This window comes from Silurus meridionalis, chromosome 15 (assembly GCF_014805685.1).
Source record: "Silurus meridionalis isolate SWU-2019-XX chromosome 15, ASM1480568v1, whole genome shotgun sequence".
Taxonomy (NCBI): domain Eukaryota; kingdom Metazoa; phylum Chordata; class Actinopteri; order Siluriformes; family Siluridae; genus Silurus; species Silurus meridionalis.
Genome location: NC_060898.1, coordinates 22,088,997 through 22,161,085, shown reverse-complemented (window position 1 = coordinate 22,161,085; position 72,089 = coordinate 22,088,997). Strand labels below are relative to the sequence as shown.

General features: G+C 41.5%; 2 protein-coding genes across 7 annotated transcripts; one reads left to right on the top strand and one right to left on the bottom strand.

Annotated features, from left to right (window-relative positions):
* Nucleotides 1-13,609: 13,609 nt before the first annotated feature.
* On the top strand, nt 13,610-23,150 carry klf5l (Kruppel-like factor 5 like). The gene is made up of 4 exons (XM_046868236.1): nt 13,610-13,896; nt 16,807-17,590; nt 17,755-17,814; nt 21,885-23,150. The coding sequence occupies exons 1-4, from the start codon at nt 13,759-13,761 to the stop codon at nt 22,061-22,063; spliced, it is 1,161 nt and encodes a 386-aa protein (XP_046724192.1). The 5' UTR covers nt 13,610-13,758; the 3' UTR covers nt 22,064-23,150.
* A 6,623-nt stretch (nt 23,151-29,773) lies between these two features.
* On the bottom strand, nt 29,774-69,429 carry klf8 (Kruppel-like factor 8). 6 transcript variants are annotated; one of them, XM_046868745.1, is made up of 6 exons: nt 68,971-69,429; nt 50,513-50,617; nt 40,803-41,277; nt 37,538-37,649; nt 35,720-35,862; nt 29,774-33,498 (listed from the first exon to the last, which is right to left on the bottom strand). In XM_046868745.1, the coding sequence occupies exons 1-6, from the start codon at nt 68,995-68,997 to the stop codon at nt 33,317-33,319; spliced, it is 1,044 nt and encodes a 347-aa protein (XP_046724701.1). In that variant the 5' UTR covers nt 68,998-69,429; the 3' UTR covers nt 29,774-33,316. The 6 variants fall into 6 exon arrangements, with proteins under 6 accessions (XP_046724701.1, XP_046724700.1, XP_046724702.1 ...); XM_046868744.1 differs by having other exon boundaries at nt 68,864-68,972; XM_046868746.1 differs by lacking the exon at nt 68,971-69,429 and adding an exon at nt 66,394-66,936.
* Nucleotides 69,430-72,089: the final 2,660 nt, after the last annotated feature.

Below are 72,089 nucleotides of genomic sequence, written 5' to 3'. Positions count from 1 at the left end.
AAGAATGGAGGTTATGATGGTAATTGTAGCCATAAGCAATTGTAGCAAACTATATTAGTTCTTATCTTGAACCATCTTCGTGGTTCATGGTTTGATGATTTTGATTGGCCAAGTACATAAAAGTAGTATACAGGTGTGTACATACACACACACACACACACACACACACACACACACACACACACACACACACACACACACACACAAACACACGCCTACCGCCTCACAGCTACCACCTTACAGATCTCTGAACCTGCATGTACCTGAGGTTTCTCTGGGTTCACTGGTTTTCTAAAATAACATAGGTTCACTGAATAAGATTAATTACCCCTAGGTGTGTGTGTGTGTGTGTGTGTGTGTGTGTGTGTGTGTGTGTGTGTGTGGTCGTCTGGAATGGTAATTTGGATTCAGAGTGTATTTTAAGAAGAAAAGAGGTAAAAATTTCACTGCTGATCTTGGAGACACCAATCTTCATCCTCCTTGTTCTCTTCATCCACTTAATCTGCTCATCCTCCTCGTCTTCTTTCTCCTCCTCGTCCTCCGAATCTCCTCATCCTCCTCACCCTCCTTGTCCTCAATGACCTCCTAATTTCCTCATTCTCCTGATCTTCACATCCTCCTCATCATCCTCACCCTCCTTGTCCTCAATAACCTCCTAATTTTTTTATTTTTCTCATTCTCCTAATCTTCACATCCTCCTCATTATTCAATCCTCCTCATCCTGCTGATCCTCTTCATCCTGTTCACCTACCTCGTCATTCTTATGCTTCTCATCATTCTCATCCACCTCATCACCCTCATCCTCATCATCCTGCTGATCTTCCTCATCATCTTCATCCTCCCCATTCTCCTCACCCTGCTCATCCTCCTTGTTTTTTCTTATTATCCTCATCCTCCTCATCCTGCAGATACTACTCATCATTCTCATCCTGCTTGTCTTCCTCATCCTCCTCACACTGGCCATCCTCCTCGTTTTCCTTTTTATCTACATCCTTCTTATCCAGCATGTCCAACTCATTTTTCTCATTCTGTTCATCCTCCTCATCTCCAGCCCTCACTGGAACCTCAACACACTTGTTTTCTGTTTCTTATACACAGTTAATAAGATGCAGGGTTTTTTTTTTCCTGTTTTCTGTCAGGGTTTTAGTACTGGAAACTTTTCCGCAATTTTATTTTATTTTATTTTATTTTTTTACCTAAATCTCTATGTTCCTGTTTTTTTTCTGTAGCTAATCATTTTATCTAAAACCGACTGTGGCCACATTTTTACCAATAAACAATAATGTGATTGAAACCTTTCTTTACACTGAGATCTTTTTTAGTTATTTATGCAAAAAAATCAAACACACACATGCACACACGCACACATAGCCATGTCAGTGTCATGGCCATGCTGAAAACAGACTTTGTTTGGGGTCGGAGGTCATCCTGTGATGGTCCCTTTGCATTGGAGCTGATAAATTGTGTATAGCAGCATTTTTTAATTTTTTTACAGCTGACTAAAAGTGAAAAAAAGTAGAAAGAAATTTTTACTCGATTGTTGAAATAGACCACCAGGGACCCTCATCAATAAATCATTTAATGAATAAAATATTTTATTACTTTATTGTTTTATTAATTATTTATTTATTATCAATGTATTACTTTACCACTTTCTTTATTACTTGAACACATTTATTAATTGCACTTAAATGAAACTGAAATTAAAAAAAATTAAACTACTTTTAAATCTACTCAAAAAAAAAAAAAAAGTCAAAAGTAATTGTTTCCCCAAGAAAAAAAAAAGGCAATTTCTTTCATCGCTGTAAGTTTGCCAATCGTGTGAATGACCAACGTTACATAGTTAGTTTTTTGTTATACTGCAAAAATAAACCTGCTGTCTATTCAGTTTACATTCACGACTGGAATCGGTGCTAGTCGGACCTGGTATTAGCAAAAAGAAATTCATAATCTTGTTAAATATTTCATGTTAATGTCAGCAAAGTTACAAATCTAACAGAGCAAGTAAAAGCCACGTCTGCGTTTATACTTATTTTGCTAATTCTGGCATTCGGTAACATTTTACCGCAATCTTCTACTTATACAGATTTCTACAGTGCTAACTCTAATTGTAGATTGAAAAGCTCATGCTAAAATGATGAAGATGAAGATGATGATTGTGATGATGATGATGATGATGGTGACAGTGAATTGATTCATAATTTTTGGTACTTGAATAAATTTATTTGCATGGCAATTTTTTCTTCTTCAAAATATCCATTTCCATGTAGACAAAGGTGAGATGAAGAGGCCTGGGGTGCATCAGCATGACAAAATTCATGCGTGTTTAATAGGTTTGTAGAGCTCTAGATCTTCTTACGGAACACGTTTCTAGTTCAAGTATAGGGAAAAGTTCATGCTGACGTATCCAAAGCCGATTTTGAAGAAGCACATATGGGTGGAAAAGTCGCACAATGTAGGATGTGAAAGCACACATTGTTAGAAGTGTCTTGAAATGTCTTCGGATGTGCAAAATCTTTGGGAAGAGATGAATGTTCTGCCAGCAAGTTTGCATAAACGAGTATGCAATGCTTTGCACGGTTTTATCGTCTAGTGATTTTAAACCTTACAATCAACTTGAATACCCAAATTGTCTGCTCTCTGATTTCTGACCTAGCCGTGTTATCAGTGATCCGATCCACTGTCACTCTGATTAGTATGGAGTGTGACTTTCAGGTCCATTCTATATTTAGAACGCTACATCACTCAAATTCCTGTGCAGAAAACTAACACCTCGAGAGTAAATCAAAAGTTTGTATGGGAGACTTCTATTTTACACCATTAAGGTCTTTTGTATCGGGTCTTGTTTTGTGCTCGAGACTTTAGGAAAGCTGACCCTTAAGGTGCATGGTTTAAAATAATTTATCACCTCTGGCACCTCACAGTATCACAACAATGGCCTTGGACTTGAAGTGAGGAAACACCATCCTGGTGCTCGTGCTGATAGACAAAAGCCGAGCTGAAATTCCACACGGAGGGCCATCGAGCGGCAGCGTCACTCCACAAGGATCAGCTGCTAAAGTAATCGTTGCCTGGCTGTCACACGCTCCATGGAGCTTCAATTTACCTCTCGCTTTGTGCATGCCGTGTTTACTCAGCGCTCGCCTGGTCGTGTGTTGTTACCGTATCAAAATACATCAAGAAACAAACACACCTGAGTCGTGTAACGCTGACAGTTCAAGGTGCTGTAAATAGTTTGGAGTTCTCATGTGTCAAATGCCAACTGGATGGCCAGTGAAGAGAAGCTAGAGGTGGTGCTTCTGGAACAAGACAAAGTCTGAAAACATCCCACCACATTGAAGGTCTTGGGTTTTGTTTTTCTGAAACTTCATCACTAGCATCATAGCATCACCGTTAATCACCTTGCTAAAGATGCTGAAGAAAACAAATGATTGCAGAGCACTGAAAAAATGATCATGTAATAATATATTAAGGAATAAATGCATGATTTAGGAAGATGCAGCGTTTTATGTTTTGCTCATGCACAGTACGGGGACGTGAGCGTTTCCAAACGTTTCAGGTTGGATAAGCAACTTTTGGGAAACGATTGAAAATGAAACTGTGGACATGCACCCTGGAGCACAGAGGGTTAAGGGCTTTGCTCAAGGGCCCAAGAGTGGCAGCTTGGCAATACTGAGGCTTGAAGCCCTGACTTTCCAAGCAGTAACCAAGAGCTTAAACCCCTGAGCTACCACATTTCCCCCAAGAGTGTCCAGTGATTGGGGAAATTTTGTGGCACCTCTTTTTTGAGACAAAATGGATCAACATACAACTCAAGAGTATTTGTGGAGGCCTAAAATGCACCAGCCACACTTTTTTTTTGCTTTGAATCAAAATCGTGCCAAATTTTAAATCATTAACACCTTCAGCAAGCGGCACCACCAAAAAGTTTGCAGATAGCGAGCATGAAGTGACAGATGTAGCAATAAAATGTTGGTCCCTTTAGAATCTTGCAGGAATCAATGATGTTAATTACAAGCTACCATACCATAACGTTGCTCCAGCATTCCAGGTCACACGCCTCAAGCTTGTCAGACCAGGTCTTCTCACAAAGGGCCTACAACAGGCTTAAACTTCATGAGAAAACGCCTAGACATAGGTTTAAATCTCATATTATGACAGCAAAAACAACACAGGTTGACTGAAACTACTAAAATATTCACTCTCTGAGACGTCCTACTAAGCGACACACGCCACTGTTCTTTCTCAAAAGTTCTCCACAACATAACATCATGGCATGTCCTCCTGTACCCTGCGTTTGTTCTAGACACCTGTCCATCCAGTCAAATGAGTCTTTAAGCAGAGACTCGAGGACATAATGGCAACATGCAAAAAAAACAAAGACGGGCTAAATTATGTTTAGCGACTTTAGCCATTTCAGCTCAAACAAATCCCGTCTCAAAAAAGTCAGACTGCAATTCATCTGTCCCTGCTTTCCATTTCTTACGTAATTCACCCTCGCATACAAATCTGCTGCCCGTCTGCGAGAACACGAGTGGTTAAAGAAAAAACGTACGGCTTTTCTCACTGATTTTTCTTCCAGCACTTTAAGTTCTGGCGGCTTGAGAGACGCGACTCTTTCGAACACCCCTCGAGGCTATTCGCTCGCCTCTCCTCCAACCCCCCTCCTCAGTGCAAAGTAAATTTTCCATTCGCTCAGTAAAGTGGTGTATTGACACCATTATTGTGCCTGTTTGACTCTGGTTGCCTGGGAGACAACAGAAAGGACATCCCAACATTTAAATCACACGCAAAGTTTCTAACCACAGGTATGAGCCAGTGCTCCCACCCCCTCCTAACAGAGCCGACTTCTTGACGCAATTCGCTTCTAGAAACCCTCAGGGCAGAAGGAGGAGGACTCACTGTTGAGTTTTTCAACATTGCCACTCAGCAAAGGATCACCATGTACCTGAAAGAAAAAAATAAACCCATTAAATACCAGAGTACATGTGCAACACAATAAAACAAATATGTAGGAGGGAAGGAGGGTTGTTAGATCTTAGCATGACATCTTAGCGTTTACATTCCGCTTACATAATTATTATTCTTTACTATATCACTGGCATAGGAACTTTATTTAATTCATAAAGAATTATAAACTCCACACAAAACTTTGAATGTGCCATGTTTTTACTAGAGGGTTAAAAAGGATTCTTTTCTAGCCCAGATTATTTTGAAAGGTATAAGAGAAAAGCAGGTGATGCAAATGTATTACAATACATAGCCGAAAATGTGCACACGGGTCATGGAACCATGAAAAGGAGTAAATATTGTGTGATATTTCTCTGGTAATATTGTTTAGTTTTTAAAGTAACAGCTTTTCAGTTCTTTAGGATTTTCGTATATTTTTTAAAATATTTCTTGATCAGGGTTTCATTGCATTTGTGGCTCATCCGTAGGGACAAGTGGAACAAACCCCAACCGTATACATCATTTATTCAACAAATGTAACAAACAACTTAAATGCCTGCTTTGAGCGAACAATGAGCTTTAAAATGTTGTTGATTGACAGCTGGTGATGGTTTTACCAGGGTTTTTTTTAGCTGTTGATCAAAATGCAGAGTTGTTGAACCTAGTGGACAAAATTGGAACTGTAACAAGTGTCCATAGAGGCCCAATGGGACGGGATTCACACTGCCCCAATGTTCACATTACGAATACTTTTTGTTAAAGAGTGTGGACAAGGTAGCAAATAGCATAATTAATGAGTTATATTAATGAGTTAATATTTAATTATATAATGTGTAAAGAAGCCAGGACAATACACAGCTTTTTAAGTTTGAGCTAAAAATTTCCATTTGAACGTTTCTTTTTAAAATAAATACTGACATTCTTTTTGTTGATCCTTTGTAGCTGATTAGAAAATGATGTAATTAGTGACTTTTATCTAGCTAGCTATGTGACTAGCAGTGTTAGTTTGTGCACCTCATTCAAGTCAAGTTCTGGTTAACTAAAAATTTTGCTGATAGAAGCCAGTAGCTTTACTCCAGTCTACTAGAGATGAATTATTTAGGTTATATCATTATTGTTTTTTTAAACATATTTCCCTAGTGCAAAAAACAGATTTCACAATTTGATTCCTTCTAAAAAAGAAACTGAAAAAGAATTGATAATATTAAAACTCACTCCACAAAACTCCATTTCCCAGGTAAACTAATACAGTCAGAACCACCATTGTTTACAACAAGAGACTTCCTGCTTTCATTTTTTCTTTACACATGATTACACCAGATTACTCTGATAACTCCCTTTAATGATCACGCAGGTACGTTAGAAATTGGTCACTTCTTCCTCAAGCATGTTTTCTTTAGTTTACACAACTAGTGTTCATTATACAGTTCTTTCTAAGAATTGAATTATTCCGAAAATATGCTCTGATTCTGATTCATCACCAGAAAATGTAAGTGAAGCTTCTAGTGTATCCGGGCTCAGCTTTTTCACAGACCAAAGCATCTGAAATATTTTTGCCATGAGGGATTCGCACATTCACTGTCCATTTTAATTATAACAGCTCTACGTTCATGCATTTATTTAGTCAGTTAGTGGTTAAGGCATTGGACTTTGGATCTGAAGGTCTTGGGTTACAAATCCCAGTCACACCAAACTGCCACTCCTGGGCCCCTGAACAAGTCCCTTTACCCCATAGAAGCTCAGTTGTATGAATGAGATAAATGTAAGTTGCTCTGGATAGGGGCATCTGTCAAATGCTGTAAACGTAAATGTCATAAAGGTCAAGGTCAAGTTGAACTCGGCTGTAACAGTTTCCCTCTGACCAACCAATCAAAAGGATGGAAAAATGCTGATGCTATTCTGGGCCAGCTAGCTGCCCTGTGAGGCGAATATAAAATCTGATTGGTTAAAGAAACAGGCCTGTTAGTAATATTTCTAATGGTCAAAGAGCCTGCAAAATAGGCTTTGAAGGGCCTGGGCAGATTAGATTGACATGGCAACACATAGAGGCTGAAATCTGATTGGACAAAAAAAATCTAACATCCACATACACTTACTGGAGAAACGCTACGAAATGAAGAGAATAAACTGTTGGGAATAAATTAATACAATTTTATTAAACAAATATTAGAATTTAGGCCAGCAGAGAAGGTTTTGCTGGACCTGACCGCCCACCACTGATAAAACCATATAGAGTGGCGTTCAAGTCAAATTGAGACTTGTAATGTTACAGGTATAAAAATCGATGCTAGCGTTGTGGAAATACATGCAGTAGTAAGTGGTTAGCAGGTCCTATTACTTATACACACATGTTGAGAGTTGGTCCAGAGATTGTTAATCAAGATAATAAACAACAGTGTGCATGCATGGAACAGCCTGTGGTGATGAAATTTCTTGTGAACGAAGGCGTAAAACCCAAGGATATCTACAGGTGATAAGACGCTCAGCCGCCGTGAGACATTTGAACGGTGTAAAGATTTCAAAGAAGGGCGTATGTCCGTCAGTGACAAGGTGGTTCCCTGGTGACGAAGTGAAGCAGACTGTAGGATGGTTCAGGTGTTGCCAAATCTCCTTAAGTTTTTACTCCTTAAAATTTGTTCTTTTATTTTATCAACTCAAAAGTCCCGGTTTGACTTGAACGCCACTCGTACAATTACTCAAATATTGATGTGTAGAGTGATATCGTGACTCACTGAGCTATCAATCTTTGTATTCCGGAAATTTCCACCTATAACATAGATTAGGGTTCAATTGACATTATATGTAAACCAGGATTGCCTTAAGAGTTTTCACAGAGCCCCAGTAGTCCATAAACCCCACTTTTAAGAACATTTAATATAATCCTGATCCGGTCTCGATGTAGAAAATCAAGATTTTTTGAGTTAAACACACCAGTCAGCAGGTGGTAGAGAAAACAAATGCTTCCTTATTGTTGAGAGTGTGGGAATTTCGTCCTCATATTTGTTCTGCGTTTATTGGATAACAAGGAAGCACTGATCCCTCGCCTTGTCTCAAACCAAACTTAGTGTAATTGGACACTATAATACCTAAAGGCGAAAAAGAAGATACAGGAAATTGAACAAAAAAAAACCAGCATGAGAATAAACATACTAGGAGACAAAGCGATAATCCTGTTCAGTAAATATTTGAATGCGTAGTAACGAGAAAGTGATCTTTCAGATTTTTCTAAACGTTCCCTGTCAACTTTTACATGGACAAATAGCAGCATATAATCAGGCATCCGATAGACTCGGTGCTATAAAGCGTCCCTGGTGTACGCGAGACAGGTGGTCACCACATCAACAGCACTGCTGGGGATTATCTACACTCACTTCTGCAAACATGAGAGATGTAATATATGACGTTCAAGTTATTGCACGCCAGATGACATGTCCCACAGGGCCTCTTTAAACATTGCTCCTGCTATATACTGTACCTCTGAGTTGCAAACCAGCTAATGTGTCGAATAGATCTCCAGGAAGTAATCAGAATACCCATGCAGGAACAGCTGAACGTCGTGGATATTAGGTCAAAAGAACATCATATTCATTTCTATTATATTTCATTTGTCTGTGTAATAAAGAATCCAGGAAGTAACCATGGTGTACTTCAGAAAATAGAGAAAGATGTGATATAAAGTTCAACGAAAAGTTGCTAATGAAACTGGATGTTTTATGGACGAATGTCTCACATTTGCACCAAAACTCTTCCCAGGTGAAAGAATGAATGTCACCAAGCCACTGATGCTCCTCAAACCTTTTTAGGAATTAGCACTTAATTATTCTGTTTTTTTTGTTTTTTTTTTTCATGCTGTAGTAAACTCACTAACAGAATTTGACTTTGTTGTTATTCATGGTCCCAGGCCTTGTGAACCAACGTGAGGTTTTGGTCTATCTGAAACAAACAAAATCATATTCTAATGGTTGCACCAATTTTGTTTGGAACAAAAACATGCAAAAATAGTTTGTAAGTGAATATTATTTTATGTAAATTTGTCTCATATATGTCATGACATACCCTGGTAGATATGCTGTAAAATTAAATGCTCTTCTTGTCTGTCTGTTTTATTATTGTTATTATTATTATTATTATTATTATTATTATTATTATTAATATTAATTATTAATATTATCTGTCTGTCTGCCTGTCTGCCTGTCTGTTTGTCTCTCTGTCTGTCTCTCTGTCTGTCTGCCTGTCTGCCTGTCTGTCTGTCTGTCTGTCTGTCTCTCTGCCTGTCTGTCTGTCTGTCTGTCTGTCTGTCTGCCTGTCTGTCTGTCTGTCTGTCTGTCTGTCTCTCTAGTTATCTAATAGTTATATCTGATAAATGTCTACTAATACACTACCTTTAAATCATCTGACCTCTGTACACATGTGTAAACTTCTACACACATTACACTCTACACAATGCATCAACAATATGGAATGTCATCTTGTCAAGTGACTTTTGTGTATAATGCACCTGAGCTCTAAAAAAAAAAAAAAAAACGTAAAATAGGCAAAAGTGTATAATAAATCTGTCCTAAATGCCCCTGGTGAACTCGGAGCTTTTCAGGTTTCCAGAAACCTTTCTTTGGTCGTATGTAAAATATGTAAATGCAGCAGACTGACGCACTGCGTCTGGGTGTGTGCCGGTACTGACTGGGTTAATGTTGCGTGTTGGACTGATAGAATACAGTAAATCACTAAACCTGATGGCCCCTGACCCCGTTCTCTTTCATACCTGAAGGAATTCCAGCACTTCCTGCACCCAAATATGGTCATTTCCCCCTGGAGTCCAGTACCTGGAGTTCTATAAACTCACTGTCTTAAAGGTACAGGTTACATCCTGTTGGATATCTTAGACACACACACACACACACACACACACACACACACACACACACACACACACACACACACACACACACACATACACAGTTTCACTAGTGCAATAAGCAAATACTAGGCTTCCTTTTAACCCTTTGTTGGATATAACACATTTATAACGTATTTCTGACTTCAAGGATTTGGTTTTCCGTGCAAAAGTATTGGGACACCCAACTTTTCCAGCTTTTCCATATTCTTCCTCAAACTGTTACCACAATGTTGAAAGGCACACAAATGTCTTTGGATGTGGCAATAAATTTTCCTTGACTTGAACTAAAAACCTGTTCCAGCATGATGATGTTCCTGTGCACAAAGCCAGCTCCTTGAAGACATGCTTCACATGGGTTGAAGTGGACGATCTCCTTCTACAGAACTCCAAACTTATTGGATACCTTTTGGAATAAATGTGAACGCTGACTGTGCCCCAGGTCTCCTCACCTACATCAGTACCTGACTTTACTTACACCATCTCCACAAAATCTAGTGGATCTTCTCAGAAGAGTGATGGTTATTATAACAAATCTGATCAATTAAAATGGGCAAATGATCCCTAATGATTTGTATTCCTTTCTATTATGTTCTCTTAGCTGTGTTTATTCAGGTGCATGTTTTTTTTTTGTTCCCTTCAGCAAGACAAAACAATGTATAGAACCTTAAGTCAAAAGTAAATATCTGTCTGTCTACACAAAGTTCCCAAAGTTCAAGGGAATCCTAAACGCCATGATGGTTTGTCTGAACGCCGGCGATCTCGAACGTTCGATCGCATAGTTCATAAATCACGTTTCGCGTGGGCTGAGTCATGTCCTGAGACCTTTAGCAGCAATCTTCTGTAGCCACCCACGGTGCTAATGAGGCACCAGGGAACTTGATAATACACGTTCTTAGTCAACCAACTTCCCTTCACCGTAAATGCCAAATACAGTTTTAGGTGTCATGACTTGACAAATTCTTTGGGATAAGTAAGAGCACATGCATAAGCAACACGCACTCGCAGTCACACACATTAAAAAGCAATACTGAGAGATTTTTTTAAGGCCCACTCATACCCTATGTGTTGTGTCTGTCTGTCTGTGTTGTGTCTGTCTGTCTGTCTGTGATGTGTCTGTCTGTGTGTGTGTGTGTGTGTGTGTGTGTGTGTGTGTGTGTGTGTGTGTGTGTGAATGTCTAATATTGGCCACAGCATTATTTTTTTGTCATTCTGTCCATTTTGTCATTGCACAATGAGAGGCAGGGCGTGTGCACGGATGCTTAGCCTGCTAAGTTATGCGCTGCTCGGTTTGCTCAGATCAATGCTGATTCTTGGCTTATTGAAAAGTACACATGTGGTGTAGTCGGACGAGAACAATCAGGCCCTATTCAGCAGTGAAGGACACCCTCCCTCAGTCAACATTCGGCGCTCCGATCCATAGCCGGCGAGAGCTCTCTGCTCCCCGGAATGCATATTTTAATGCTCCAGATACTTGCTTTGCAGCTTCTTTTTGCGGTTGCTATCCGACAAAGCAATAGGGAATGTTGTTGGCAAGTTTTTTATTTCTCTCTCTCTCTCTGTCTCTCTCTCTCTCTGTGGTAATGCTGTGTATTCAGATGAGCCATGGTTACCCATGATATAGGAATTCATGGATGATGAATGCATCAGACTTTAAAAAACAAATAGTACAAAATTCTCTCTCTCTTTCTTTTTTTCATTCTCTTTCTGCCACAGCTGATTCCTCTTGCATGTCGTGGCTTGTCTGCTTTCAAATCAATGTCTAATCGCAGCTGGAGAGCCGGCCCAGTGATTCAGATCAGAGATTTTTATCAAGAAAATTCTATTGAAGTGTCCATAAGAGACCAAATCTATAAACTGTGACCGTTAATGAGTATAATCGCCTGTACGCAGCCTACGATAATCTGATGTGAGCTGTAGGACTGCGGGATTACATTAAATGACTGTCCACCACTGCATATATTCATAAAAAAATTGTGGCTTTATAATAGTACTCAAATAGTTAAAAAGAAATGGACACAGCGAGGCTTGCTCATATTCTGACGAGAGCATGAGCTAACTCTGAAACCTGAGCTCTGCTGGTTGAGCAATCTCAGGTAAAGCACAGGCAACCACATACTCAAAAGCCGCCGCAATCCATCAACCAATTCCCCATGCAAATACAAAGGCAGCCAAGCAAAAACCAGCTTGTTTATTACACGCACATACACGTGCACACACGCATACACATAAGACTTCATGGAGCTCTGGCTTAGCAAACCAAGTTTGAAGAAACACCTCACTTTTCAGAATTTTTCAACCTCAGATCTTATTTGATGGACGTCTGGACATTATCTGAAAATCTAGTTTAACTGTACGTGAGAAAAAAATGTGTGTATCTGTTCAGGGTCATGTGACTATGTTGTGGTTCATTGCATGCATGTGGTGTGAAGTTTACAGAATGAAAGCAGGTTGAAGAAAGGAAGCACAGTATCTGATCTGAATCTACACATAAGCGCCGGAGACGATGTGATACCGCGTCTTTTTGCGATATTGATATTGAAACCCTGAGCTGAAAACGCATTAGCGGATATATCGATACCTAGTAACTTTTTTTGCTCGTTATCGGTATTACGACTTGGGTCTGTCGGGGTCAAATGGACATCAGACGACTTCTTTCTTGTTTTCTTTGTCAAGGATGGTGAATTCATAAGGAATTCACCTGATGATAAAAATTGTTTAACGGCGCTCACAAAATGCTTTAGATCAGGTTTGGCGATAAAACGCTTAAAGTATACGTGAGGACCAAAAAGGAACTGGAAATCCGTGCTATAATGTTTACCTAAATGAAAGGCGCGTGAAACCTGAGCACGCCGCCCGCCTCGCTTTGAACTGGAAGCCTCCAGGCCGTAGTCAATCTGCCGCCATTTTGCATCTACTTAACATTAGTTAAGTAGGTTCTTCTGTCATCGGGCCCCGCCCCTTCACACGGAGCATACTCGGTTCCTTTGTTCTATTTAACCTTAACACAAATGATGTTTTTAGTCTTCTAAAAAAAAAATACCTAGATGTCTTCTGACCTCCACGTAGGTGCCCTTTTCGGACTGTAGGTCAGGATTGAATTTAACATAATGCATCGTGACAGGTCAGTATTTCACCTGCAGTGCCCACATCTGTAATCCTGCCCTCTGGTATCTACGCAGTGTCACAAAGACTAATGGAATGCAGAAGATCCAGTTTCCTTTTGTTCTACACAGATTTCCATATTACCTTATCATTGGGTTACTTCATCTACAGTTGGCTATTATTTATGTATCAGAACTTGTGCAGGCCACCAAGACTAGGAGGCCTCCTCCATGTATGTCCAGAAGGAAGGTTTTCTATAGTCTGTGTTGTTCAGAAGTGAAATGACGTTCTGATGACAAAGCAGACGGGGCTTACGTTAATGTTGGGGTTTGTAAAATCTGTCATGACCACAGACTTGTTCATCGAGCCTGCGTGGTTTTACATGTCATGCTGAGAAGAAAAAGAAATCGAGTGTGAACCTCTATAGAGCAATTTATATGTGTGTGTGTGTGTGTGTGTGTGTGTATGATTAAATTTACAGTGAATTTATAGTGAGCATTTACACGCATGCGCAGTTCACGAGCTTTAAAATGGCGCAAACCTCAGTATACAGGTGAGTGAGTTCCACCCCCAAGCCCGTGATTGGATAAGAACTCCTCCTGTTCTCGGTTCTGATTGGTTGACGCGTCACTTTCTATTCGGCTACTTTACAACAGGTAAAGTCTGCCTGATTGACAGAAAGGTGGGTTCGGGATATAACGCACACCTGGACACGGGACAAAAAAAGCGCTGAGTGTGAGTGTGTGTATGTGTGTGTATGTGTGTACGCGTGTTTGTAGCGATTTAGGTGGGAACAGTTTGTTCAGGTCAGGATGGCGAGCATAGGACTGGCCGTGAGCGGCCCGATCACGGAGGAGAGAGCGGTGTTTACGCAGCTGAAGCCCGTGCGGATGTCGGGCGCCTGCGCCGGGGAGGACGCGTGTTCCGTGTTCGAGGACGTCAAACCCACGGTGAGGATCTCGGGGACCAGGGCCTTGCAACCCTGCCTACATCGGGATGGGTTAGTTTACCTGGGTGGTGGTAAAAAAAAATCCCTAATTCTGAATAAACATCTGTAATGCAGACCGGACTGCACATCTGTACAGAAGACACGACGTAATGCTTTGGGTTTTCTCTCCTGCAAACTGTTTCCTATTAGTACCTTGGTGTATAGTATAGTGTGTATTGAGTTTATAAAGTGTAATAACGTGCCAAAAAAATAAATAATTAATACACAATGCACATTGAAATACATGTATAAAGAGCAAATGATAATTATTTCCATTGTGGTACAGTGACATTTTTCCTTTAGTAGAATTACAATTTGTAATAGCAGGAAAAAGAAAAACAAGATTTTGTTGTGGGTGAATGCCCTAAAAAAATCACATCTGACCAAAAAAAGTCTCATGATATTCTCTATTGTCCTTATTTCATTGGCGATTTCATAATTTGTATTTAAATTTGTCTATTCTTTTAATAATTTGTATCTCCTATTGAAAATTTCTATTTCTATTTCAGCTATTCTATTTCTATTTCCTCCACCCTATGTATAATGCATCTATTCAATATTCTATTCAATATTTTTTCTGGTCCCTGGTGGTTGTATGTATAATATGTGAAAAACCCCTTCGCCGCCGCTAAATTGCCCGATCCTCAGGGCAGGATAAAGATCCCGAGAGCTTCTCATTGTGGTGATAACCATAAATTACAGCCTGCGCTGATGGTGATTATAGAGTAAATCATATTTTGGGTTAAAGGCTCGGGCGCTGAACGATCGTGACATCAGCAGATGAGTGTATGTTGTGAAACGCTGTTAAAAAAAAAGTCCACACAAGTGTTAAAGGGGGTTTGAGGCACTTAAACTTAATTCTGTTTTTTTTTCCCGAGGCTGCCGATCGCCTCTGTTTGCTTTTGGAGTGTCTTCGAATCTTCGTTGTGTTTTGGAAAGCGGGCCTCGTGTCCTGCATGCTATTTCTAGGATGTTGTTTAGTTTCCTCAGGCGCTTGTGTGTTCAGACTGAACCATTTTTAAAAAATCCCTCTTTATTCCTGTATCTTGTCAAATGCTGCGAGCAAAAACAATCCCGAATATAAAACGTATCGACTATCACCAGACTGATGTGTCCAAGTTCACATGACTAATGTTCTATCTATGTATAAAATGATGATTCGTCACATTTCCTGTATGCAATTCCATCCTGTGTCTGAGTCAGTGGCCGACTGTGGTCATTTCACTCTTGAGGATCGGCCAAAATTTCTCCATGCCAAATGAATGTCGTGAAAAAAGGACAAAACGAGTGTTATCAGTCTTCCTCTAAGTAATAAAACGCTCTTTGGTTTCAAAGGTTCTGTTTTGCCACCGATGCACAGCTCAGCAGACAAAAGCCGATTAGTGCCCTTTTATAGGCAATTGCAGATAAATAACCTTTTTTTTTTGCATTCCGTTTAGCCGTAAAAGGCTGCGAGGACCGAGACGAGATGATTTGGTTTGTAATTAGCATAGAGATCTTGACAAGAACTCCTGGATTGTTCAATTCTATTAAAACGTAGTATCTTGATTTTATCCAAACAGCCAAATGAACGTTTTTTTACGTCACATGAGTATTTTTTATTAACTATCATGAAATATTAAATGCTTATAAATAATAGTTTTGTTGGGGTTTTTTTAAACGCCATCGAATATAGGTTTCCTCTATCTCTCATTTTCTCATGCTCTTCATCGCTCATTCGTTCGTTATCAGCCAAATCCATAACTGAACAGTCATAAAGCTCCTCCAATCATTAACCCAAAGGATCTTGGGCCAGGGTTCAGGTGGCTTCCATTCTTCTAAAATGAAGACATGATGCTTCACCAAGGCTTCTCTCTCTCTCTTTCTCTCTCTTCTTTCTCTCTTTTCTCTCTCAGATGCCAGTTCTTGCTTGTGTATGAAATTACAGCGCATTCGGTTTTAACTTCCGAAGTTGTTATCACTTAATTAGCCCCCCTTTTTTTTTTCCAAATTCATTCTCCTAGAAAAAATGAAGCACATGCTATAAAAACGTCATGCCAAACAGAACTGTGAGCATCACATGGACATGTGAGATGTTCCTGACCTCACTGTTTAGATCACAAGGTTGAATGTGTGTGTGGTGAATATCGCTATGTCGCTAAGGAAGAGCCAACAATATGGAGTTGCTGACAACAAATAGCTTTACACGGGGATCGCGTCAAAACGCTTGTCCTCTGCTGACTGCTGGTGGAAAAAAAACCCGGAATGTAGTCAGCGTTTTAAACAAATCAAAATGGCTATGTGGGATTTTTTTATGTTGCTAGCGAAAAAACCTACAGTTTAGCATAATGTTGAATCTATACAGTGTGTAAAATAAGATGTGAATTTAGCAATCATAAAACGCTGACTTTCACTGTGAAGTATGGCATTATTGCGATCACGAGGCTTAATGTTTTGTGCTGTTCCTCTATTTTTTTTTTATTAATTTTTGGAAATATTCATAGGCAGGTTTCTTCTCATATGTCATTGTTTTGGTTTTGGTTTTTGTTCTATTCCTTTGAGATCACCACACCTCCGAGGGTGCTGTTTACTCTTGTGCACGGCTGTTGTGCACGGAGTTTCTCGGTTTTACGTAGTGAACAATGCAAAATAAAATGCCTGCTGCGGTCACAAGTCACAAACCCACCAGGCTCAAAGATGAAGACAAGTTGTTCTGTCTTATCGCTTAAACTTTGAATAAATGTGTTAGGTGAGACATTGTCTTCTTGGCCCAGACAAAGACAGGGCCTTACATTATTATGTCCCTAGCAGGCTGGTGTAAAATCAAAGAGGTGAATATAATAGAGCTGACAAAACATTTACACATTGCTTCCATCCTGTCTATTATTTTCAGAACCCAATGGAGATGGATAAATACCTGCCCCAAAATGGGCCTCTGTCCTCTCAAAGCATCCCAGACAAAAAGTACCGCCGGGAAAGCGCCTCCGTAGTGGACGAGTATTTTGCAGATGAGAAGCCGGCCCCCTACAGCCTCAACATCAATGTCATCCTCCCCAACACCACCCATCTCCGCACGGGGTTGTACCGTCCGACCAAACCGGTGTCTCAGATCAAAACGGAGCCCGGAGTCGAGGCGTCCTGCAACATCCAAACGCTCCCCAACTTCACGTCTGTCTTCAGCGTGCCACAGACAGTGGACAACCTGTTTATCAAACCCAACATTACCGCCGTAGACGAGCTCCACATCGGCCCGCAGCAGCCGCAGGTCTACCAGATGGCCATCAGTGGCAGCAACCTGGCCTCCATGACCTTCTCTAACAACCAGCAGGTGAATGGATCAGGCAGGACCATGCTCAACCTGAACGCCGTGGCCCTCACGACGCCATCTGGTGAATTTGTGATACCTGACCAATTCTACCAGCAAGCGCAGCCCCACAGCCTGCCACCCTCACCCCCAAACTCCCAACCAGGTAGCCCAGAGAATCAAGCCGAGCTGATTAACACGGTCCCTCCTCCTCTGCCGCCCTATCAGACCCAAATGGGAGTGAAAGTGGCCCAGATGACCTCTCACTCCATGCTCATGACTCATGGACAAGGCATCCTCACCGGCCCACGGTACAACCGAAGGAATAACCCTGAACTAGAAAAGAGAAGGATCCACCACTGCGACTTCCAAGGTTCGTTTGAGCACATAATTGCCTTGTTTAACGAGGTGTAGTCACGCAGAACATTCTGCACTTTATTATCTGGGTCACTTTTTGTCCACAAACTCAAGGTGTGGCTTTAATAGCTTTCCACATTTTAATGTGTTCTTTATTTATTTTTTTCTTCCTCTTGGCAGGATGCACCAAGGTTTACACAAAAAGCTCGCACTTGAAAGCACACCAAAGAACACATACAGGTAAGAATCTAAACACACACACACACACACATTCACACACACACACACAAACCTGAAAAGCTGCATTCGAGACGGTTGTAACTGCCTGACCACATGCAATGTACCACCAACACAAAGCCCTTAGATGTATCAACAGAGAAGATGGCCCAGGGAAACGACGAAAAGAATGAGACGACGGAGGCGGAGGGAGAGATGAATTGCCTCTTATTTCGCACTTTTATGCACATTGTGTCTGCATGCCCGTACAAGCCCTGCACGCTTCCCCAAGGGGGAAATCATTGAGTAGCGGAGGAAAAACCTGTTCCTCCTGATTTTTTTCCTACGCTTGCCCTAAGGAGGGAGGAGTGAAAGAGTGTAGTTTCACTGTACATAAGATGAAACCCAGCAGACCCTCGGTTTCTCAACTTGACACTGCGACCGAGACCAAGAGCCCCCCCGTCTTCCCAATGTCCACTTAGGAAAAAAAACACCCAGTAACTACACCCAGTAATTCCCAGCTGCTGTCTAGTGATGCATGAGATTATCACAAGACCTTCTGTGCTATTGTCTGGAAGTAATCCCTCGCCCCCCCTCTCAGTTGTATTGTCGGATAGGTAAGCGGTAAGGGGGGATTCCCTGTGACCCTCGGGCTTTGTTGCTTTGTTCGACCTAATGACAGAAACTGCAGGGAAGGGCATGACATTCTAAGTTCAGGATGTTTTTTTGATCCAGTGCATTTCCAGAAAATATATCGGTGAAAACCCATATCGGGAAGAGATTGCTCCGTGATTAAGGCATTGGGTTACTGATCAGAATGTTGGGGGTTCAAAAATGGTTATTGCCAACCTGCTGGGCTCTTGAACAAGGCCCTTAACCCTCTGTGCTCAAGGGGTGCTGTATCATGGCTGACCTTGTGTTCCTACATTTTAATTGATCAATTTTGTCAGAAAAAAGTGTGGCTGGTACATTATAAGCCACCGGTATTCACTTGAAGTACCCATGGTGAGTGCTGAAGTAACCTGTGGTTACATTTGTCTCAAAAAAGAGGTGGCTCAAATGTTCTCCCTCTTGAGCATTTTTTGGGGGAGGTGGTAGCTCAGTAGTTAATGCTCTGGGTTACTGTCAGAGGGTCAGGAGTTTAGGCCCTGGTACCAACAAGCTGCTGGGCCTTTGAGCAAGGCCCCCAACAATCTGTTCTCCAGGGGTGCTGTATCATGACTGACCCCAGCTTCCTAACATCGCTGGGATTTGCAAAAAAAGAATTTCTGTCCAATATCTATGTGACAAGTACAAAGCACCTCTGTTATCTGGTGTCCATCAGGCCATATGTTAGCAAAAATGGTATGGAATGGAAAAATCTTCCTACTGCCTTCCTAAGTCTATATTTCATAATCCATCCTTGCTGACTAAATGCGAGAAGTTTGAAGAGATGAGAACGAAATGCCGCTTGACTTACATCCCAATACACATGTCCCAACTTGGAACTATATCCAGTAAGCTTATCTCGGCTGAGGATGAGCAACACTGGCAAGAAAAAACTCTTTAAGAGTTCATTCAGTCTGCCAAGATGAAGGTTAAAAAAAAATCAATCCATTTCCTGTTGAGAGTTGACCAAAATTAACGTTGTCTAGATAACTACTTCAACATCAACGATGACAGACATCTTGTCCAGACTAGAAGGCTTTCTATTATTTTCTATTATACCCAACATCACCTGCTACTCAACAGTGTTTGCTTGGAGAGTGTAAACACTGGAATTGGTCATCATTCTGAGTTCCTTGCACCATAAAGATGTTTAACCCTCCCCTTCCCCCTTTTATCTTGCTAACAGCTTGCCCACACTGCTCAAACAGAAACTGTTTTCCTCGATGTTTAGACGAGTGCCTCTACAAGTATGGAGTTAAAACTTCCATAAAACCAACCTTGTCTGAGCAAACCTCATATTGATTAAAGAGAACACTGACTTGGGGTTTGCCTTCAGACACTGAGAAAGAAAAAAAAAAGGTTCTTTTAAGTTCTTACATGTACTTTACAGCAAGCAAGGTGGAATTTTTTCTTTACATATTCCAGGGATTTTAGGAAGCTGGGGTAGGCCATGATACAGCACCCCTGGTGCACAGAGGGTTAAGGGCTAAAGGGTCCAACAGTGGCAGCTTGGCGATACCTAAACTTGAACCCGTGCCCTGTCGATTAGTAACCCAGGGGTTAATTTCATTGTGTGTCTAAGTGCTGCAATTAGACCGAAGCTAGAGTTAATGGTTTTGACCCTCACAGGAGGCCCAGGGTTTAAACAAATACACCTGCTGACATCAACCGTCCATGCCTAGCAAGCTAACATGGGCTGTTCTTTTCCCCAGAAACATTTCATCTTTTGTTTTCAACTTTTTTTTTCAACTCCGATTTATAGCTTAGCCAGAGTAACCTACAATTACATCACGTACGCTGTATAAATTGAAGTTCAGGGATGCTTTACAGCAAAGAACACAGCTTGGTGTTACTGGGATTAAAACTCACGACCTTCCGAGCAGAAGTGTAAAATCTTATCCAGTGAGCTAAAACTTTACATACTGGATTGCGATAGGTCACATTATGTTACGTCAAGCACAGCGAGACCTGCGATGTTGTCTGGTTTAGAGACAGTGGCATTGAGTAAAAGACAGGAGGTGGAGCTGGAGGTAGCAGAGCTGAAGACGTTGAGGTTTTCTTGTGAGTGATGACGATGGACAGGATTAGAAACGAGTTTATTAGAGGGGCAGCGCATGTAGGACGTTTTGGAGACGAGGTGAGGGAGGTAAGATTGAGAGGAGGGACATGGGGTATATCAGTAGGGGGGGGGCAGCATTCTATATAAAGTACTAAAGAAAGCTGCTAATATTTATGAGTTACACCCCGGAGGACAACACACTCCAACACAACTCGGATGAAAGATTAAGTCGTTGCGTAAAAAAGCTGTCATGTAGCAGCGACGAGTGAATAATGAGCGAGATAAACACAGCAGGTCGCAGGTAGCACTTGAGATAGCGTAAAAAAGAGTGTAATAGATTTACATTCGGCTTTTGCACGTAGACTCACGTGTAGGCTCTGACTCACGTCGCCTTTAACCCGTGTGCGAACGTTTTAAATGTTCACTGTATGCGCAAAAGTATTCGGACACCTGTTTTTTCACTGAATCGTTGGAAGCAGATAATTGTATAGGGCGTCTTCCGATGCTTGAATTAGAAGACTCAAACCTGTTTCAGCATCAAATAAAGTGTACAAAGACAGCTTTATGAAGATGTGCGTGGAATATCCCTGGCTGTGGATCTCAAAAAAATATCGAACCCCTTTGACATTAATTTTTTGTGAGGACAGCACCCCTGGCCTCCTCAGTGCCTGGATGAATGAGTATAAATCTCCACAAAATCTAGTGAAACATCTTCTCAGAAGAGAGGAGCTTACTGTAGAAGGATGTGGCATGGGATGCTCAAAAAGAACAAAATCTCATGCTCAGGTGTCCACAGACTTTTGCCAGTAGAACATGGTGTTTTTTTTTTTTTTTTTTGTAGAAGAGCTTTTCATCACACGGCTGTTTTCGCTGCTGTTTGTTTTCGGCACTTGTTGACATGCCCTCACTGTGCGACGGAATCCCCGTCAGCGTCTAATCAGCTAAAAAACCTGTTTGTTAGACGAGCTTTCGGTGGTCCGAGGAATCGAGTCAGCGGGAATGTAGACTTTCCCAGATGTTTTGATCTGACGCAGCTTATGTCTTCTGTGGGAGAATCCGAGAACAACCAGGAGTAGGTCAAAATTGTATAAAACGACATACGATAGCCGACGTAACGTCATCGTTTTGATCTCCATCGCGTAATAACACCATCAAGCTCGTGTTAAAGGTCAAATCGCTATAAGAATGAATAGGAGATATGAGAACCTTTTTAATGCAAAGGTCATGAAATTTTTTTTTTCCACTCTGTCATTCAGTATCTTTCCTTCTCATGTTCTTCAAACAAACTAGATGTTAAATGTTTCCACCTTCTGGTCCTGAATCAAAACACAGGTTCGTAGCGTAACCCTGCTATAACGTATGAACGTCTGATCTTTTTTGGTTTCAGGCGAAAAGCCGTATCGCTGCACTTGGGATGGATGCGACTGGCGTTTTGCTCGTTCAGACGAACTCACAAGGCACTACAGGAAGCACACAGGAGCCAAACCCTTCAAATGCGTCGCCTGCAACCGGTGCTTCTCACGCTCAGATCACCTGGCGCTCCACATGAAGAGGCACCAAAACTGAGTTTTTGTTTTTATTATTTTTTTTTATTTTGATAATATTTGTATCATTACGTATATATTTCACAAGGATCAAATGTTTCTCCATAAAAAAAAAAAAAAAAAAACAATAACAAAAAAAAAACAGCCAATTCATCTCTGGACACCAATTTGTAGCTCTAGAACACTTCTGGACTCCGAAGAACGTTCTGGAGCGAAATTTACAAAAAATAGGTTTATTGTTTGTAGATTTTTTTGGGGGTGTGTGGGTGGGGGTGGGACTGTATATATTGTACGTATCCGTGTGCTCTGTTGTATAATACAGCTGTGAAATCTGTGTAGTCGACTTTTTTTTTTAATGCAAAATATGATTATTATTTTATATCCAGAATTCGCTTGAAATTGTGATCCACATTTCGGTGGAATTTTCCAAGGTCATTGTTCGAGGCTTCGCTGTTTATATTGGGATTTGTTATTTCTTTTCTCTGGTATAAGAATCTCGACTTATTTGCTTAGCAGTTCGAGAGTACAGAGTTGAGTAATGTTTGTTTTTCTGCGACATTCGTATCCGTGGAAACGAAGCGTTTTATGAGTAGCTTGAGCAAGAACTCCAGCAGATCGACGCTTTCTTCTCGTCCTTTAATGGCGACGGGATTACGCACAGGATTCACGCCAAGTACTTAACAATGCTGAGCGTTAATTATTGACTAACCTTGGGTCATTTGTCTAGTATCAAAGCCCACCTGCCCTACGCCCCTTAACCCGAGAATCCCCCCCCTTATTCCTTTTCATAAATGTGCCAAATTATTAGGAACATGGTCTGAAAAGAAAGATTCCTCTGGACATTTAAGTGTACATTCAAAAGTGAAGAACAAACCTCGCATGGACGCTCCAAGAACAAAAACACGAGCTCGTCTTCACCGCTCTTTTTATTATTTCAAGCACTTCCTGGCCAAGCTTCTGCACCACCCCCACCACACCCCCACCTCCCCCACCCTTACCTGTGTACATTCTCTTACAGCACAGTTCCTTACAGAACTCTGATGCACCGAAGCTTTTCTGTAAATACTGTAGTTTTAAAGACATAATTAAATAAACGTAGCTTGTAAATATTTGTTTTCTCTCTCTCTCTCTCTCTCTCTCTCTCCAGTCGATTTGCTTTTTATCATGAACAAATAGGAGTTGTTCTGAAACAGGTGGACACGAATCATTTTTGTATTTTGTTGTTTGAACATGGAAATTTCTTGGAAAATAAAAAGAAAAAAAAAAGAATCAAACGTGTGAAATCTGAATGGCATTTGGGATCGGCTTTTCTTATTTTCATCCTTTATTCAGGAAATATGGATAAAAAAATATATAGTGGAATCGGGACACCTGGATTTTCCAGCCATACATCGGTTCTTCCCTAAATTGTTCGCACAAAGTTGGAGCTACGCGATTTTACGGGACGTCTTTGGACGTAGCATGGAATTTTCCCTTCATTCGAACTAGGAGACCCATGTTCCAGCATGACAAAGCCAGCTCCATGGAAGATCTACTGTACATTGGTTGAAGTGGAAGATCTCCTGCTATAGAGCTCCATCCCTAGTGAACACCCGGTCCTCCTCACATTCTCACCTACATCAGTAAATGCCTTCACCTACATCTTTGTAGCTGAATGAATCTCACATAAAACTCCTGGGAACATCTTCCCAGAAGAGTGGAGCTCATTATGAGAGCAAATTGGGACTAAATATGGAATGGGATCTTTAAAAAAAGTCAGGTTATTGTCAGGTATCCACAAACTGTTGTCCATAAAGATGGATTCCGGCGTTGTGCTAAAGAACTCGGGCGTCTCTGAGTCGTTTCTTTACTCGACTCGGTGAGGTATTAAAGTGACTGATTGATCAATGTACCTGGAGTTAATCATTACCTCCAAGCCATAACCTTGAATTTGGATTTAAAACCAGTTTGTGCCAATCTTTTATTTTATTTTTTTTAAGTTATAATAATAGTAATTAAATGATTAAATAATTAAATCCAATCATTTCACTTTAATTAGAAATTGCCTTGAGACAAGAAGAGGAAAGAGGTTTTTTTTTCTCCCGTTTCTGACTGTAATAAAACAGTAAACTGGTTTGTATGGGACGGACTTCTTGCTCTTGCGGGAAAAATAGTAGCAGTTCAAAGAAAAGAATACGACGAGGTTGAACGGGGCGTAACCAGGAAAATTGAAAATAATAATTACAGCGTCTGCCAAAAAAATGGTTCCCTGATGAGATCTTGCAAACAATAAAAGGTGATTAGCCGAGCTGCCACCACCCTTGTTGTTACAGTCTTCTGCTGTTCCACTGTAACGTGTACAAATAGACAAACATGACGACCAGAAGACAAATGAATGAACCGCTACACCCTTTTTTTCTTTTCATTGTCATTCTTTTTTCTACTTCTTCTCTTTTTTTGTCCATACACTTTCGAGACACCTCATCGCAGGTATGTGTTTCTTTAGAAAGAGCTTCATGCTCTTTGTGCTTCCTTCTGACTGATGGCTCATAAACTGTTGGTCTTTTCATTCCAGTGGCCTTATAAGTGATTAGAGCTACTCGAGTTTCCAGTTAAAACTTGCCTCATGGTGAGCTTTAGTACACAATAAACGAGGTGAGGGAACCATACATCTGGGTTATAAATACACACACCTCAAACCCCGTAGGTGCTCAACAACAACAGTGTCCTCAAATGATATACAGGTTTATATTGTCTCTAAAAAATTTTTAGTCTTTTATGGTTCTTCAAAGACACGTGTATGTTCTTTTTGCTTCTGAGCAATTGAAAATCCTCCCTTAGCATGAAGAACAGCTTTACACACACTCTCAGCATCCGGACACTTCGTTTCTCCAAAAGTTCAGCTGAAATATTTGCCGTGCCCCCTGGAAAACTCTTGGAGATTCTTTCCTGTGATCCAGTTCATCCCAGAGCAGTTCACTAGGATTTAGGTGCGGTGACTGGGCAGAACTTTCTCATGATCTTCATCACTCCAGACGTCTGTTTGCTCTCTAAATAACACCCACAGATCTCGGACGTACGCTTCGGCTCATCGTCTTGTTCTACGGTGAAGTCACTTCCAATAAGTCGCAGTGGTTGATGTATGGAATGGTTGCCATGTTGGTTCAGGATTCCGTTCACTTTTTGGAATGTCTCCAAACTTCCCTGATCTAAAACAACCTCAAACTTTTAACCTTCCACCTCCATGTTTGAGTGTGGGGGTGAGGGGAGTCTGATCACATCTTCTCTCCTGTTCTTCAACTGACACAAGCTCTTCTGGTAGAGATAAAAATGTCAAATTTGGACTCCACAGAACTTCCACTCATTCACTGTCCAACTATTGCCAAATGTTTTGTTTTAGCTTTAAACTAGATTGTTTTAAAGAAACAAAGGAAACATGCATGTGTCTGAAAAAAAAAAGATAAAACAAAAGTATTGTATATCATTTTTAAAAAGAGACTAAAATGTCACTAAATATTTGCTTTTTTTTTAGAATTTCTTTTGGATAAAATGGACCTGAAGGAGTTCTAGATTTAGAAACTGGGATATAAGGATTAAGTTGCTCAGGAGCTTCAGCCATCATGAGAAAGACTGGAAAAATATGAAATATAAAATATTTCCCGAGATGGTATAAGGAAAAAACCTTGAGAAGAGCCAGACTCAAGAGGGAACCTCATCCTCATCCGGGTTGCACAATAATAGGATTTTTTAAATGATTGCCTCTGCCAGGAGGTTACAAGTGGGCCGGAGTGAATCTTTTAGCATGACATGGATCTAAAATAGATTCATGCTTCTTGACATGGCCATCCTAGTCCCCTGATCTGAAAGACTGAAGTTGTATTGAAGGAGTTCAAAAGATCCTCAAGATCATCCTTCTCTCTCTCTCTCTCTCTCTCTCTCTGTGAAGACATGCTTTTACAGACAAGTGATCTCATCATGTTTTATAAGAGATTCAAGGTCAAACACCAGACAGTGGCAACCAACCTTGAAGGTGGTATGTCCTCCAAAGGCTTGGCAACTTTTTGAATATTTTGAATGGCTGCCTCTGCCAGGAAGTTACAAACAAGTCAGATTAAATCTTTTAACAGAACAACGATCCAAACTATTTTTCCAAAATCCTGACAAAAATCCAATCTAGATTTAAGCATGACATGGACATTCCAGTCCGCTGATTTAAAAGATTGAAACGGTTTAGATGGAGTTGAAAAGGAGAGTCCACAAGAGATAATGGTGAACATTCACGTGGTTCAAATATGGGGCTGTCATCTCTTGTGTACTTAGACGGGATCAGACAAGTTTCCTGACCTTCATAAATTCAGTAAAACGGTGGGACTCAAGGTGGGATTTCCTCCAAAAACAGTGGCATGATTGGAACCCTGTTTTAACCCTCTGTGTCTCTGGAAGATCTGGAGATATTTTGAATGACGTAAAACAAAGTACTAAATGAACGGGTGCCAATTTTTAAGCACCTCATATTAAAACTCCCAGAATGGCTTTATTTCACAGATCTTTACTTTTGGATTCCATAACATGAATATATGTGTATGTGTGTGTGTGTGTGTGTGTGTGTGTGTGTGTGTGTGTGTGTGTGTGTGTGTGTGTGTGTGTGAGAACATTCCCGAAACCAGCATACACCAGCAGTAACTCTTGCACCATGCTGATTTTAACAGTTCATCCTGCATTTTGCGTCATTTGCAGATTGATCAAACCAGGCAACAATTTGATCCCACATTATCCCAGGAATCTGTGCTCTCTAAAACCTTCGATTCCTGTTCTTTGGCTAAAAGGAGAACAATCTAAAGTGATCTGCTCTTGTAGACCATTAACCCCATGGTTCGGCAGGTTGAGATGCATTTCTGATCATGCCTGGTCATGCTTCTCTGACCTGTCCTATCAAACAAAGCAATAGTTTCATCTACTGCGTCATTGGATGGTTTTTGTTTCAGATGGCGTTCTGTGGAACCTGTAGAAACGTGAGCTGTGGAAATCTTCAAACCAAGATGGAACTAACATCAGTAATAATAATGCAGTCAGGGTTCACATTTACCCCAAAGGTGTTCAAAAGGGTTTAGAGCTCTGTAGCAGGAGTTCTTCCACTCCAACCCATGGAAAGCAGATCTTCATGGAGCACATAAGCAATGTCATTTCATTGTACGTTTCTAATGTTCTGTAAGAAGCCCATGTTGAAATATCCTGAGGAACCAGCGACCACTCTTCACCTCCTTTTCTCCTTTTCATCCAAAACCCAACCTCTAGATGGAGTTCTCTTCAATTGGAGACCACTCTGTTTAAGGATGGTTCCACATGAAAAGCCTTAAGATCCATAAAGTTCAACTCAATAGCTTTGTAATTATTATTAAAAGTCTGCTACAACAGTTCTGCATTTAATCGTCTATCACTGCACACCTCAACAACGATGGAACTGTAATGAATGGACATTCAGGGCTGAGGATGGGTTTCAGTTTGGTTCCTCTCAAGGTTTCTTCCTCACTAAATATAAAGTTTTAAGGAGTTTTTCATCATCACAGGCACCGCTGGCTCTGTTATTAGGGACAAACGTATAATTATAAGGAATAATCTTTTAGGCACCAGTTTATCTCTGCAAATAGAAATGAATCGAATTCAATTGAAATAAAATAAACTGTAGCACATCAAACTTAAACATCTCTGTTAATATTATCTGAAGTTCAAGCTGAGGTGGTCAGAAAACACATCGTGATTATTATTCTTTCTTTCCCTTCAAAAATGCAAGTGGAAGTCGTAAACAAATAATTGTGACACATGACTGAAATAGTCAAATGATTCATTCAAAGATTTCGACCTCTCAACCTTGCACATGGAGAGATGAAGACCTGAACGCGACACTCCCTCTACTGGTCACTACTGAGAACTGCTGAAGAAATAATACATACAGTACTGATATTTTGAACACTTTTCCATCCACATGTGCTTCTTCCTCAAACTGTTAGTAGAAACCTGAAGGCACACAATTTATATCTGATGTCACTGCATGCTGTAGAATGGAACTTTCCATTCACTTGAAGACCCGAACCAGTTCAAGCATGACACAAAGTGCACAAGTCCAGCTCCAAGATCTGCTTTCTATTGGTTAGAGTTTAAGATCTCCTGCTATAAAGCTCCAACGCAAGTGGGATGATTGTGAATGCTGACTGCACCCCAGGCCTCCTCGTCTCACCTACATCAGCACCTGACTTCACGAACGTCTGTGTGCTGAATGAGCCACCAATCTCCACAACATCTAATGGAACATCTTCCAAGTGGAGTAGAGATTATTATGGGGACAATGCTCTTTTCATTATAAATGATATCGTTATCATTAACAAAAAGAACTGGGATCTAGAAATGGTTTTCTAGATCATACAAATCTTCAGCTCAGATGGGGGAACAATCTGACCTCAATGACTGTTCTGACCATGGCATGGCTGTTGGGTCAGTTTAAGTTTTTTTGGAAACTGATGATCTTTGGAGACACTTTGATGAGAAAGGACAGGAAAGAATGAGCAGGTGACCAGGAGCTGAGGTGACCAGAGCGCTCTTTACCATTGTCTTGAGCATCTAAACATGCCAAACCTTTAAGCAGATGGACTACAGCAGCAGATGCACATGAGCTTTCAGCCAAGAACAGGGATCTGACACTACGTTAAAAACAGGCTTGATGAATCCAATCTGGAGAGCTGAAAATTCCAAAATCTGGACTTTCTTCAATCTTTAGGTGTCCATACTGGATCTAGTTAGCCTGTCCACAAACTATTAACACATTCTTGATCTTTGCTGGCCAGACTGGAACCTGGTATGGTCTTCTGCAGGTTGGATATTATCTACCACAAGGAACAGCATGTCAAAATGAAATTCGGTTTAACACAGTGGGGAAAGAGTTTCTGTGGTTTTTCCTGTCAGCTCAGACCAGAGCTGACCTCACACCAAGTTTTTAAAAGATAAGCCATTCTGGAATCATCAGAAACACTGAGGTCAGCCGAGTCACCGAGCTCAGGTTCTGCACCCTCACATCACCTCCATTCAAAGGATCTGCAGCTTGTAAGATAAAATAGTTTTTTTTTCCACTTGTTACATGTGCACTAACAAACTTTCTTTCCGCTTCTCCCATTAGGGGGCGCCACAGCGGATCATCCATATTCATTATCCGCATGTTAGATTTGGCACGTTTTTACGCTGGATGAAGACCCTTCCTAACGCAACCCTCCCCATTTATCCGTGCTTGGGACCGGCACTAAGAGTGCACTGGCTTGTGCAACCCTAATGGCTGGGGTCGGTTCCCTGACCAGGGGATCGAACCCGAGCCGCATCCTATCCAATAGACCACCAGGGAACCTTGTTACATGTGCACTAACGCACAGTGAAAACATTTCTTTGCATATGCCAGCGATATTAGGAAGCTGAGCATTTATTACAACATCCCTGGAGCACATAGTGTTAAGGGCCTTGCTCAAGGGCCCCAAAAGTGGTCCCTTGAGCAAAACTCTGTGATACAGGGGCTCAAACCTCTGACCAGTAACCCAAAAATTCCCCACCTGGTGTAGATTATCCACAGCTGCTTTTCAGCTCACCACAGCTGTATAGAGTGACTATCAGTCATCAATTAACTCGAAACTTTTTTTTGTGCAAAAATTTGTCCAAAAATTCACTGAAAAAACAAGTTATTCATCTTGTATTCATTAATGAAGCGACACCAATCTGAACAAAAAACAAAAAACACTTTATTCTATAAAAGGCGTAGATAATCACAACTGTACAGGGGAAACTGACTTTTAACACCATTTCTCACAGTATCAAAAAGCTTGTGTTCGCCTCACGGGTCTTTTTTTCTTTCTTTCTTTTTTTTTTTTTTTTTTTTTTTTTTACACATTTGTTCTGTACAAATACAAAAGAAAGAAAAAGAAAAGAAATAACATTAATTACTTGTATAATAATAATAATAATAATAATAATAATAATAATAATAATAATGATAACTGCATTGCACTGAGTAATTATATAGTACTGGCCCATAAGTTACTGCATTCAATAGAAAATACCGAGGGTTCTGACCAAAATAAAAAATAAATAAAAAAAATAAAATTCATGAAAAAACTTGTGAAAGAAAATCCGATACATGTACGTTTTGTTGTTTTTTGAGTAAACATGCTAAAAAAAGAATGAGGATGGCGGTGGCGAATTCAGTCACGGGACATAAAATGTGGGTGAGTCATAAAATGTGTGGATTTTAAAATAGAAATTCATCGACAAGGTATTCCTACTCGACGTTTCCTGATGTTTCGTGGGTTTTTTTTCCCCGAGGCGACGCACGTTTTAGGAAACTCCCTCCTCATTTTCAGTACTGCGCCTATCTATAAAGAGAGCGTAAAGTCAGGTAGTAGCTGTTTTTTTGTTTTGTTTCGTTTTTTTTTCGTTTTTTCCTTAAAACGTGCAAAAAATGGCTTTAATTGCACAAGAAATGCCACGTTTCGCATCGCCGACGATTATCAGTGCTTTACAGGCCACACGTGTCCGACGCGACGCACCGACATGCTCAGCGACTTCGCAAAGAAATTCTCTCCATGCACAAAACACAAAAAATTCTAAAAATTACAACACAACCGATTAAAAAAGGGATTAAAAAAAAAATAATAATTGTTGAGCCAACAAAGGGGGAAAAAAAAAAAATTTCACATTGTCTAGTCAGTGTTAAAAATAGAAATCCACCCGTTACGTTTATTCAGAACTTTGATTATATACAGTATGTACAGGTATTTGTTAATTATTTATAATTGTCTGTATGCCTATGAACATTTTTCTTTAAAAAAAAAAAAAAAAAAGAAGAAGGAAAGAAAGGATCGCAATCGAATGCATATACTTTTCTACAAAGATGTGCTTAAGTTTCGAGTTGAAGCAAGACAATAGATCTGATGTCTGAACATTGCACTGGATCGAAGATCTCTGAAAAAGAAAAAAAAAAAACAAATGTATTGTTGAATTTTTTTTTTTTGCAAACATGCAGTCAACTCTCGAAGGCTGGAATCGGATGCGCCGCACTTCTAGCGGTTTTCTTTTTTTTTGGGGCATGATATAGCTCTTCGGGAAGGAAAATTCGCTAGCTGTTGGTTATGACCGTGACGATGACGCGCGCTAGCGTAAGACGAGATGAGAATATCTTCCCCTTTCTCTCTTTCAATCTCAACAGGACTGTGCTCTACGTTTTAAATGCAAACTACCGCAGCAGGGTTCATAAGGGAAGGTCCGAGGTCGAACCTGTGCATAATGGTGTGAAACCAGAAACCAGCGCTGGAGCTGAAACCTTCACCGAATTCTTCTCTGGTTGATCTGGATATGTACGAGGTGGTATCAATAGGTTTCGAGACTCGCTCTGTTTACAAGAATGTACTTTATTTATCCACGTTTACACACGACCACCTTCAAAACAGTCCCCTTGCACGGCCGTGCACAGCAATACAGCGCCCCCAGCGTTCCTGCAACTTCTGGAATGTGTCCTGGAAGTCTTCTTTTTTCAAAGCACCTTCTGCGATTCGCCCTGGATCTCCGCAATGGTGTCAAAACGAGAAAGATCCCGTCTTCGGTTTGAGGGAGAAGTCCACAGGAGCCAAATCTGAAAGGGCGTGTTGTTTCCATCGAGAAACTCACGTGTAAGGTGATAAAGAGCGCATGTGGTCAGTTGCACAGCTCCCAATGTACACAGGACGATTTGTCTGTTGGTGTGGTACAAAACTAGTCTTGAAACATTTGATGCCACCTTGTGTGTATGTGTATGTATATAGATAGATACAAGGGGTTTTCTTGTTTTGTTTTGTTTTTCTGCCTTACTTTTCAAGGGGTCCCAACCCAGAACCCTGAGGAACTCCGACAAGCGAGATGCGCAAAAACGCCACAAGTTGCACATTTGACTTCGATTAAGGCTCTGACAGGCGTGAACGTTATGTGCCTACAACACACCTCTACTATTAAAACTCTGATTAGGTTTCTTAGAAATACACACACGCACGCAAACACACGCACGCAAACACACACACACACACACACACACACGTTTAACAAGCACCCCTATTTCCTATTCTAATCCTATCCATCCAGATGAACATTTATTTCTTTTTCTTTTCTTTCCCAGCCTCGTGTGAGAAAGCACATCCGACAAAATCAGCCATCATATCAAACGCCGAACATCCGGCAAATAAAACATTTTTTTCAAAAATATATAGATATACGTATATATTATAAATACTGTCACCAAGCCAAATATATCTTGTGTCTGACTTTTGTATGTGTGTGTGGATGGAAGATGATCAGGTGTGATTTTTCCAGAACGGTATTCCATAAAGGTGTGGAATTCCCGTATTTTGGAGTGAGGTCTTGATCTGCTCTCTTTTCCTGTCTTCGTCTCTCTATTCATTTATCCATCTTTCTCTCAAAGGTAAGAAATAAGAAACACCGGATAAAAGAATCGGACAAATCCTATCTAAAAAAAAGAAAATAATTCACAGTCTTAGCTCTCTACCTTTCCGATGGCGTGGGGTAGACGGCCGATAAAGACGCAACGGCGAATCGCCCGAAACGTTTGTTCGTAAAACATAGCAAGTATTTAAAAAAATTAAAAAGAAGTAAAAATACTCGAGAACATTCAGCCACACACAACTTAACACAACAGAGCAAGTTCATGCAAACCAGAGGGAGAGGGAAAAAAGGGGGAAAATTTTTTTAAATGTTCGATTAAAAACACAAATCAAACGATTAGAAGAGATTTTGTAAACTCGTCGCTTGAAAACGTAGCACTTCTCTTCTTCTGCCGTGTCCATCAACTGGTCCTGGTGTTCGCTTTTCATCTCTCAAAAGGTTCTGTTTATCGCGACAGGATCGGGCAGAACCTCGAACCCCTCAGTCTGTGCTCAGCAGTGCATCTCGGCGATCCGGTTTTCCTGCAGAAGCGAGTGTTGCGAAGCGTAACCTGGAATAAACAAGGGCTGGATGGACGCGGGTCCTGGAGCACGTGACGTGGCAGGGAGCCGAGACCCCCGAAGACATGCGCGTTATTTTCATCGTATGCAGATAAGAGGAAGGAAGGGAGGGAGGGAGGAAGGAAGCGAGGGAGGGAAGAAGGGAGGGACAGCTTCACAGTTCTCTCAGCCCTTTCTGGTGGAAGTTGATGAGGATGGAAAGGCGGAGTCTCCTGAGGAGTTAATCGGTGGGAGGCGGAGGAGAAGGGAAAGGCGTGGCTAAACCCGAGCCGTGCTCACATCATGACATGGCGGCGCCGATGGAGGGCGAGATGGTCGGAGCGCGAGAAGCTGCGGTCGCAGTCAGTGCAGCGGAACGGCTTGATGCCCGTGTGCTTGCGGAAGTGGCGCGTGAGTTCGTCGGAGCGGGCGAAGCGCCATGTGCAGCCCTCCCACGTACACTGATACGGCTTCTCTCCTGGAGAAAAAGCAGAACAGACAGGGAAACCGTCAGCGAGGGCAAAAACTCGTACAATTTTTACCTCTCTTGAGACACATGACCATTTGTAAATAAAAATCAAACGATCTTACGTCATACCTGTTTTACAAATAATCACAAAAACATGCAGATGATCGGGTTCCGCCTTCGAATACTGACTCGGTGAATAATCGAAACACTGACGAATTATTCAGTAGAATTATGATGATAATGACTCATAACAAACCACAAAAAGGTCTCAGGTGATTCTGAAGAAATCCTCCACCAGAACCAGTACAACAATAAAACTTATTTTTATCCAGAGAAGGCAAAAATACACACCTTCGCTCAAGTAGAAGTTCAGAAACTCATGTTTTTAAAGACTCTGGTAAAAGTTCTGCACTTTTTTACTCAAGTTAAAGTTTGGGCTCCGACATGTTCTTCAGTAAAAAGTATGATTATTACTACCTGTTTTTACTACCTGTCACACTGCTAACTGGACCACATCATATTAATGTTAGAGCTGTTAAAATACTTTATAATTTTAATGCAATTTACATATTTTATTGCGATTAATCGAGTGATTGTTGTGAGTTAACTCACGATTAATCACATTTTTTTACGTTCTAAATGTATCTTAAATTAATTCATGTTTTTAATATTCTAAGCAACAAAGACAATAATAAATATTAATGCTTTATGCAAATGTATGTTTATTATTAATGAAAAGAAACTCAACATAGAGCATGAAGACGATCAATTCTTGTAAGTGTTTTCAAATAATTGTGGTTCTTTAAATTACGTAAATAATCAGGACTTTCGTCATGTTTCCACACGGACGGTTAATGAGGTGATACCGGAATTAGTTTATTTTAAAGTAGACATTTCCAGCTTTCTATTTATATATGTATTATGTCTGTGAGGCAAATATTCAGAGATTCAGGTTGTTTAATTTGTATGTCTGTGAAGACATGTCTGCACGGGAAGAGTGCACTGAAGGTTTTAACTTCGCCTCTTATATATATATATATATATATATATATATATATATATATTTTCAAATATTGTTCTCTAATGAATGTATCCAAGCTAAACATCCACCATATAGAACACAAGCAGAGAAAAGATGATGGTGATCAGGAACATCTCTGTTCTCGGTCATGTTTACATCACTGACTGTAAGAAGTAGAAATCTGTATAAAAATGAGTGAAAGTAAAACATTGTAAAATTTATAGTAAAGTATTTGTGCTTCATTACTTCCCACCTCTGCTTTTATTTCTATACAGCTTTACACACTCGCAGCATCTGGACACTTCAGCTGAAATACTTTGCTGTGTCTCTTGTAAAACTCGCCAAATGTTCTTTACTAATTGAAGGTTTCTTTCTTGTGATCCACTTCATCCCAGAGCAGATCAAGAGGATTTAGGTGCGGTGACTGCGCAGGTCGTTCCATGATGGATATCACTCCAGACAACTCAGACAACTAAGCGGCGCATTCATTTAGAACGCTAATTCAACTGCCTGCGTGAACCACCTGAACTTTCAGCCAATCACAGTCCAGGATTTACACATGAACTTCCAGCCAACCACAGTCCACTATTCACACCTGAACTTCCAGCCAATCACAGTCCAGTATTCACCCCTGAACTTCCAGCCAATCACAGTCCAGTATTCACCCCTGAACTTCCAGCCAATCACAGTCCAGTATTCACCCCTGAACTTCCAGCCAATCACAGTCCAGTATTCACCCCTGAACTTCCAGCCAATCACAGTCCAGTATTCACCCCTGAACTTCCAGCCAATCACAGTCCAGTATTCACCCCTGAACTTCCAGCCAATCACAGTCCAGTATTCGCCCCTGAACTTCCAGCCAATCACAGTCCAGTATTCACCCCTGAACTTCCAGCCAATCACAGTCCAGTATTCACCCCTGAACCTCCAGCCAATCACAGTCCAGTATTCACCCCTGAACTTCCAGCCAATCACAGTCCAGTATTCACCCCACTAAGCTAAATGCAATAAATGTAAATATAAAATTATACAATGCTCCTGGAGCACACAGGGTTAAGGGCCTTGCTCAAGGGCCCCACAGTGGCAGCTTGAAGATACGGTGGTTTGAACCCCCGACCTTCCGATCAGAGATCCAGAGCCTTGACCACTGAAGCCCAACCTCGTCAGTGAAGCAGATGATCTGTGGAACTGGTAATGTTGAACACAAACCTGTGTGTATTCTGCGGTGAGCTTTGAGATGCGAGCTTTTGGTGTACACTTTGTTGCAGCCGTCGTAGTCGCACATGTGCACTCGTCGTCGCTTCATGTCAGGCGAGTCGGGGTCCACCTGGATGTCCACATCTGTGCTTAAGCTAAACGCAAACAGAGAGAACATGTTGATTTCAGAGGATAAATGGATGAAATTTAAAGGCGGATTGACAGAATGTGAACGGGGCCTTTGTTCCCCTTCGTCGAGTGTAAAACGTTTAACAGTTTCAGCACAACAAATATATAAAAAATGTGAAAAAGTTACAAATGCTAATCCACCGTCATGCTAACTCAGGTTGCTAGGGACGGCTGATATGGGGATCACAGATGGTTGTTATGATGTTTCTAAGAGGTTGAGATATGACCCCCAGCTGGTTGCTAGGTTGTAGCTAGACAGTTGCTAAGGAAACCAGGCTGGTTGCTAGGGTGGTCGTATAATCCGGCTGGAGAGATGTAATTTTACTTGTCTTGCATGTAGGTGAATGAAGAAAGACTCAAACTGTGTGGATTATTTGTCGGAAAACCAACATTAAGAATAGAACGGAGAAGGAGCAGGTTGTAGAATGTCAGCACAGTCAAGAAAAAAATGGATGGAAAAAATTATTGCATGTGATAATCATTACAATCTAATCAATCAGAGGAGGTCAATGTGTAAGACACCTATAAGACCCGCATGAGAGCAATAAACTACAGCAAGAACATTTTCCATAATCCATTCGATAACATTAACACCAGGAAAGTCGGGAACTGCTTGGTGGCAGTCGCTGGTTAAAGGTCGGGTTTTCGAGTGATTTTTCCTGGAATTTTGCGGTAAACAAACCATAAATAAACATTTGAACATTTTTGATAAAATGTTTGGGAACATCTGAGCGACTGACTGCTCAAAAAATATATTTTTTTTTCCCCCAATTGCTTTTTAAATTTCCATCTAATTTTAATTATCATGATTTTGTATCGTGGGAATGTTTTTTTAAAGTTGTTTATTAATTATTTAATTAATTTATTTATTTACATTTGTTTTTTATTCTGGTCACTCAATCTGTAAATACGTGTATTAAATACGGCCATGGACCGGAACGATCTCGGACCCAATACCGACCCGAGTTCATAGGGTTATTATTTGCTCGTCCCTCTCTGACCTATTCAGTGTAATGCAGCTCGAGCACCAGCAGAGGGAGCTAAAGGGTGTGAAAGTCTAAATCCCTTACAGCTGGAGTGTTTCCAGTCCAATGCTGATCTCTCCTTCCTTTTCCAACTTACCCTCCCCCTCGTTTTTTTCCCCCCCTGCCTGTGTCTTTTGCTCCCCTATTTTCCTTCCTTCCTTCCTTTTTCTCTCACTCACTCTTCCTTGTCTATCCACTTCCTCTGCCTCCCTGCATTTGAGTTTGCTCTCAATTCCCTACATTTCACCGAGTCAGTTTTCTTGGTCTAATCTTCCAGTCCTCCATTCGATCCAATTATCTCCCCTCTTTCTCTCTTTCTTCTTCTCTCCATTACTCCCTCTTTGAAAAGCATTCATAAAGAGGTGTGACGACAAACTGAGTTACGTAACCTTGTTTATACCCAGTTTGGAGAGAACCCTGCCCAGCAACACACACACACACACACACACACACACACACACACACACCCAGCTTGTAGCTCCAGAAGAGCAGAACAGTGGTGCTGCAGTTACGCAATTGTCTATTAGTGAAGCATCTATGCCACACAGAGCCGCAGAAATGCCCTTGGTTCAAATCACACACACACACACACACACACACACACACACACACACACCTGTTGTCCATGCCCTGTGTTCTGAAGGAAGCCGATCCGGACTCTGTGCCACTTTCTGCATCGCTGTCACTCTGGTACTCCACCGGGGACGCCGAGCCAGGCTTAATTCGTACTGAACACGAACACACACACACACACACACACACAGAGAGAGAAAAAGAACAAGAATTTTAGCTATTTGAACTCCACTGGACCCAAAACACACCACTAAGCAGAAATCGCTTCCAGGTGCTCACATTCTGATTAACGCTCAGCGTGATCATGAGGAAATCCTCCTTCAATCTATATGGGCAAAAGTTTGTGGACCCCTCACCAAAAGGTTGGTCTGTCCACATTTAGTCCAGATTTGCTCTTATAATAACCTCCACTCTTCTGGGAAGATGTTTCACTAGATTTTGAGTAGATTTGTGTGAGATTTATTCAGACACAAGGCTGTTAGTAAAGTCAGGTACTGATGGAGGTGAGAAAGTGAGGAGGCCTGAGGTGCAGTCAGTCAGGTGTCCCAATACTTTTGAAGAAGCCCTAAACGTTTGGGGCAAAAAATAAATTCCTAGATTTTTTATTAGTGTACAGTAGTGTTATGTTATAAATTTAAATATAAATACAGACAGACAGACAGACACAGATAGACAGACAGAAAGAGAGACAGAGACAGACAGACAGAGAGAGACAGAGACAGACAGACAGAGACAGAGACAGACAGACAGAGACAGAAACAGACAAAGAGACAGACAGACAGAGAGGCATACAGACAGACAGAGAGGCATACAGACAGACAGACAGAGAGGCAGACAGACAGACAGAGAGACAGACAGACAGACAGAGAGACAGACAGACAGACAGCTTCCCTAAAATATTTTCACATAAAATCAGCTGCTCCTGGAGTTTCTCATTCCTCTAAATGATTTATTTGATGCTGTTAAATACCTGAAATATCTCTGAATAATTGTTCTGCCCTGAACTGCACTACAGACTCTCTAGAGTTCGATAAGTTTGACGTTTTTGCCTCGAGTTCACCTTTAAACAAGTACAGCGAGACGGATCGCCGGGTATTTTTCCCCCAATTATTCAAGACAAACAATACAGTTTCCAGAAGAACACCAAGCCGTTCCCCTCCCTGCGTCTTGCTCGGAATTGGTGAGAATTTCTCGTTAAACTTGGGCGTGGCTGTGGTATGCAGGCTGCTCTTTGGGCGCACCCAGAAAAGATGGAAGGATGGAGAGATTGTAAATTAACCGCATACGCCCATTAAAAATAGGTGTGGCCGAGCAGGATGTGGGGGTGGATCTCTCGGTCTTTGGGGCAAATATCAACCGCCTGTTGGGAGAACAGGACGGGACGGGGCAGGAGATCTCCAGTCGCACAGGTTTGATGCAGAGACAGAGAGGGAATTGTGTTTGGACTGGAAAAAAGTTCTCTGATTGCATCCCAATATTATTGCAATTAAGTTTGTGTGTGTCGACTTCTATAAGCCACCGTATATATAAAAAAAAACCCATCCAGAATTCCCCAGGACCAGTGTTCATGTTCAACCCTTTACATTTTACACCCTGCGCACTACAATTCACCCTCTGCACCATTAATGTGCTATTTTCACTTTCATTTCCATTCTTTGTCTTCATTTTTATCACAAGGCTCATTTCCTTTTGGGCCATTTGAAGAGTGAAGTGAAGTCAAAAGGGCAACAAGAAGAAAAAAGACTTGAGAGGAACAAACCCTTGCGGGATTAGAAAAGAAAAAAAAAGGGGAAATCATGCCTACTCCGAAGACAAGACAGTTCAACTCACTGACTGTCCACCTGATCAGAGAGACAAGAGGAGAACCAGCAGGGTGGGTCGAGCTTCCAGGAGGTCAATAGCAACTCGAATCATCAGTCATCAATCCACGAGAGCAGTGGATCACATCCGATTCCTCTCCTGTCGGTCAGGAACGTGAAGGAGCACAGAATGACTCAAACTATAATGTTTCCACTCAGAAAAACTGTTCCTCACTTAATGTTTTCTGTTTTCCGCACCATTCCTCTGAAAATTTTTAAAGATCAGCATTTTTCTTTTAATTCTACATTTTTATTTTAATACACACGTGTGTATTTCCACAATCATCGTTCAGCTCATCCTCAAACTTCCACACACACATACACACACACTATACAGAGCATGAAGATCTGCTTTCCATGGGTTGGAGTGGAAGATCTCCTGCTATAGAGCTATAAACCCTCTTGAACACCTGGAACGTGATGTTCGGAAAGCACATACAAAATACTTGGTGAGGTGTCCACAAACTTTTAGGCACATCGTGTATATGACCATCAATTCCTGAAATTCCGATTTCTCCTCAGATTTTAGTTTGGGAATCAGTTCACTCAGTTATCTTCGGGTTTCTCGAGTCTGGAGTCCGGGGTCCTTGGATGGCAGGAGGAAGTGCTAAAGCGATGTAAACGCTAAAAAGCCGCTTGGCTCGAAAAACTTCATTAGTTTTATCGAATTACTTTTATCGAATACTGTAATAAAAGAATCAACAAGCAAGAGGCAACGTGGACACTGGTGCTGCGAGGACATGCGGAGATGCTTCAGGTTCAGGGTCCAAGACTCCAAGACTCCAAGACTCCAAGACTCCAAGGCTCCAAGAGAAGAGAAGAGAGAGAGAGAGAGAGAGAGAAGAGAAGAGAGAGAGAAGAGAGAGAGAAGAGAGAAGAGAAGAGAAAAATTGAGAGAAAAGAAGAGAAAAGAAGAAACTCGCGAAGAGAAGAGACTCAAGAATAGAGAAGAGAAGAGAAGAGAAGAGACAAGAATAGAGAAGAGAAGAGAAGAGAAGAGAAGAGAAGAGAAGAGAAGAGACTCGCGAAGAGAAGACTGGAAGAGAAGAGACTCGAGAAGAGAAGAGAAGACTCGAAAAGAGACTCGAGAAGAGAAGACTCGAGAAGAGAAAAGAACTCGAAGCTCGATCGTTAGGTTTGATTCGGTATCACTGGTTTCCTCCTCTAGGTTACTCTAAACTCGGAGTGTATCTCCTGGAAGGGCTTCAAATTAACTGCAAAACTGATTGATGGAAGGATGGATTGATGGACAGGTAATGCCTGTGCACATGGTATGGTTAGAAAGAAATCTGATCATCGATCAGCTCAGGTGGACGCAGAGTTCATCAGATCTCCCTCAGGTTCCTGCGCAGGACGTGAACACTGCGCTACCCGACACCACAGCAACTGAATCCCGTGATAAATAAAACAGTAGCGAAAGAGAAGAGAAGCCAGAAGGCGTGTCCTCACCTGAGCCTTCGGAGCGGCCGTCGGTGCCGATGAGGGGGACGGTGATGGCGGTGGCGGGAACCCCGTCAGCAGGCATGGCCGTGTAGACCACGGGAAGCGACTGCACCACCACGGGGATGGTCTGGAGTTGGCCCACCTTTCCTGTGACATTCATCGAGGGAATGGTGTGGATGACGTGTAGGATCTGCTGCCCTCCGACGCCCTGCGAAGACGCCAGGATGGAGCCCGGGGATGCCAGGACGGCCGGGAGGGTGGCGCTGGTGCCGATGCTGCCCATCGCCGGGGCAGGGTTGACCGGCGTGATGGCAGGGGTGACGGTGATGGGTAGCGAGGGGCGGGGCTTGTTGAGCGACAGATCCACGGGTTCAGTCTGGTCGACGTCAGCTAGGTGGGTGCTAATGATGCAGAGAGGAGGGGGGGAGGACTTCAGCTTCAGGTCCGTCGGCTCCGGGCAGTCATCCTCAGGCTCCTGCTTCTACAGAGAGAAAGAGAGAGAGAGAGAGGGGTCAGGGTTTTTTTTTTTAAGTTATTTTTTTTTAAAAGTGTAAAAAGAGGAAAACAGAAAGAAAAAGCAGAACAGAAATAGGACAGAAAAAGCAGAAGAAGAAGAAGAAGAAGAAGCAATTGGTGAGAAAGATAACAGACAGACACTGTAGAGCAAAAGAAAGACAACAAGAGCAGGAGGGAGCTGAGAAAGACAAGGAATAAGAGATAAAAAAACAGAAGAGACTTTAGAGAAAGATTTGAGAAGAGAAAAGACTCTAAAGGAGAAGAGAAGAGAAAAGAAGAGATGAGACAAGAGAAGAGAAGAGACAAGACAAGACACAAGACATGACAAGACACAAGACATGACAAGAGAAGAGAAAAGGAAGAGAGTAGAAGAGATGAGACAAGATATAGAGAATGAGAGATGAATAGTTGTCCTAATGGGGCCTCAACAGAGGATCAGGGCTGGACCCTGGCACGCACACACACACACACACACACACACACACACACACACACACACACACACACACACACACACACACACACACACACACACACACACACACACACACCAGGATACTATAGTTTTTCAGTGTTTACAGAGGAAACAGAGTTGAAGCTCTCGAGATCTTTATAAAATCAACAAAACACAAAGAATATAAAAATGATAGCATTTGTGTGCCAGTGGTTTGGGAGAAGAACTCATGCACATCTGGTGTCTCCGGAGTGACAGTAAAAAGTGTGAGCCGCAAACAGCAAACTCCAGGGCGAGACGGTGAAACCCAGTAAGAAAGAATTCGATCCGTTTAATTCCCCTGTAAATAAAGAGGGCGCGAGGTCGAGGCTCGGTGCCAGGAGGGAACAAGACGATACAAACACGACGCCCGTGCATGTGGGCACAGAGACGAAGAGAATTTATTAAAAAAAAAAAAAAAAAAAAAGCGTGGGTGGGTGGGAAAGGCCTCTGGTTACCATGGAAACTGGGAGGTATCAGCTGAGTCATTTTTCCGCCTTTTGCTCCCTCGTTCCCGCCTTCCCTTTCATTATTTCTTTTTAATTAGCTGTGTTTCTCCACCCTGCCACCGCAAACACTTTCGGTCTCCACCCTTCCTCCACTGGACTCCACCTTCCGCTCCGGCCTCCTGCCTCGAGTCAGGGTGAGAGAAGACCTTGTTATCGGATTTCGATAGCTGTCGTGGCGTCGCGAGATGAGCTGATATGAGTGCGAGATAAGATAAAACTCGAAGATCTTGGATGGGTTGGGGTGGAGGTAAGGGCGGGGGTGGGGCTAAAATATCAGATGCCATGATGGCACCTGAAAGAAAGCGTGGTACAGCAAACACTGCTTTAAAGCTCGATGCAATTACGCTCTCATCCAGCGGTGAGTCAACACACATCCGGGCTGGCGAGAGAAAAGAGAGCGAAGTTCTCACTCTGAAGCCAAGCTCATAATCTGGACTGCACTGCAGCGTGAAAAAGAGAAAGATGAAGGAGGACAGTAAAAGGGAGAGGAAAGGGGGAAAGTGGGAAACCTTCATACTTCATCAACTGCCAACTTCTTTCAGCACTTCTGTACATATGCTGTGATTTTTCCCTCTGGGAGGAATAAAGTGATCCATCTATCCATCCATCCATAGATACATCCATCCATTTATTAATCCATCCATCTGTCTATCTACCCATCCATCTATTAATCCATCTATTTATTAATTCATCCATCCGTCTATCCATCCATCCATTTATTAATCAATCCATCTATCCATCTATCTATCTATCTATCTATCTATCTATCTATCTATTAATCCATTCATCCTTCTATTAATCCATCCATCCATCTATCCATCCATTAATCCATCCATCCATTTATTAATCCATCCATCCAACTATCGATTTGTACTTTTGTGAAAAGAAAAACTTGAAACCTAACAAGTGTAAAACTGTAGATCATGAAATCAGAACCCTGATAAGGGCTTGGTGATGTAACCAAATACTGGATATCGTGATAAACAATTTTAACGATACACTTTCCTATCATAGCGTAGTAAGAGCCAGACAATATACTGTGATGTTTAACTGTGTTCTCCAGTGCTTTATAAACTAATATCTACACACACTATATGCACAAGTGGATTTTACTGGACTTTCCAGCTACATGTGGTTTTCCCTCAAACTGTTATCAAGTGAATAGGACATCCCCCTGTGCACAAATCCAGCTCCATGAAGATCTGCTTTCCTTGGGTTGGAGTGGAAGATCTTCTCCAAACTCTACTGAACATCTTTAGGATGAATGTGTCCACAAACATTTGTCCATATAGTGCATCACAATAATATGATCACGATGGGGCGTGTCCTATTTACCCAACAGTATGTAAAAAAACGAATTCCATCAAAGAACTAGTGTTAATCGTCTTCACACTGCCCTCACATTAAGGTCACGACCCCTGGGGTGTGTGTGTGTGTGTGTGTGTGTGTGTGTGTGTCTATCCCAATAGATAGATCATACTGATACTGATACACTCACCCATTTTTTCTGCTTCTAACACGTCAATTTTGAGGACAAAATGTCACTTGATGTCTAATAAATCAATCCACCCACTAACAGGTGCCATGATGAAGAGATCATCAGTGTTCTTCACTTCACCACTCGTAATGTTATAATGTATGAATGGGGAGAAACCGTTTCTTCCTTATGAATGTATGAATTTATTTCCCATTTGTATTTACAACATTATCATAATGGGCTGTATATTAACTGAACCCCAATATAACCAAACTGGTATGATTATTAATCATTTATAAAAAATTCCACATCCAATTTTTAGGGGAAATCATTTCCAAGTCTGATCCTCCCTAGCTACAAAACATTCAAAGCTTTTGTGAGCTATTATCTGATTAATCAGGGACAACGCGATTCATCCTGAAGGAGTTCAATAGGGTTGCAGGAGATCTTCCGCATGCAAAGCAGATCTTCATGAAGCAGGTTTGGGTCTCCTAGTTCAAGTGAAGGGAAAATTTCATTCTACAGCATCCATAAACGTTTGTGTGTCCGACTTTGCGTTGCTTGGGAAAGAACCAAAAATAAATAAATTGTAGATACGTATATACGCGTTAATAATGATTCATTTATTTGCCCAAATTTCCTGCTTGACTCGTCCCACTGAATTCCATGGGCGAGAATAAATAGTTTCCCGTCTCGAAGCCAAAACAACAAGAACGCTGCATTCATTCATCGAAAAAAAAAACATCCTGCTCCAATTCCAAGCCAGTTGTTGGTGAAACTTGTGAAAAACGTAGCCGTGTGAAGGTAGCGTAGACGTGTGCTCTGGCGTGGGAGTGCAGGGGGGTGGGGGGTGCGAGGTGGGCTACGAGTCTGTTTGCCATGTGATGTGCCAGAGTGTGAGGAGAGATATGGATGATAAACTGGAGGAGGCGGGGATGGATGAAGGGAGCGGCTGCTGGGAGAGATTATTAATGCCAGACAGAGGCTCAGAGAGGGAGTGGTACTTGGCCGCACCCTTTAACAACTAGACGAGCAGCCGAGACGTCGAGTAACTGCAGCTTTATCACGCTGCAGCAGCTCGATCGCAGTCGATCTACTCAATCTTTTCTATCCTGGCTCAGGAGGCATCAGATCCTGTACCAAACGCTGATCAGAGGAACAGCAAACAAGCCACCGTCCAGTTATTTCACCAGTATATAAAGTAATTTAAACCAACTGAACACATTTACAAGCCACAGAAACCTTTAAAATGATAATACTTTATAGCAGTCCAAATCTTTGTACACAATAGATTTTTATAGGATTAAACTACAATATGAAAAAGTTTTAAGAGTATATATATATATATATATATATATATATATATATGTGTAATGCTAATAGGTTATAAATCTTTAAACTACCAACGTTTATCACTACCTCCTACTAATACTAATATATAAAGACTACTGCAAACATTAATATTAGGCTATAATCTAACCAACTCCATGCAGAAATTACTACAAACAACTTTTAGATGATAATCTACAAGAGCTACTAATCTACAAGTTATTTCGATCACTTTTAAAGTAAACTATACACTATTATAGGCACTACACAACATTCTACAAAATCTTACAGGGTTTCTGTAGATTTCACAGAGTCAAATTTATTACTTTTCAAGAACTTTTTAAGACTATTAACAATGAAAGTTATGGACTTTATCACGACATCAAATACACACACAAATACATTGTTAGCAACTGACCGTAACCCCGCCCTAAATTACTATTTTTTAAGCCATGTATCACTAAACTTTAAATGAAAACCAAAATCTGTGTTTGTGGTCCAATCCAGTAGAGATTTGAGACAACCGTTTGGCTGTTGGTCTCATTTGTAGTCGTGAGACAGGGAATTATTTTTGGACCAGCGAAATGACTGCGACACCACAGAAACTAACAAACAAAACATTCTAAAGTGTTAAAAGGGGAATGTCAATGAGCATCAGAGCATTAGCGTTTTATAGACATTAGCAAATTAAGACGTTTAAAATTATTTTAAGACCTAGAACAGGGAATTTAAGACTTTTTAAAGCCTAAAATTTTGACTTTTATTACTATAAGATTCCAACATTTTTATTATACTACTACATTTTTTATAAGCATTAGCATTATCATGAACATTACCTTTTAGATTCTTATTATTCACAAATGTCAAAAACATGGAACAGTGGAGAACCTTCCCAGGAGTGGCCGTCCGACCAAAATTACCCCAAGAGCACAGCGAGGACTCATCCAAGAGGTCACAAAAGACCCCACAACAACATCCAAAGAACAACAGGCCTCACTTGCCTCAGTGAAGGTCAGTGTTCATGACTCCATCATGAGAAAGAGACTGGGCAGAAATGGTCTGCATGGCAGAGTTCCAAGATGAAAACCGTTGCTGAGCAAAAAGAACAAAGACTCATCTCAGTTTTGCCAGAAAACATCTTGATGATCCCCAAGACTTTTGGGAAAATACTCTGTGGACTGACGAGATAATCGTTGAATTTTTTGGAAGGTGTGTGTCCCATTACATCTGGCGTAAAGTAACACCGCATTTCAGAAAAAGAACATCATACCAACAGTAAAATATGGTGGTGGTAGTGTGATGGTCTATGGCTGTTTTGCTGCTTCAGGACCTTGAAGACTTGCTGTGATAAATGGAACCATAAATTCAGCTGTTTACCAAAAAATCCTAAAGGAGAATATCCGTCCATCTGTTCGTGACCTCAAGCTGAAGCGAACTTGGTTTCTGCAGCAGGACAATGATCCAAAACACACCAGCAAGTCCACCTCTAGATGAGTAAAGAAAAACTAAATGAAGACTTTGGAGTGGCCTAGTCAAAGTCCTGACCTGAATCCTATTGAGATGCTGTGGCATGACCTTAAAAAAGTGGTTCATGCTCGAAAATCCTCCAATGTGGCTGAATTACAACAATTCTGCATAGATGAGTGAAGCAAAATTCCTCCACAGCGCTGAAACAGACTCAAGTTATCGCAAGCGCTTGATTGCAGTTGTTGCTGCTAAGGGCAGCCCAACCAGTTATTAGGTTTAGGGGCAAACACTTTCACACAGGGCCATGTAGTTCTGGATTTAATTTTCCCTCAATAATAAAAACAAAAAAAAAAAATTAAAACTGCATGTTGTGTTCACTTGTGTTATCTTTTAGTAATATTTAAATCAGTTTGATGATCTGAAACATTCAAGTGTGACAAACATGCAAAAAAAAAAAAGAAATCAGGAAGGGGGCCAACACTTTTCAACATATATATATATATATATATATATGAAAGTAGACCCACTTTGACTTGTGTTTTTTTTATATCAGCACAATTATTTGGTCAATTCAGGCCTGAATAAAATAAACACAACTTCATATGAACACATGACATATTTCACTCTGTGGGAAAAAAAAAGTCACAATGGAAAAGCCATGTGTGAAGAACCAAGTGCTAATCCTCACCTCTTCCATAGGAATTAAGAGGGTAAGGAGCAGCCAGGTGCTGCTAATCAAATGAACTTGATTAACACCGTTCTAAAAGCCCAAGTTTTAGCTGGTCTGGAGATTTTAGGTGTGTTAACACAACACCAAGGATTAAAGTATCAGCAATGCAAATGTTGCTGTTCATCGATCTGGAAAGGGTTATAAGGCCATTTACAAACAATTGAAAGTTCATCATACCACAGTGAGTGATTAGTCACAAGTGGAAAACATTCTAGACAGTTGACAATTTTCCCAGGAGGGGATGTCCCAGCAAATTCACCCCAAGGTCAGACCATGCAATGCTCAGAGTAATTGCAAAATAAATAAAAATTAAAAAAAAATTATATCCATTAATCTAGCCATTTATCTGACAACTAAAGCTAGGCCAAAAAAGGTTCATGCAACAGGACAATGACCAGCAAATCAATTCAGCAGAATGGATAATAAAGTACAGAACCTGAAGGTGAAATGCTGTTGCAGGACCTTAAGAGAGCTGTGCATAAACAAATGCCCGCAATTCTTAATGAACTGAAGCAACGCTGTAATCATACGTGTGCCAAAATTCCTCCACAATAATGAAAATCTTACAGATTACAGATTACCTTCAAGCTATTGCTTTTAAAGGTGGTTCTACAAGCTAAGGTGGACTTATGACAGGGTGGAACATGTTATGTGTGTTTATCTACAGTTGGATTTATCTCATTCTGAGACCTGATAAGTACCAGATCATTTTGTCCTAATATGCAAAACAATACAATTCCCAGTAGGTGTACTTTCATTTTTACACGACTGTATATAGGCACAGACACATACGTGTTTGCTAGCGGCCGACCGATTAATTGGTTTTGCTGGAACTAACGCCGGTCTTTTTTAAAATCATTTTGGACTTGTTTTTTTTATTTACTGGAATGTTACTCTTATATTTTCCTCAATACTTATTAATATAATGAATATATTCATATTTATTTTATTCAGCGCAATGATTCAGTAGTTTTTTTTTGTAATAATGTTCAGTACTATTTTACATTGTGTTATGTTTGTTTGTATTTTAATCTAGTATCCATTATAAAAGCTAACGATTGATTAATCGGTTATCGGCAAGTACGATCCAACCTAGTTCTTTGTTATCGGTAAAATCCACGATCGCTCAACCTGTATTGTATAATACCATGACCAGAACTATGAGGCTTTAATCTATCAAATATAAATATTAATACAAACATTTCTAGTAGAATGTAATGTATATATATATATATATATATATATATATATATATATATATATATATATATATATATATATATATAAAAATACAAATATTACTATGTAAATGAACGCATTAAGTTCGTCAGTGTTCAATATTTGGATTCTTTTCACTTGGCGTCACTTCGTAGTATAAAATTTTGTAAATAAAATCAAATATTTGCTGTATAAAGGCAAAAAATTGCGCATGTCCATGTGTGTGTATTGATGGAAAAATCGTAAAGAAATTGGTGTGGAGCATGTGCTGTGCATGAAAGCCCCTGTTAGTTTCAAGATGAGTGCACACAAGGAAGTGTGTGTGTGTGTGTGTGTGTGTGTGTGTGTGTGTGTGTGTGTGTGTGTGTGCATGTGTGTTTCCCTGCAGGTATATAATCTTCAGTGTTGCACCTCATGGTTAAGGGAGTGGAGTGTGTGGGAGTGGGAGTGTTGCGAGGGGGTGGGTTAGATTGGGAAGTGCAAGCGTGTGTGTGTGTGTGTGTGTGGGAGAGAGTGTGTGTACAAAAGGAGGGGTGTGGGCTGGCTACATCACAGCCTCCCAACTCCCGCCAGAGCCCCGTTGCCATGACTACGGCAGAACGGAAGCCTCCCTCGATATATCCTATTAGGCACTAGCCGAGACTTGGAACGAACAGATAGAGAGAGAGGGATAGAAATGGAAAGGTATTGAGGAAGGAGGACAAAGAGGAAGCTGAGGCTGTTCGCAAAATGAAAAGAAAAAGAAAAAAACCACAAAAAAAACCCAAATCGTTTAGGCTGAACGGCATTCGGGGCTGAAAGCGACACGGATCATAATCTGCCAACGATTTTCACAAAAAATTCCAAATAGCCTTTAGATGCTAGTCGAGCTAATCCCTCTCTCCCTCTCTCTTCGGTTTCAGTGCAGCTACATAACTGCAGACTTGTTCTTTCAGACTTGTTTGTTACCCGGGGTTGCCAGGTTTTTACCTCAATATGCAAGTGACGGGTCGTTCATGAATGATTCGTTCATTCGTTCAGTCTTTAATGTGACCCAGAAGGATGAGTCATCTCAAAGAGTGATTCGTTCATTTTCAACGAGTCTTCAATGTGACTCGGAGGAACGAGTCGTGTAAAAGAGTGATCCGAACATTTTCTACTGGATGTGCACAAGAAAATCTTCGCAAAATCTTCGTAGGTTACGTACAGGAAACAAAACTGAGTAGCTCATCTCTCGAATCTTCTAGTCGGAGTCGTTCGTTCGTTTGTCATGTGACTCCCATAGATGGCGTATAAGATATGAGAGGTGAAGCTACTCGTTCTGTTCATCATAGTTTGTCCTTAGCTGCAATAATATTCCTTATTGGAACTACAGTCAAAGTTGGTGTATGTAGACGTGTTGGGGATCTGCTTTATTTCTGCTCAAAGAACTAAATGACTCAAATAAAAAATTCGTCCAAGTCGCTGAAAGGATCCGATCTTCTCATCGTTACAATTTGCTACGCCTAACATTTCAAAAACCACACGGTTCAGAAACAAGTCCAAAAAATGATAATTGGAATGACTGGAAACTGATTTTTTGTTTCTTGTTCTCCCTTTTTTTTCACCCAGGGAAAAACAAGGTCACTGTAGTGCGCAAGCATTTCTCAAGGATATCAGGCATTAACCAGTGCACAATCCCACTGTTCTCTCCTCCAATGCTTGTTCTGTATAAAAATGCATTCATTTTGCACAGTACCTAGTTTTTTTTTTTTTTAAATAAACCGATTTATAGCAAACGTTCTCGTTTGCTGCTCCTCAGCCATACACGGGGCAGTGTTCTTCCTGCCCCGCTGTACTGGCTCCGCCTTTCACACAGTAACACACACCCTGACCACGCCTCTTTAACGCCCCATTTCATCTCCGCCCACTTACCACTTACAACTGCCTAACCCCTCCCCCATTACACACGCACACACACACACACACACCCCAATACACACACAAAAGACCACTCACCACCGTGCATGCCACCTCCTCTGGCTCGGGCTTGATCTGTATGGATGGCATCTCCTCGGAAGGCTCTGAGGTAGCAGCGTTGGATTTCTCAGGATTCGTCTGGCACTGGAACGAGAAGAAATGGACATTAGCCACATGCTAGTCACAACACAAGTAACGCGACAAAAACCAATTCGCTAAGCGATGATGTCATACGTAAAAAATAAAAAAATAAAAATAAAAGACAATAACACAACGTTCAGGGGTCCGTTTACGACTGGGAAAGAAAACGCGAATGCGGGCTACCTTCAAAAGGAAAAACTGGAACTTTACAACATTCGAGTCGATTTTTGCCCTTGATTTGGGAAGTGACTGAAGGAAGACGAGGAAGAAATGAGAGAGAGAGAGAGAGAGAGAGAGAGAGAGAGAGAGAGAGGAAAAAAGACAGCAGGCAAAACAGGAGCAGGGAGGAGTAGAGTGAGATCCTGTGTAGCCTCCCTCTCTCAGCTCAGTACAGTCACACCCTGTTCTTTTTGAGGAGAGAGAGAGAGAGAGAGAGAGAGAGAGAGAGAGAGAGAGAGAGAGAGAGAGAGCAAGCGCAATGTGGTAATGCTTAGATATGGGGCGGATGCTGGGGGCCATGTGACTGCAGCAGATTCCACACAGAGGTGTGGTCACCAATCAGCCTGGGTGTGTCTGTGCTCCATGTGGTCCTCATCCTGACCTCTTTCCCACACACACACGCACACACACCGTGCCGTAAAAGTGAAAAAGTTTGAGAACGAGAATTCGATTTCTTCCGAGACTGACCTATTCCTGAGCGAGCGAGCATATCTGTGATTGAAAATAGCCTGTGTGTGTGTGTGTGTGTGTGTGTGTGTGTGTGTGTGTGTGCGCGTGCGTGCTTTAAAGCTCCCCAGGGAACTTGCACTGTGAGTAATTTAAGGAATAAAAAAAGGGTGGGGTGGGTGTGACTCTACTCCCCAGCAGGAAGTTACACAGCAGGGAGGGGCTTGGTGTGGAGAATGGCCATGAAAGGGATTAGAGAGAGAGAGAGAGAGAGAGGAGAGAGAGAGAGAGAGAGAGAGAGAGAGAGAGCATAATCTAGGTCATGGCTACACTCTGTAACTCCCACACCCCCACAGCCATCAGCCGCTACCCCAGTGCACCCTGGGTACTGCCTGGGATAGCGGTGCTTCTCAAACCCACCCCCTGGCCCTCTCCCATCGCTTCCTACGGACAGAATAAACCACATGCAAATATACGAATGGGGCCTTTCGAACCGATTCGTGGATCCGCAAGGCGCCTGCATGACCTTACCCCTCCACCGTATATACGATATCCATCCTCCAGATTACTTAATTATTATATAAACCAGACCTGCAAAACTTAATGCAAATTGCACAGGAGCTCCATATTTGAATAACTTTTACGAGAGAACGAGTCATCGATCAAAAAAATGCCGACAAAACCGTTTATATCTAAAGCCATTATAAAATGTTATGTTTCAGTGCTCCGATACAACCAAAGAAGCCCCACTTTAAATTTCATAACGTCTAATAAAATCCATCAACCTATATTTGACTTACTTAACATAAGTATTTATTAGGGATGAAATTGAAAGAAAATGTCTATCTAACCCCCTTACAAATCAAGTTACAAATCTAGTCACTGTTTAGAAATTGATTAGATTTTTTTACATTCAATACGCCGAAAATGTCCACAATGTAGTTGTCGGGCAACCGATATGTGTAAAAAAATAAAAATAAAAAAAAAATAAAAAAATCAATATTTAATAATGTACTATTGTGGCTCATGTTCCACATTCCAGCTGAGTTCTTTTTATTAAGCGATTGCCACTGCCAACAAGCAGCTTCTGACTTTGCAGCCAGTAATATTGTTCAACCTTCTTCTGGACAAACTCGTCTTCGTCCGTTCATATCTTACCGTCAAATGATTCTTCACACAAAAAAATAATCTACTCTGACGATACGATGTCTATAGAGGTCCTGTATTTGGTATATTTCCAGTCGAAAACGTAGCTTTTTGAAAACGCTCTCCGAGTGAGGATGATTCTGAAAACGCGGTTTTCGAATCGCATCGTAAAAACGATTTTTTTAAAAATAAACAATTTTTAAAAAAAAAACAAACAAAAAAGAAAAACCGCCATTTTCAGAGTTATCCAGATTAGTGTAGACATTTAGCTAGTATTATTAATAGATTATATAGCACAAGTAGGATCGATAAAAAGGACAATGCCCTTTTGGCCCTTGATACTATAGAAACAGAGGCACAGGATAAAATAAACTAAATCCAACTAAAAATTCCACACATTAACAGAACACAGGATTCACATCCCACACACAAAAGCCAACAATTACAAATGAAGCCCATTACTTCCAATGCAATCTAATGCCTAATTACATAAAACATTATTGATTTGTCATTCAGCTGATAGTTTGCTAACAGCTAAACTGAATACAAGAGCTAACAATGACTAAAATTAGGTTTCTAAAGAATATATGCCATGTCTAGAAGAATTTGAAAGACTATCACGTATATTTATTTACATGCACAAAAGAAGACTGTAGAGTCACAAAAGCCTTCATAATAAATGGAGATTTTGTTCTTCCTCAGGCCAAAGCGATCGGTCAGTTTTTCCAGGGTGTTCCCTGTGGAAGCTGTGTAGGACCTCCCAGACGTTTGTAGATTTTTCTGGACACCACTCACAAACATTTCAATCCGGTCCCACCCAGATCACCTGACAGCAATGCCTCCTTCCCGTCTGAGGAAAAAACCAAGACTTACTCATAACATTTGGAAATGGTATCTCTATACAGTTTAAAACAAAATGATGTTTTTTTTCATTGCAGAACTGCCCCTTGTTAATCAACAGTCCTCAGCTGTCCTCATTATTTTGTAGATCTTTGGTATGCATGAAGGTTCACAAGTAGTTGGAATGACTACGGTAACTTGCTCCTAGGTGCATATAAATGAGTATGTAAATGCGCTGAACCGGCGTCCTTCACGAAATGAATTCTCCCACTTTGCGTCCAGCGTTCTCGGGTTCTACCACAAACCGTGATCGGGATAAAAAGGCTACAGAAAAATCCATCCATTATATCCATCTATGCTGTCCGGGTTTGTCATTTTTCTCAGACCATTTGGCCCCCGAACTCTAACGAACAGTCCATGACTTGTCAAGCCTTCTGGAAGAAGGTAGACACTTACACTTTACACAAAGTTTCAGACTAGCTCTGTCAAGAAAGCACTTTATTTATCTATGTTGATCCACTTCAAAATAGTCTCCTTGCACAGCAGTACAGCGCTTCTGCATTTCGTGCTGGATTTCTGCAATGGTGTCAAAACTGAGCTGAATCTCCATCTTTGGGAAGAGGGTGGGTGTGAAAGTGAGATCACGTTGTTTCCGGCGAGGAACACAGATGTGAGGAGAGCTCAGTGACCGGGTGTGCACGTGGTCAGAATTAGCACCAGTTGCACAGCTCCCAATGTATACAGGACAATGTCTTTTGGTACACTGGCTTATGAAGATCGGTGCTCTCTGTGACTGTGCGTTGAGCTTTTTGCTGCCATCTTTTGGAATGTTATAAAACTGATCTAGAAAGATTTTGATACCACCTTGTACTTACCATAGGTCAGAAAAGCTATTCTTGGTAGCTAGGGGTTAAATTAAATAGTGATAATCTGGTTGGGTTAGTCCAACAGTTGGTCTAAACTATTTGCAAGGCTAATCCATTTGGAACCCTTGATAACTTTGGTAATACAGGCTTCATGAGGATCACAAATTTGTTCTTGTGCCATGCTGTACAACTTGGTACAAAATGTTTAAAAGACAGCAGTGTATATTAGCACAGAACGAACCTGAACTTTGCACCCCATAAATTCCAACGAGCAAGGCATGCCCTTAAGACAGACAACTAGACAGAGGAATCAATCTAATAAACCTGGTTCACCATAAAACCTGACTTAACTGAGTGTAAACTCGGCCTCCACATTGGGCCAGTGGTGGAGAATTGGTTAAATAGTGATTAGAAGACGGAAATTTCAAATCTATGGACAGGCAGAAAGCCGCAGCTGTGCCCTTGAGCAAGACCTTTATCTCTCAGCTGTTTAAACTCTAGGTTTGGATTGGATCTTGCCTCACATATAAGTCACTGAAGTAAAAACATCTGCCAATGGAATAAACAGAAACTGTACCCGAGGAAGACATCCCAGTCCCTTCCTCAATTATCAAAATCTGATACAAAGATGTTTGTGTTTTATGGAGGTATGTTGATTTTCGAGTCATTTGGTGCCCTGGCCACCACAGTACCAAAGAATTACCAGAGAAGAACTTTCTGAGAGGATCGATAAACCAAAATGTTAATTGACCCTTCCTTTCCTATAAGGTCTTCAAATCTTGAAAACCAAAACGAACTATAAGCAGAAGTTCTGTCGATTGTACTTTTGCTTGTAAAACCGTTCAAGTCTGTGGGGGGAAAAAAACGACTGTGGCTAAACTCACCACGTGAGGCCAAGGGTGTCAACTTCTAAGGGCACTGAATTTGTGTGTGTTCAAAGCAGCACGTTGCACAATCGAGTAACCCGAGCTGGAGAGTGAGCTTCACCCTGGCATGGGGCCTGAGTCGACCCACCCCTTTCACCACCACTCTAGGGGGGTGAAAGGAGTGGGATGGGCTGGGTTCTGTGTGGCAGTTTAGCAGAGAAGGAAAAAGAGCAGGCATTTAACCTCCCCCTGTACCTGGCTTCCAGATTCCCAATGAGAATCCAAGCCATCAAGTTGACCTTGAATTTGAAAGAGCAGGAGTTGCCCGTTACTTGCACCGCCATCCGGAAGGTTGGGGTGAGGCTGGGTGTGATTGCGACCATGTGAGAAAGAGAGAGATAGAAAAGGAGAAATAGAGACTGCAAGTGACAGCTTTGACCCGAGGGGTGGGACTGGGTCTGGGGTCAACAATTCAACCTCCATACAATCAATACCAATGGAAAAAGGGGTGGGAGGGCTTTAGAGATACTGTGGAACCAAACTGACAACACTGCAAACACACTGCACATTGGTAATAGTAGTTCCTGTCCAACACTATAGCCAGGTGCACCCTGTGGCTACGATTTGGTCGTCTGAGGATAAAATCTGTAGACTTTGATCGCCGGTTTCTTTACCGACAGCTGATTAACGGCCATTGTCTGTTGTTTTTCTTCAGTTAAATTCTGGAAGTATCCAGAGATGTCAGACACTTCTCCCTTACGATGACTGTCAAACCGAGAACCGATACGAGTCCTGAATTTTAAGCCACCACAGGAAAAATGTCTGAACGGGTCAGCTGGACAGTACAGCTGGATATTATCAACGTATGCAAGGAAAAGGAGTGTTTGTATGACATTTTTATCATCAAGGATGGTCAAAAACGAAATGAACGCTACTGATCGTTTTTGTTTGCTGCTAGCTACCGGAGAATGCGGGTCTGAAAGCCATGAGTCGATGATGTAAAACTTCGGCTGAGGCTTTTTCTTCCGTCTGTTTTTGACAGTCGTACGGTCCGACATTGTGTCAACTGAGATCCGACAGTGTGACATGGGGATCAGGTTCGTACAGTCTAAGAAGCAACGCTGGCAAAGAACCGATCCTAATCGGCATTGATAACAAACCACATAGTCCTCTCATGGAGGCACCTACATAGAAAACACATTTATGCTGCACTCAATAAACCCATGCAGATCAGGAGTCCTGCGAAAAGAAAACCCAAGCCGGGTTTCCTTATGAGCTCATGAGCAAAGCTAAAATCAATCTATAATGGTGAAAGCGTTCTCACCAGGAGTTTTCTCCGTTTGTAAAACGTTATTTCTAAATGGTGCTGGCAAATGTACATGCAAACTCTCATTGATCCCAATCTCGTTGTTCGGAAGAGACCAATCGAGACCAGTCCTAAAAAATTGGATATTACTTTTGATTACCCAATAAACAGTATGGGTTATTAAAGGATTGCAGTAGAGGCAAATGTGTGTGTTTTTACCGGTACGACACGTTCCTTGCGCGACAAACAAGAACGCGAACACTTCTCCTGTTACAGATTTTAAACTACGAAAGTTCGGACCGCCAACGAGACGGACATTTAGGAGGAAAAGCAGGATGGGAATTGACCTTGCTGACACTAAAACCTCGCTCCACGCCTTGCATAACTTTGGATCGGATTACAGGTAGCGTGGGCATAAATGAGGATTTTCCTTACGATATTCCGTACTCGGAGATTCGGCTTGCGTGCAAACGCGACCCGACGTAGCCCTTTGCAGCCCGTGACCGAAATGTGAACTGAGCTCTATGATGCCCATGACTGACAAGTAAACTTATTTTTGTCATTGCTTTCTCTGACAAGGTACACAGCCTAATATGGGGCACAGGGACTACTGGCATTGAACAGAAGTAGTTTAATGTTCTGTCAGTGTAAAGCACAGGATTGGTATTTTTATGTCTAAGATTAAGATTTATGCAAATGAAGCATGTGTTAAAGGGGGAGTTTGCATGTGTGTGATTGTGTGCGAGTGTGTGCATACATATATCAAGGCAGAGCAACTTTAATGCAGTCTGTTGAGCCCTGGGGCACATCTTGTTCTTTGTACCGGTCAGTGCTGTCGCTGTGTCCCTCTGTGAAGACAACATCGCTGTCCAAGGGAATGAGGAAAGAGTGGAGGAGAGAGAGAGAAAGTGAGTGTGAGAGAGAGAGAGAGAGAGAGAGAGAGAGAGAGAGAGAGAGGATACACATGTAAGGTCACAGCTGTGTGGGGTGTGGGGAGGGAGAAAGTGAGGGTGATACATAAGCAATAGTAACACACAAGAGAGAGAGAGAGAGAGAGAGAGAGAGAGAGAGAGAGAGAGAGAGAGAGAGAGAGAGAGAAACTATAGGACTCTCCCTCTGGATTTCTGCATTACTCTCTTAAAGTAACAAGCACTCTTTTGAACTTTCATATGTATATTTTCTGATGGTTCTCCCTTTATGTGCATACATGGTATCCTGTAACAGAACCTGGCAACCTACAGTGGTGTGAAAAAGTGTTTTTCTGATTTGCATGTTTGTCGCACTTTATTGTTTCAGACCATCAAACTTTTTAAAAACAATTTTAAATATTAGGAAAAGATAACAAGTGAACACAACGTGTAGTTTTTAAATGAAAGTTTTTATTATTGAGGGAAAACAAAATCCAAAACTACATGGCCCTGTGTGAAAAAGTGTTTGCCCCCTTGTTAAAACTGTGGTTTATCACACCTGAGTTGAATTTCTCTCGCCACACCCAGGTCTGATTACTGCCACACCTGTTCACAATCAAGAAATCTCTTAAATAGGACCTGCCTGACAAAGTGAAGTAGACCAAAATATCCTCAAAAGCTAGGCATCATGCTGAGATCCAAAAAAAATTCAGAACCAAATAAGAAAGAAAGTTTTTGAGATCTATCAGTCTGGAAAAGGTTATAAAACCATATCTAAAGCTGTGGGACTCCAGCGAATCACAGTGAGAGCCATTATTCACAAATGTCAAAAACATGGAACAGTGGAGAACCTTCCCAGGAGTGGCCGGCTGACCAAAATTACCACAAGAGCACAGCGACGACTCATCCAAGAGGTCACAAAAGACCCCACAACAACATCCAAAGAACTGCAGGCCTCACTTGCCTCAGTTAAGGTCAGTGTTCATGACTCCACCAGAAAAAGAACATCATACCAACAGTGAAATGTGGTGGTGGTAGTGTGAGGGTCTATAACTGTTTTGCTTCTTCAGGACCTGGAAGACTTGCTGTGAAAAATGGAACCATAAATACTGCTGTTTACCAAAAAATCCTGAAGGAGAATATCTGGCCATCTGTTCGTGACCTTAAGCTGAAGCGAACTTGGGTTCTGCAGCAGGACAATGATCCAACACACACAAGCAAGTCCACCTCTAGATGGCTGAAGAAAAACTAAATGAAGACTTTGGAGTGGCCTAGTCAAAGTCCTGACCTGAATCCTATTGAGATGCTGTGGCATGACCTCAAAAAGGCGGTTCATGCTCGAAAACCCTCCAATGTGGCTGAATTACAACAATTCTGCATAGATGAGTGAAGCAAAATTCCTCCACAGGAAAACACTTTTTCACACAGGGCCACATAGTTTTGGATTTAGTTTTCCCTCAATAATAAAAAACATTTAAAAACTGCACGTTGTGTTCACTTGTGTTATCGTTTACTAATATTTAAATTAGTTTGATGATCTGATACATTAAATCAGGAATGGGGGGCCAACACTTTCACACCATTGTATATGGGTTTCATTTATTGGAGCACTCCACGTTTAACATCCCGGTTCACTATTCCAGAACCTGGCGATAAGTTGAACAGCATTCTATTCTCAATCGGGTTTGCACACATGATTCGGACTCTCCAATACAAACCAAACACTGTACGGAAGTCCTGCTCCCTTCCCCCACACTGCATGCTCTCTGGACTTGCAGGACTCCTACGTTTTACAGTGCATACAGTGTTCGGAAAGAAAAGTTCATTCTGATTAAATTATCAATCAATAAATACAACATTTAGTTTACATGATTGCCACTGCCACCAAGCAGTTCCAGACCACACGGATGGTAATATAATTTAATTAACTATCGCTTTCAAAGTATATAATCAGCTAGCAATATTTATTATGGCACACCATCAAAATAAGCAGACAAAAATGGTTAAAACTAATGGTCGCCACAATTTAGCTGAGTTCTTAAAAATTTCTGCTGCCACCAAGCAGTTCCAGACTGCACAGCTGGTAATATTATCACCATCAATCTATATCATGCTCATGATAATACGGAGACAAAACCAATCAAATGAATCCAAGTCATGGATTCAAGTTCTGGATTTTATTCCCTATGTAACACGGATGTGATTTTTCTTGATGATAAGCAGAGACGAGGGTAAAACACGACAATTTCGACACAACTCGATAATTTAACCGTTACCTTCTCGCGTGCATATGGGTGAAGTGATGACAGGATGGGTATAACCCGTTACCTTCAATTATTCTGGAATTCGTTCACTCCGGAGACAAGAAGGTCTATGGTCAAAAGTCAGGTAAAGTTTGAGACATCTCTGAGGTTACGGATACCTTTGAGATATGACCAGGAGATATAAGCAAACAAGGGTATAATTGTGTTGCTCTGATTTCAGCTGGGTTTTGATACAGCAGCCATGATACAGCGCTCCTGGAGCACAGAGTGTTAAGGGCCTTGCTGAAGGGCCCCAGGGTTGGCAGCTTGGTGATACCAGGGCTTGAACTCCCGACCTTCTGATCAGTAACCAATTGCTTCAACCAGTGAGCTTCCACCTCCCCCAAAGCCTGTGGTGTTAAAGCCTGTGGTTTTAGTGTCTAATCTTGGCACCCAAAATGTCCAAACTGTATAATGCGTGCTATTGTGACGTTCCCACAGTGATTGTCGAGTTACACACTATCACTGAGGCAGTCTTCCACACTCACACGTTCACTTCTCTTGGGGTCCACTTGGGGTCCCTTTCAAGAGTCAAAGATATTTCAATTACGCCGAATATCCATAGTACAATACAGACATCTCTCTTCTTCACACAGCACAGTGAACAAACACACCACTGAAACAAACAAAAAAAACCTCCACCCTTCCTCTTTTGCACGGCGTGAGAGAGCAGTGACCTCTAGTTACACAACCCCGTGCTGGAGGACAAGGTTGAAAAGGAAAGACGGTTTGATTGATCGCTTGTCCGCACCTGAGTTCATCTGTACGCTCAGACAGTCACGAAACAGACCCCGACTACCACTGAGATCCGCGAGGATGAACGGGGTCACGTTTCCAAGTGTGGTCACGTGACGTGACAGAAGCGAGAAGGTCCAGCTGAATGGAACGGTAGTGTGCATTAGCTCGTCGCTTCTGCAGTAAAATGACGTCAACACTCTAGCACGGTGTCGGGGCTTAACAGTTCCCAAGATGACAGCTGCAATTCAAGAGTTTAAAAGACACAAAGGCTAACAAACACACACACACACACACACACACACACACCCCTAGGAGTGTCTCCCAAATGGCTGGCAGAGTCGCCACAGCAGAGGCAGCAAGGTCTTATCTCACCACACCCTGCTGACGCAAAGGCCTGCTGCTACTTCCCACAAGCCTCTCCTGCCTCAAACACACACACACACACACACACACACACACATACACACACTCAATTTGTAAGGCTTGCTACAAGTATTGTGGACAGATAAATACAATATTATACAGGTGACAAATTCACAACGTCGTATTTAAAAAAATAAATACATTTTGACAGGCTCGACCGGATGCCGTCGAGACTGTAGTTATCAGTTTCTTTTTCAAAAGCCCTTCGGGGATCTTTGAGGCAGATCAACACCCAGACAGGAAGAACGAGCAGCAAGTGAAAAAGCAAAGAGGAAGAGAGAGAACAAGTGAGAGCGAGTGTTGGTGATGTCAGCGCCAGGCCACAGACACTGTTTATTCCCAGAGCGCATACCTGAGTGGTCGGTCTGCTACACTTCCATGGAATAACATTAGCAGTGAAGCGAACGCTGTGACTCGCGTCACTGGCGAACGCTTACGTTCGCACGCGTGGGAGAAAGAAAAAAATAATAATAATACAAAATGAAAGAATGAAAGGAAAACGGCGGGGATTTGTTTCCACGCGGCCATTGGCTTACCAGAACCTGAACCGTTGAACATCAAAAGCCTTCCCCACCTCCACACACACACACACACACACGCTCACGATCGCAGACACACCCTCTCCACCCCTGAGCACCCCACCCCCTTCACTCCTTTTTTTTTTCTTCTTTCCATTGCAGCCAGTTTGGCAGAATTGCAGGGGTTGCCATGGGGACGAGATTCTTTCCCTGGTTAATGATTGCGCCGCAGTGGTGGGGGATTGTTCCATCACATCGCATCGGATCCGGGGAGACACGGACAATGTCCTCGAACCCTAATACACACACTAATACACATCCACGTCTCTATACGGCCTTGCTCTCTATACATGCTGACGTATCGTCCACATTCCAACACTAAGGTGGAGGAGGAGGAGGAGGATGAAGTAAACTATACATACATACATACATCACATCAAAGCTTGTTCATGGACTTCTCCTTCCCCTCAGTAAAGATGTACACTTATGAGGACCATCCCACACACAAGTGCAACACAACACCGATTTCCGTGTAAACGCTACTTCCTCGAATGATCAATGCCAGACTTTTCACCCCACAACAGCTTTTCACCTCAGCACCAGTCGTCTTCCTGCTACATGTGTAGTCTTGTGTACCAGGGGACGTCCCTGTAGGCTGCACAGTTCCCAGGAAAAATTTAACTGGATTGTTTTTTCACATGAAATACTCCATTTTACCATTTCTACACTATATTTTATGTACAGGTAGTTCCAGAGTTACGATGTCGATGCTTTCCCCATATTAACTTTTTTTTGTAAGTTGAGACGTGGCCTAGCCTACGCAGGAGTCTTAAAGAAGTCAGCATGGAGTAATATACTGTCGTTTGTTAATAACTGAAATCATTTAGCAAAACAGAGCAACTTCATTAACTTTACAAGATAAAATGGCGATAAAAAAAGAAGAAAGACGAGAGCTAAAATTGCGCTTTAAAACAAGACGATAAAAATACGCGCTATAACATTGAGACAACTGAACTCTGTCGACCGCCGGCAAGAGTACGGCATCTCAAAACAGACCGAATGGAAAGAAAAATTGCCGCACAATTGGTTTAAAAAAAATAAAAAAAAATAAATAATTATATATATATATATATATATATATATATATATTTTTTTTTATTTAACTAAGTCAATTTTTTTATAACGATGATGATTATCAATGTCATTATATTTAGGGGTCCAAGCACCAAAGCCACCAATGCTAGCTGAGCGCGTTCTATCAAGGGACAATCTCCATGAACAGACGTCTCTCTGGCTCGAAAAACATTCCATTATATATTATTCAATCATTTTCGATGTTCATTAAATATATAAATGCTAAATTGGAGAGTGTGTGCGACAGTTAAAGCAGTCCCTGGAAACAAAACCTCAGAAACACTGGCAGATGTAAAGAATGGTTCCATCAATAATTTGTCTTTTTTTCCCCCCCACGTAAACAAACAAACCAACCAAAAAAATTGTAATAAAAACATGGACACTGGACACTCCTTCCATTATCATTAAATAAACATCTAAATACTAAAAAAAAAAAAAGAAAAAAAAAAACCCTCACACAGAAATTGTTTCTGTTCACATCCAGATGTCGTTCAGACTTTCCTCTTCATGAGATGTTACTATGGAAAAACATTACGCAACAGAACGAGCGCATAAACCTGTCGTTTGAATTACTGCTGGAATCGCAGAACTCTCGTATCGGACCACTGACTCGAAAGCTTGATGATAACTTCAGATGTTTCTTTAGGTATTCATCAAAACGGCCGTCCAGTCTCTATCGTAATTAGGATTCAATATTACGTGAGAACGATTAGAATGTAGACCCTGGTGGTTTGAGGTTTTCTTGGAATTTGCATTTCTTTGAGGTTTTTCTTAGATCTTCAGAAGATGAGAGGTTCGGCAAACAATGCTTCGTTTCCCCACCTGCTCGCCGTTGTAGGGTCGCTGAAAGGAAGACGACACCTCGAGAGAAAAGAGGAAGTGGAACAGTGAGAGGGCAGACGGTAGCAGTGGAGCATTCCGAATAAATTCTGCTACTACACGATGATGCAGGGAGACGGCAGATTAGTTGTTAAAGCATTGGATTTTAGACTGGAAAGGTCACAAGTTCAAAACCCAGCCACACCAAGCTGCCAATCTTGAGCCAGCAATGAAAATGTGGCTTTTGGAAAACGCTCTGCATAGGGAATAAATGTGAAAACACGGATCACATGGACTGTGAAAACGGAGGCAAAAAAAACGATGACGCATTTTTAGTCATCGCTGCAACGTTTGAAAGAGCCAGGCGGAAATGATGCAGGTTAAAGCGTCTTACCATTTTGCTCAATTTCCAAAATTTCCCAAAAGTTTGTAAACGCTCGCATTCCTGTACTGCGCATCGACCTGCGTTATTTTTTTTTTTCACTTTGAAACGGTTCCGGAATGTCGAGAGGAAGCACGGTCACATGACTAACGTTGCGTCACCGTATATACAAAAGCCTCTGTTTTTTACGGTCCACACTTTGACGCTAAAAAACAGCAATCTCAGATCTCAAACGCAAAGCGTTTTCCAACAGCTACTTTTTCGCTGAATGAGAACGCCAACTCGGGGTGGACGGGAGGCCAGAAAGGAGAGAGAAAAATTACTCGTTTTTCGAACTAAAACGTGTTACTGTGGACGTGGCCTATGCTGCTCTGATCTGCACCAAATTTGGGCCCAATGTCTATTTTCCGGAAACAAAACAGCATCAAAAAATCCCTCGCAACCAAACACTCTGTGGGTGTGAAACCCTATTATGACTTTTAAGATAATAATAAAAAAAAAAAAACTTCACAGATTTTCAGACATGGAAAATGCCGTCAGATCTGAAACCACCAGGCCGTTTTCAGAGACCCCCACACACTCGTAAAAGCCCCTACCAATAATACAGTCAACCTCATCATACAGATGTCTTCAGAAGAGCTAGTTGTAATCATCGGATTGTGAGAGAGGAAAAGAAAAAAACGAAAGCTTGTGAGTGTGAAGCAGGGCAAAGTGTGGATGTGGAGCTCTGGCTTGTTTGGTTGAAAGAAAAACACAAGCTCGGTCCCACCCGGAGATAGCATGCTATAGACACCCTGCTCCTAAAAATAACTGTCCTCTCAAGTACAGAGGCAGACCCCGAACTGTGTCGATGCCTAAAACAGACACTCCCTTCATCACGAGACATTCTGACCTGTGACGCTTCAACTACACCCTAGGGCCGGGACCGGCGGACGGGCGCAGAGTGTTTAACCAGTTTGGACAAAGTTTGTCCAGGGCTGTTAATGATTACCAGATGTTTGGCACACCCAAGCTGGAACATTCGCTCGTCCTCCAATAGCAGCATGTTGATGTGTTCACCTCGCTCCATGGGTGACTCCACCCATGTCAAGCCCTTCTGCAGAATACACACGGCTCCATGGGTGTGTAAGTGTGTGTGTATGTGTGTGTGTGTGTTTACTGATTCCACCCCTTGAAGAATCCATTTCTAAGGGTGTTTCACATACTACAGCAACAAAAACAAACCCGTGTTTGGTTGTTATGGTGCACTACCCGGATCCACACAATAGACCGTAGGTGGTTAAAAGGTAAACGACTGCTAACCTTTTGTGAGGAGATAATGACGCCGCCGCAGGTTGCGATCGCAACGCTTTCGATTTCCGCCAAAGACGCGTACATGTCGTACCTTCAGAACCCGTCCGACCGCAGACATGAGTCATACAGACATACAGAAGAAAATCCACACCGAACGACTCCTCTTTAACCTTCATATCAGCTTCACGACGTGTACAATACACCCGGGTAGATTCCACACCTTTAACTTTCACACGAAGAACAATGGCGCGGACGTGCCGCTAGTCAACGTGTAGGTCTCTAATTAGTGGAACGCAACATCATATAGCTGCATTGGATTCTGAAAAGCGTCGTTTGCCGTCTCCAACAAATATGATGTTGGGGAAAGGTGAAGGACAAAAGAAGATTTCGTTCAAGCCCAACCCCCTCCTCCACCCAAGCACCACCACGAAACCCCCCAACACCGCAAAGACAATAGGAAACTTTAATTGTTTTGGTTGTGTTTTAACAAAAAAGTTTGTAACTGAGCGAGCAAACTATTATGTCGAGATATAAAATGCTCCCAAGCAGGGGGTGTGGCCAGAGATACAAGACATCTCGTGTGCGTGATGTCGCTACAGCTAACACACCTAATTTAGAAAGATGAAGAAAGACGGCTAAAATCAGACTTGTTAAGCTTTAAGTAGGACTCAAAACACGTAAAACAAAAGGTTACGAGAGTTTATTTTATTGGTCGACCGTAAAAAAAGCCTACACACACACACACACACACACACACACACACACACACACGAAGCTTGCTGTCTGAGGTAGTAGTAGAAATGGCTCCTGCAGACGTATGAACGTATAGCCTACGATTCACTGAAAAAAAACAACGCAAGCACACATAATGTCAGGTTTACAGACACGGCACTCGTTTTTTTTCCCCCGACAGGCTTATTAGTAGGTACGAGAATTGGGAACGCCTTCTGGTGACTCCATGGCCTGAAGAAAACCATCTAAATTCAGACAGCAGGTTATGGTTTATGCAAAGACCTTAAAGGAAAAAACATATTGCATGAGAATTTTTTTATTGTAAAAAACGCCATCTAGAAAGACGTGTAAAGTCAGACAGTAGGCCACTAGACATTTTTTGTAGCTTAATGGTTAAGGCATTCGACTTTGGATCTGAAAGTCATGAGTTCAAATCCCAGTCAAACCAAGCTGCTACTCCTGGGCCTATATTCAAGACCCTTAACCCCACAGCTGCTCAGCTGAATGAATGACACAAATTTACATGCCAAATGCTGTAAATTTTACTTTCTGACAGACGTAGTAGTAATACGTACACCCCAAAACACGTCAAAACCAAAACAGGTGTAACACAACAGGTTACTGTTGTGACATAGCATGACATAGCAGTAGATTGTAGCAGTGTGAGTAACGGCACCTGGAGACTCTCACCGCTGCACGTACGAACGTTTAGCCTACAACAACACAAGTAACAACATCGAAAGATATTTTTTGTTGATTTTATATAATATATATATATATATATATATATATATATATATATATATATATACACACACACACACACACACGTCACTGACTTTTTCGATATCGTACCGCGGGCCCGGAATCGATCGCAGGTTCGCGATGCCGCTATCGTGAATCGTCCCAGTCCTAATCTACACTCGTCCCCTCCCAGTGACGTCAGAGCGACACAACAATGCGCTCGTATCCAACAGGTCGGAAAGCAGGATTTTGAAGAACTTCGGGAATATCTGAATAGGAATCTATGAAGGGGGATTTTCTTTTTAGGTTAACCCTAGATTTGTGTGTGTGTGTAGAAGCTGACAGTAAAAATCCGGCCTGGATCTTCTCCCCAGTCACCGCGTGTAACAGAAACAGTTACAGGAAGCGTGTATGGAGATTGAATGTATCTTCTCTCCACGGAGAAGAAACCAGAGTAACATGTTTCCAGCCCACGCACTTTGTATAGAGATGAGCAACACAATTTCCGCTCTCCGGGTTCCTGTCTCTTTAAGAAACTAAGATGGTGTCTCTCGAGCATTTGCTTGCGTTTCCTTCCTGCCTTGCAATGTGTCCAGATGAGGACCAGGGACCAGGATAGGAAGCGCTGAGGACAGAGAGAAAGAGAGAGAGAGAGAGAGAGGTTTGCCGTCTCCAACAAATATGATGTTGGGGAAAGGTGAAGGACAAAAGAAGATTTCGTTCAAGCCCAACCCCCTCCTCCACCCAAGCACCACCACGAAACCCCCCAACACCGCAAAGACAATAGGAAACTTTAATTGTTTTGGTTGTGTTTTAACAAAAAAGTTTGTAACTGAGCGAGCAAACTATTATGTCGAGATATAAAATGCTCCCAAGCAGGGGGTGTGGCCAGAGATACAAGACATCTCGTGTGCGTGATGTCGCTACAGCTAACACACCTAATTTAGAAAGATGAAGAAAGACGGCTAAAATCAGACTTGTTAAGCTTTAAGTAGGACTCAAAACACGTAAAACAAAAGGTTACGAGAGTTTATTTTATTGGTCGACCGTAAAAAAAGCCTACACACACACACACACACACACACACACACACACACACGAAGCTTGCTGTCTGAGGTAGTAGTAGAAATGGCTCCTGCAGACGATGAACGTATAGCCTCGATTCACTGAAAAAACAACGCAAGCACACATAATGTCAGGTTTACAGACACGGCACTCGTTTTTTTTCCCCCGACAGGCTTATTAGTAGGTACGAGAATTGGGAACGCCTTCTGGTGACTCCATGGCCTGAAGAAACCATCTAAATTCAGACAGCAGGTTATGGTTTATGCAAAGACCTTAAAGGAAAAAACATATTGCATGAGAATTTTTTTATTGTAAAAAACGCCATCTAGAAAGACGTGTAAAGTCAGACAGTAGGCCACTAGACATTTTTTGTAGCTTAATGGTTAAGGCATTCGACTTTGGATCTGAAAGTCATGAGTTCAAATCCCAGTCAAACCAAGCTGCTACTCCTGGGCCTATATTCAAGACCCTTAACCCCACAGCTGCTCAGCTGAATGAATGACACAAATTTACATGCCAAATGCTGTAAATTTTACTTTCTGACAGACGTAGTAATACGTACACCCCAAAACACGTCAAAACCAAAACAGGTGTAACACAACAGGTTACTGTTGTGACATAGCATGACATAGCAGTAGATTGTAGCAGTGTGAGTAACGCACCTGGAGACTCTCACCGCTGCACGTACGAACGTTTAGCCTACAACAACACAAGTAACAACATCGAAAGATATTTTTGTTGATTTTATATAATATATATATATATATATATATATATATATATATATATATATATATATACACACACACACACACACACGTCACTGACTTTTTCGATATCGTACCGCGGGCCCGGAATCGATCGCAGGTTCGCGATGCCGCTATCGTGAATCGTCCCAGTCCTAATCTACACTCGTCCCCTCCCAGTGACGTCAGAGCGACACAACAATGCGCTCGTATCCAACAGGTCGGAAAGCAGGATTTTGAAGAACTTCGGGAATATCTGAATAGGAATCTATGAAGGGGGATTTTCTTTTTAGGTTAACCCTAGATTTGTGTGTGTGTGTAGAAGCTGACAGTAAAAATCCGGCCTGGATCTTCTCCCCAGTCACCGCGTGTAACAGAAACAGTTACAGGAAGCGTGTATGGAGATTGAATGTATCTTCTCTCCACGGAGAAGAAACCAGAGTAACATGTTTCCAGCCCACGCACTTTGTATAGAGATGAGCAACACAATTTCCGCTCTCCGGGTTCCTGTCTCTTTAAGAAACTAAGATGGTGTCTCTCGAGCATTTGCTTGCGTTTCCTTCCTGCCTTGCAATGTGTCCAGATGAGGACCAGGGACCAGGATAGGAAGCGCTGAGGACAGAGAGAAAGAGAGAGAAAGAGAGAGAGAGGGATGGAAGGAAGGAAATACTTGTCCTGGACCTGCTTGGTCCAAATGATCTCAGAGGCACAGAGAAGGGGGAAGGAAGGAACCCAATAGGTGATTTGGTGTCACCTGAATATGGCTTCTCATTCCCGGGTTGGGGTCCACGATGAGAAGCTTGGATGTCTGAGGGCTTCGCATTGAGCCCCGGCCATGCAAAAGAGGCAGAAAGGACTTACTTTCTTACTGCGAATCTCCGTGTGCATCTCGGTGGCTTCGGCTGGGGTGCAGCGCTACAGAGGGGTGGAGGAGGAGCGGAGAGGAGCGGGCGGGGTGCCGGATCGCAATAACAAGTTTTCTAAGCTCCAGCTTTCGGAGGAGGAAAAAAAAAACAGAAAAAGAAAGGAAGAACCAAAAAGAAAAAAAAAGAAGAAGCTCTCAGAGAGGCTCCTCGATCATCTCGGGGTTGATTTGTGGGTACGAAGGAGAAGAAAATGGCAAATACCCCCCTAAAGAATTATCCGCTTTGCGTCGTTTCAGCAGCTGCTTTGGTGCTTCGTGTTCAGGGCTGGGCTCAGTCTCTCTCTCTCTCTCTCTCTCTCTGCTTCTCTCCTCCGCCTCTGTGTGACCCCACCCTGCGTCTCCACCCCTCCGCCCGACTCTCTCTCTCACACTCACACAAGCACTCATACACTCTCACACACACACACACACACTTTGGTCCAACACACACTCCTGTCCTTTCACCTGAGCGCGTCATGGCGCACCGGATGCTCTTCACGACTTCCTCACATTCATTGTCTTCTTCTCTTTTTTTTTGGTTCAATAATCAAACACTCCAGGGTGGTGTTCAGAGAGGAAAATAATCCACAATGTGAACACCAGAGATAGAGGACTGGTGGTTCCTCGGTGCTCTTACTGCCAGGAATCATCAAGTAGCTCAGCTCCAACCTCTAATTGTAAATAAAAAAAAATTAAAATGTAGAGAAAATTAATTTAGAGCAAAAAGCATGTAAGGTAATATGAAATATGCCTATATGACAGACATGTAAATATGATAGCTATATATATAAAAAGTCAGGGATGTCAATCGATTAAAATATTCATCAATCACAATTAATTGCATTTTTGATCTGTTCTATAAATGTACCTTAAATGCACTACCATGCACTCTCACACTTAATGTACATTACTGAGCTGTATCCTGATCTATACACTGTCTATACTGTCTCACATTGTCTGTATTGTCTTGTATAGTCTGTTTTTGTCTTGTATATGTTTTATTAATGTCTGTACTTTTGAGAGCCACAAACAACTAACAGCTGGAACCAAATTCCTTGTGTGTGTCAACACACTTGGCCAATAAACCTGATCCTGATTCTGATTCTGATTCTGATAAATGTATATAAAAACGGATGCTTTATGCAAATGTATGTTTATTATTAGTGAAACCAAACTAAACAGAGCATGACGACAAAACATTCTTGTAATCGGTTTAAAGTAATTACGGCGTTTTAAACGATGTAAATCTTCAATACACTAAACGGAACTTTTGCTGTTTCCACACGGACGGATTTATTTGCCGGATCTGTGCATCATGGCGGACTTTGGTGCTCGGTTTGAGACTTTAAGTAGTGATTAATCAGTCGGGATTAACCTCTGTTTTCGGTGGAGTTTGTTTAAATAAAGAGAGAACGTTGAAATTTTTCACGTTTTTTTTGTTTGTTTTAAGTTTTGAATTTCTTATATATTTATATTTTTAATAAATTGGTATTAGCCCTAATATATATATGTATATATAGTGCAGGTATGTAAAAGTGAGGCAGTGTAAATGAGAATATTTTCAGGGTGTAATATGCACTAAAATCTTGACGGGTTCCCAGAGATGTTAAGTGCTTGTTGGCTGCTTTTTCTTCACACTCTGGTCCAAATCATTTCCAACCATTTCAACTGGATTTTTGACTGTTGAGGTGAGTTCACCAAATATATTCTTGGTGCACTAAACAGCTTCTACACCATTCTCACTGCCCAGATCCTTTCTATTTATTTGTTTTACATATATTTACATGTTTATCTGCACTTTTAGTCAAAGATTAGGATTCAGGGAAGAAAAAATACTGTCAGACATACATAGAAAACCTCTACTATCTCTCTCTCTGGCCACCGTGTACAGACGCCCAGGGCCCTGATGTTGTCTTCCATAGTTTGCTTGTTTTCTTTCAGACCCCAGACATAACCTCAACAAATAAACAGAAAAAAAAAACAAAAGTATAAAAATCTAAAAACATTCATTCAACCTCATATCTAAAGGTGCTTTTTACATCACGTGTACATTACACAGTAATTCCTACTTCGCATGTCCAAGTGATTTTAGGAAGCCGCGCTCAGAGTGCAGAGTCAGCCATGATAAACACTGAGTTTAAAGGGCCTTTCTCAGGGGCCCCAATAGTGGCAGCTTGGTGATTTGAACCCCCAAAATTCTGATCAGTAAACCCAAAGCTTTAATCAATGAGCTACCACTTCTATATGCATTACATACGCAAATGTGTTTTGCATATTAATACCTACTCACATTGCTGACTCGGCATTCGATATTCTAATGGCAGAATTGATACACAATTTTCCTCACCCTTTGTTTAAAGCGTCTTTTTGAAGACAATATCTGGAATTCAGAGTGTAAATCCTGGCTCCGCCCTATTTGTGTGGCATAATCTAGTGATTCAGATGGTTTCTTCTGAATATTCTGGTTTCCTCCATCAGTCCAATAGACATGCAGTGTAGTCTGATGGATGGGCATTTCCAGGGTTTTTGTACTATGTGTAATATGTGTGTGTCAGATTTTTCAAGATCTTTACAGATATACAGTAGGTCTCGAACATTTGGAGGAGTAGGTGAAGCTGGAGCTCAGCCAACCCCATGCTTTCCTCTCCCACTAAAGTTAAACTAAAGCTGGCATCAGCAAGACCCGTCATAACATCACGACCCTAATAATCACTCAGTAAACACACAAGTGTTTCATGAGACTGGGCACAAGTAAGGCTGTGAGGTTGTACCTGTTTTTTCAGCTCTTAGGAGCACTTAATTGGATTATTATTATTATTATTATTATTATGTAAGAGGGCGGAGTCACGTGTTTCAGAGCTTAACTCATAATCATCATCACTGAAACATCATCATCATCGTCACCACCTTCTTCATCATTACCATCATCATACATTTAAATCTTCATTATTACAGCACCATCATCATTATCATCATCATTGGCATCATAATTACTACACCTTCATCATCATCACCATCATCTTCATCACCATCATCATTACCATCTTAATTATTTCACCATCATCATCATCATCAT

What these genes read in the sequence shown, in the direction of transcription:
- klf5l (XM_046868236.1), top strand. Translation starts at nt 13,759, where the DNA reads ATGGCGAGCATAGGACTGGCCGTGAGCGGCCCGATCACGGAGGAGAGA. An exon ending in TCGAGGACGTCAAACCCACG is followed by an intron (nt 13,897 to 16,806) that starts GTGAGGATCTCG and finishes TATTATTTTCAG; the next exon opens with AACCCAATGGAGATGGATAA. An exon ending in ACACCAAAGAACACATACAG is followed by an intron (nt 17,815 to 21,884) that starts GTAAGAATCTAA and finishes TTTTGGTTTCAG; the next exon opens with GCGAAAAGCCGTATCGCTGC.
- klf8 (XM_046868742.1), bottom strand. Translation starts at nt 51,133, where the DNA reads ATGGCCCCCAGCATCCGCCCCATATCTAAGCATTACCACATTGCGCTT. An exon ending in TCCAGTTTTTCCTTTTGAAG is followed by an intron (nt 50,618 to 50,797) that starts GTAGCCCGCATT and finishes TTCTCGTTCCAG; the next exon opens with TGCCAGACGAATCCTGAGAA. An exon ending in AGGAGGTGGCATGCACGGTG is followed by an intron (nt 41,278 to 50,512) that starts GTGAGTGGTCTT and finishes TTCTCTCTGTAG; the next exon opens with AAGCAGGAGCCTGAGGATGA.